General features: G+C 51.0%; 3 protein-coding genes across 5 annotated transcripts; 1 reads left to right on the top strand and 2 right to left on the bottom strand.

Moving 5' to 3' along the window:
* The first annotated feature begins 4321 nt into the window (after positions 1–4321).
* On the top strand, positions 4322–17557 carry CACNB3 (calcium voltage-gated channel auxiliary subunit beta 3). Of its 3 annotated transcripts, none has more exons than XM_081084750.1 (13): positions 4322–4468; positions 11918–12040; positions 12260–12382; positions 12868–12983; positions 13257–13321; positions 13534–13553; positions 13734–13814; positions 13997–14055; positions 14217–14326; positions 14589–14740; positions 14946–15041; positions 15158–15307; positions 16191–17557. In XM_081084750.1, exons 1-13 carry the CDS (start codon positions 4427–4429, stop codon positions 16503–16505), a joined length of 1452 nt encoding a protein of 483 aa, XP_080940876.1. In that variant the 5' UTR covers positions 4322–4426; the 3' UTR covers positions 16506–17557. The 3 variants fall into 3 exon arrangements, with proteins under 3 accessions (XP_080940876.1, XP_080940877.1, XP_080940875.1); XM_081084751.1 differs by lacking the exon at positions 4322–4468 and adding an exon at positions 6721–6843; XM_081084749.1 differs by lacking the exon at positions 4322–4468 and adding an exon at positions 7586–7846.
* An 826-nt stretch (positions 17558–18383) lies between these two features.
* On the bottom strand, positions 18384–35158 carry DDX23 (DEAD-box helicase 23). The gene is made up of 17 exons (XM_081084746.1): positions 35087–35158; positions 30220–30428; positions 29759–29863; positions 28251–28344; positions 28077–28142; positions 27155–27293; positions 26758–26891; positions 26514–26626; positions 24461–24604; positions 24138–24363; positions 23709–23854; positions 22840–23017; positions 21858–22100; positions 21323–21474; positions 21007–21115; positions 19888–20062; positions 18384–19248 (listed from the first exon to the last, which is right to left on the bottom strand). The coding sequence occupies exons 2-17, from the start codon at positions 30426–30428 to the stop codon at positions 19025–19027; spliced, it is 2457 nt and encodes an 818-aa protein (XP_080940872.1). The 5' UTR covers positions 35087–35158; the 3' UTR covers positions 18384–19024.
* A 5555-nt stretch (positions 35159–40713) lies between these two features.
* RND1 (Rho family GTPase 1) lies at positions 40714–47911 on the bottom strand. The gene is made up of 5 exons (XM_081084759.1): positions 47418–47911; positions 46591–46678; positions 43890–43999; positions 42930–43064; positions 40714–41822 (listed from the first exon to the last, which is right to left on the bottom strand). Exons 1-5 carry the CDS (start codon positions 47535–47537, stop codon positions 41577–41579), a joined length of 699 nt encoding a protein of 232 aa, XP_080940885.1. The 5' UTR covers positions 47538–47911; the 3' UTR covers positions 40714–41576.
* Positions 47912–63645: the final 15734 nt, after the last annotated feature.

The following is a 63645-nucleotide window of genomic DNA, read 5'->3' as shown; positions in this document are numbered from 1 at the left end:
TCCTTAACAACCCCTCCCAGGCCCCTAGGCCTCATCCCCCTTGCAGCTGGTGAAGGAGCAGGGAGAAGCAGAGCGAAAGGCAATGGTGGGCCCAAGGGGCAGCAGCTTGAGCAGCCAGCACTATGCTGTCTTCAATAATTCATTGTCAGGGAGGTTGAAGGCACGATGCCCTCATTCTGAGCTGGAGAAGACTGCCACAGCTCAGGTCCTTAAACTGAGAGTGTTGGGAGTCAGGGATGGACCAGAAGCTGAGTGGGAGCAAGTAGAAGGGTACCCAGTCAGCACCCTCCCAGCAAAAGCACCAGCACCTCTCTCTCTCTCTACTCTTTGTTAGAGCGGGCCTCTGATCTGGGCTGAGGTCAGGGATTTGGTCACAGATAAAGGAACCCGGGAACTACAGTGAGCCAGGGGGGTAGAGAGGACCCAAACAGAAACACAGAACCTCAACCCCACTCACTCTAGCTGTACATCCGGGTCATGGGAGCCTTCTGGGGCCAACCTCAGTCTCTTGTTGGCAGCCCCTCAACCCCCACCTAAAGAATGACCAAGTCCCTTCTGGCTCAGACTTCTGAAAACCCTGGGATGCTTCAGCTGCCCCTGCTAGGGGGACGATTTCCCCAAAGAGCTGCACCCCTTATATCTAAGTGAAACATCTCAGAAACCCTCACCTTCACCCCCTTCTCAACCCTCACCCCACCTCTTTTCAACCTCAGTTCCCTGACTTATAAACATGTGGAAGTAGAGGAAGGATTGGAACTGACCCCTTGCTGTTATTCAGAGTCCTAAAGTGTTAAGAGTCTGGCAAGAATGAAGGATAGAAGGCAATAAAGTCTAGTCCAGACTTCCTTCCCCAGAATCCTACGGATCCTGCTGCTACCACCCCTTCCTCCACCTGAAGCAGCCTCACTCCAATCCATTCTGTGCAACTGGAATCACCCGTCATATTGACCTGGAGGGGAAACTGAGACCTAAGACTGAAATAAACATATCAATCACCTACTACGTGCCAGCATTGAGCCAGAACCTAGGAAGCAAGAGAATGAGAGCCAAGCACCTCAGCCATCTCACCTTCCCTCCTTCCCAGGCACCAGAGAACCCCCAATCCACAGAGCAGTCACACTGCCTAGCCCAGAGCGGGCAAGAGTCATGTCTTGAAGCCATAGCTGAGAGCTCAGTTCCTCCAGAGACTCCTGGTGTGGGAAGGAAGGTGCAATCTTACTGGGCACAGTCAGCAAGAAACTCTTCAGTATTTATAGCAAATGCTGTGTCAGGGGATGGAGCCTGAAAGTGCCTGGAAGCATCAAATATCGCCATGGGCCTAGAGGCAGAACCCAGAAAAAGAAGACAGAGATTACAGCAAGAGAGACTGAGGTTTGATGTTGGAGGAACTTCCCTAGAGTAATATCTGGAGTTGACAATGGGGATTCCCTGTGGAAGCTACTTCTGAGCTTTCTCAGACGTGACGTGTAGACCTTTTTTGGTCTCGGTGGAATAGATACAAAATAATGAACATGGTGATCTTTGTTCTCTGTCCTGGTGGTTCACAAGTTTTCAAATGCTAAGGCCACTAAGTACCGTGGTGCAGGCTATGCCTTCCTGAGGAGGTAAGTGGGAATAGATCAGTAGGGCAGCCCCCTGGTGCAGAGGCCTGCATCAAGACTAGCCAAAGGGGCTAGCAGAGGCCCTGCCAATTATCCTGAGATCCTGACAGCCTGGGGATCTGGGAGTTTGGAGAATAGGGTGAGCTGACCCCAGGAAGAAGGGATGAGGCTGCCTAAGAAGCCCTGGGGACTGTGAGCTGACACTGAGGACCCGAAGGGGCCAAGCTAAGGCATGGCTCCCAGAAATGTGTCCAGTCTAGAAGCCCCTCTTAGCAGGGTGCCAGATGCTGTGAGGTCAGAGCCAGAGGTGGGCGCCCAATGGAGGGAGTGGGGAGGAAGAGTGTGTGGGTCCCAGACAGGGCCCAAAGAGAGTTAATCCTGCAAGTCATCTCACATGGAGGGGGCTGGGAGAGGACAGGTCTGGGAACCTGGAGGCTGGGCTCCCAGCTCTAGCTCTGAGGTTCCCACCTTCTCTCTTGTTGTATGGTCCAGCAGCTGGAGTGGAAATGAGAAAAAGTGAAGGATGCAAAGCTGCTCCTATACACCTCAGAGTCCCTCTGATAGGCTGAGAGAAACCATTAATATTTCTATTTTAAAGTAAGGATTGGAGGGGGGGAGAGAGAGAGAGAGAGAGAGAGAGAGAGAGAGAGAGAGAGAGAGATGTTCTAGGCTGTAGGTTCTGGGAGAGTGGAGGGAAGGAAGGAGAGAGGGAAGAGCCAGAGACAATTGCTTGCCTTGGCCAGCACACTCCACCCCACCCCTTCTCCTATGGAAAGGAAGGCTGCCCCAAGGCCCAGAGGAGCTAGTCCATTAGCTGTGGTCAGCAGGGGTGCATGGAGTAGGTGGGGGGTGTCTCCCTGCAGGTCTTATTGTCACATGAAAGGCCAAGTTTCTGCTCCAGTGGAGCCCAAAGCAAAACAAAACATAAAACCTCTGCGCACATTTTTAAGACACTCGCATAACCTCTTTATCTCTTCTGAAGAGTTGAAGCTAAGTAACTGCTAGGTAGGTGGGTGGTAAGGGAATCCTCGGACCTACTGGACTAGACCACAGCGAGGGGGGCGGGAGTGCCCTCCCAAAGCACTTTCCAGGTCAGGTCCAGCCTGAGGAGGAGCTGGGAGTGGAGAGAATTCTCTCCCGATTTAACTCCCTCTGGAGTGAGGGCAAGCGGAGGGTCAGTTAGTCAGAGAGGGAGAGAAGTCTCCCAAGATTCCCCGGGGATGGGAGGATTGAGGGGAGGGGTTCTGGGCACCCCAGGGTAAGGGAGTTAGAAAAGAAGCTCAAGGAGGACAGGGGAGCGCCCTCAACCGGGAAGAGTTCTAGTTGGTGCGGAGGGGGAGTTGGGGACCCCCGTCATTCAGCTTCAGGGTGTGTCTGTGTCTCCACAGCGGTCTGCTGCATCCTCCCAGTCCCCGAGCCGCCGTCTTTGGTGTGGAGAAGAGTCCAGCGGGGGTGTTGGGGGTGAGGAGGGACCAATGAGAGGCAGATCCGCTCCGAGGGTGCAGGGAGAGAGCTGGCTGGGGCTACACCCCTGCTCCCCCCTTCCCCCGCCAGAACTTGGGCTTGTCCTCTTTGACGTGCCCGCTGAAGGGGGCGGGAGGGGTACTGACCCGAGAATCGGTCCGAGACTCTGTACTCCTTGCTGCCCAGGCCCTGCGGGTCGCTGCTGGGCTCAGTGGAGTCGCCCCAGGAGACCAGGATGGAGGTAGGAGCGGTTTAGGGCTCCAGAGAGGCCAAGTATCTAAAAGGATACGTGGGGTGGGAATCCCATGCTAGGGATCTGGAGATGGGACCGCGGTCCCTGGAGAGAGGCGAGGGGGGGGGGGGGGTCGTCTTGGGCTTCGTAGGGGTCTGGCTCGGAGCTTCGCCCCTCTGCTCCGGCCAGGGCAGCGCCTCCTGCTGGCAGGGCCCGACCTCTGCCGGCCGACAGACTGGACCCCGGGGCGGGTACCGCCACCTGGAGGGCGTGCGGCCGCCGGGCGAGCGAGTCCAGGGGGCGCTGCAGCCGGTCAGGGAGGGCGCCTGGCCTCTGCCTTTCGCCTTCGCGGGCTGAGTCCCGACACGCCGGCCCGGAGAGAGCAGTGACCGAGACTCCCCCGGCGCCGGGCAAATCCCAGCGAGGCCGTCTCCAGTCGGATCCCGCAGAAGCCACAGGGTCTGGACCTGGGACAGGGAGGTGGACGGGCTTCCCCGGAACCCAGAGGGCGAGCCTTGACGCAGGGGCAGCGAGCAGCACACGAGCGTGCTCCTCCGATCCACCGGTCCTCTGCTGAGGGCGGTCGGAGCCGCGCTGGGACCGCGGCGCCCTCCTCCCCCGGACGCCGGGCGCGGGCGCACGCAGCTGGGGCCGCGGAAAGCAGAACCTTCCACTCGAAACTCCGGAGTCGGGCGGCCCTTGAGCTTCTCCAGCCCTTCTGCCTGTGGCGGCGGGAGCTCCAGTCCCCCTTCTGGGAGGGGTACAGGAAGAAAAGGGGGGGACGGGACGGAGGAGGGACTATGTGGATGGAAGGACAGTGGGAGGCACCCTGATAAACAGGGACCGTAAAGAGAAGGAAGAGACTGAAATGGAGAGAACAGGACTGAAAGGCGACGGGAGAGGGCGAGAGTGACTAGAGAAGGCAAGGCGAGAACGGGAGAAGGAAGGAGGGAGGGAGGAGAAAAGGGGGAGGGAACCCGGAGAGAGGGAAGGGAGCCGGCGGCGGGCGTAGGGCGTAGGGCGAGGCCAGGCGTGCAGGCGGGGAGCCCGCGTGCAGAGCCGCAGCCGGTCCAGCTCCCGCCTCGGAGCCCCTGGCCCGGGGGAGGGGGAGAGGCCGCTGGTCCGGTCTATGTCTTTTTCTGACTCCAGTGCAACCTTCCTGCTGAACGAGGTAAACGCGGGGCCCCTCCCCAGTGGGTGGGAGGGAAGCCCCACTCCAAGCCAAGAAGTGGGCTCCAATTAGGGGGAAACTGCAGTGATGGGGAGGGAGAGCAGAGATGAGGCTTAGAGTGGAAGAGGCAGTAAGAAAGAAGGGAGTGGCCGGAGCTGGCAGCTTCCAAGCACTTGAACAGGAATGAGAAGGGATGGCTGCCTGGGGAGGCAGAAGAGGGGCTAGAAAATAGGGGGAAAGGAGGGCTTCGTGCCCCTCCCTGGGTTTCCTGGGGACAGCTAGAATGCTAGGGGCTTTGGCTGGGTCCGGCTCTTAAAGACTGCTGAGGAGGATTTCCCCGAGGTCCTGGTGCCTGCCTCAGTTTCCCCATTCAATGCTCAGGGGTTGGGATCTGCCCAGCTTCCTGGTGTACTTACAGGAGAAGCTAGGTATCCTGGAGGCTCCCCGAGAACTCCAACTCCCAAACCTGGTTATTTGGCTTTCGCCCCCTATGTCTTGCTTCTATGCCTTGGGTGCCTGCCAGCTGCCAGTCTAGCAGCTCTTTCCTTAGAAAGAGGAGAGCAGGAAGAAGCCTCTCCAGAAATCCTTTTTTCCCCCCTCAACTCTCTCCCCTTACGTGCAATCATGGAAAAGAAAGGGCTTGGGGTGACATGGACAATGACAGGCACATGTCTTATCACAGGACAGGCATCGGAACTGGAATAAGCAGATGTGGGTGAGGTGAGAAATGGGGGGGGGGGGGCAACCTTGAGTAGCAACTAAAAGATAAGGGAGAGAGCGAGAGGCTCTGAATCTCCTCCTACAAGACCCAGGGGAGTGGCCCAGGTAAGGGGAACTTGAATCTATCTCCTGGGGGTGGTTGGCATGGCAACTCATGCTTCAGAAGCAGCCTTAGACACCACTGTCCCAGAAGGGGATGAAGACCGCAAGGTGTATGGGGAAGGAATGAGGTTGATGGCAGAACAACTGTTACCAGGACCCCCTGGTGGTAGGGAGAATCCCAAAAAGGGAGGTCTGGGGAACAGACTGGGGGTTGGGAGAGAAGGAGATGCCTCAGCAGCTATCTTCTTTATTAGAGTTATCTCCAGGAGCACCTTGAGAGTCATATTTTTTTCACACTTCATGCCTCCTTTCTTCCCTCTGGAAGAACAGAAAGGATTGAAAGGCAGAGAATGAAAGAGGAGGATATAGGAATACTGAAGAACTAGGAGAAGGCACAAAAGCGAGAAGACAGAGTGTCTGGGAACGTCCAATACAGAAGAATTCACTATATTAACCTCCAAATTGTACTGGACTAAAAAGGAACTGTGAAAGTGTACTCTCCCCACCCCCGGTCCCCCCCCCCCCGCCCCACCACCCCAGTAGTGATGGATCCCCCCAGCCATAGGGGATCCGACAACATTGTCAAATCCAGCAGGAGGAAGAGGCTGGGCAGGGCTGGACTGCACCACTCAGGGCTAGACAGGCTACAGGCAGAGTAAAGATGATCTTAAGATAAGGCCCCTTCTCCTTCTTGCCAAGGGAGCAAGAACGAGTCACATCAGTGGGAAGCCGGTTGGTTTGGGTGGCCTTTCTCTTCCGTGCACGGTGCTTTCTCCGGTAGGTTCCATCACACCCTGTCAGAGTTTTGGTTTTCTAATTCCCCTGTAGCCCTGGAAGGTAAAGGGACCAGCAGATTCTTGAGCCACCCTAGATGAGTGCTAGGGCTCACAGTGGGGTGAGAAACGGAATGGAGAAAGGCTGAGCTCAGGCCCTCCAGGTGTAAACCTCTGTCCATCTCACAGAGTGCTTTGGGTGAGTGGGGGTGGAGGGAAGGTAGGCAATCAAAATTCAAAGGAATGCTTTTGCTCAGGAGACGGAGGAAACTCAAATGGGTGGATCTTTGGGGAAGTTTGCTCAAAATAAAGGCTGCTGTTCGGTTTCTAACCTCAAATCTCAGTGCTCCTTTGAAGGATACAGTCTGGCGCAGAGTCCATGTGGCTCCAACCAGGACCAGCCACCCCACCCGCATAATTTTGGGAAGGAGGGAATCTGGCCTTAAGCTAATAATTCTGGGGAGACTTGCCCTTCCCCCCCACACACACCCCAGCGTGGCCAGGATCCCACCTTCTATCCCAGCCACAATTGCTATCTCCACCCTCTGGTTTCTTTCTCATCGATGTAGGCTCACCTAAAACAGCCCCTCCCTGCCCCAGTTCCCACGGATACTTTGGCAATGCCTGGCACAGTCCTTGGCAAGGAAGTGAGGAAGGGATCCCCCATCTTGGCCAGACTAGGATGAAATCTGCCTGCGCAACAGGTGTGGGGCTGCCAGACCCAAAACCTCCCCTAAGCGCGGGATGGGCGACACGGCCCTTTGTTGCCGGGTCCCAGAGGTGAGGGGTTCGAGCACCTGGGGGGGGGGGTGCTTTCATGGCATTGACCTGGAGCCGCCAAACCCATCCCTGCTCACTACCATTGCGGGGTTCGCTTTCGGCGTCTCTGGAACTGCCTGGGCACCTAAGCGCAGCCCGCTCACCTGAGGCCCCTCCCCCTCCTGCCGCCCGCCCCCGCCCCCGCCCCGCCTCTTCTGTCTCCCCATTTTCCCGTCTCCCCCTTCTCCCCTCTGTCTCTAATCCTCCCTTCCTCTCTCTCTCTCTCTCTCTCTCTCTCTCTCTCTCTCTCTCTCCCCCCCCCCCCCCTCTCCCTCTCCCTCTCTCCCGCCTCCCCGTAACCAGCTCTCGCCTTCTCGACTCAGGTCTGGCCTCCCCGCCCGCGCCCTCCCCTCCCCCGCTCCAGCCCTTTGTTTCCCGGCGGAGTATTTCCTGGGTTGCCGAGCGGCTCTGTCTCCGCATCTCTCCTCGCTCCGCCTCCTCCCAGCCTGGATCCGCCCGCCCGCAGTCTCTCCACCCCTTCCTCCCCGCTGCCCCTCGGGCCCGTAGGTGCCGGGGGACCCACCTCCTACCCGGCTCCGGTCGGCTCCCCTCTCCCGGCCGGGTTTCGGGCTCCCCCGGAGGCCGGCGCCCCCGCCGCCACCCCCGCCAGGTCCCGGGGAGGGGGGTCAGGTGGGCGGGCGCTATTGTTTTAGGAGCCGGCGCCCGATTCCACGGCGGCGCTTGGGGTGGCACCGGCAGGTTTGGGGGGTGGGGTGGGGGGAGCGGTGATCTGAGCTCTGAGCTCCGAGCAGCTGGTCTTCGCGGCTCGCTCCCTCCTTCGCGCTCCCTCGCTCGGCGCTGCCGGCCGCAGGGCTGCGGGGCTCAGAGGCATCTCTCGGGCGCGGCCCGCGGTCCTCGCCCCTGCCTCGGGGCTGCCCCCGCCCCCGGCGCCGCTCGCTCCCCCCACCCGGACTCCCCCATGTATGACGACTCCTACGTGCCCGGGTTTGAGGACTCGGAGGCGGTGAGTGCCCACGGCGAGGGTGGGGGCGGGGAAGTTGGGTGACACCTCCTCTCCCTTGGACCCTTCTCCCAGTTCAGTACTTTGAAAAGACGTCCCAGGAGCGGGCAGGGAATGTAGGGGGGCGCTCCAGAGAAGTGGGAAGATGGGTTTTCATGTCAGGGGCTCCCCAGTCCCAGGCCAAGAGACAGCGGCTGTGTGCCGGGCGGGGGTAGTGTGGGGGAAAGACTCGAGCAGGTGTTTCCAAAGCTCAGGAAGAAAGGTAGAGGGGAAAGGGATTTTAGACGTGGCACACGCAATGTCTGGAGCTCCCAAAGGAGGATGTGTGGGGTCTGACACAACCGCTGCGGGAGAAGTGGGTCTCTCGGTTCCCAGGGGGACAGTCCAGACCTGTGCCTCATGTAAAGGATACATTCAGGGAGCTTGGGAGAACACCAGAGGGTCAGGTACCAGCCTCTTCGGACAGGAAGATCACAAAACTTGAAGATCTCCATGACCCCTTCTCCTGTGCAGCCTGAGCTTCCTTATCTCCTCACCCTCCCTCCAGCCCAGCTTCTCTTCCAGGCTGGAAACTGGGCACCCAGCACATGGGTGGGCCGGCTGCCTGACCCCCTCCCGCCCATGCCTCCTGCCGAGGCGTCCTCAGAGCTGCGGGCATCCTGCGCTCCTGCTCAGCGTGGAGGTTGGAGGTGAAGCCAGAGGAGCTGAGGGCCTGGGGATGGAGAGGAAGCTCTTTGCTCAGAGAACCAGGCAACTGATAAATATTTAATTCTCCTCTTTGCTTTTATCTCCTGACCCACTGAGACAAATCAGCTCATTAGGCAGTGATTCCCGGAGCTCAGAAGGAAGAGTGCCTGAAAAGAGGGGGCAAGGACGGGGAGCAGTTAGCTTCGCGCAGTCCCTTCTCTCAAACATCACGCAAGGAGAGGACCACTAAATGGTGGGAAGGGGTCCCATAGGTGTGAAAGGTAGAGCACTCCAGGGTTGAAAGTGGAGTGTGGAGTGTTGGAGTCTTCTTTCATCACTTGCTGCCAAGCCCAGGATAGATGAGTGCTAGGGCTCACAGTGGGCAGCTATCAGTCCTTTTCTGGGGCTGGGCTCCTGCTGGGCCAAATTCCCCGCTGGGCCTCTAGGGCTAATTACATGGCAGCAAGAACAGATGATTTTCAAGGCTCTGGTGGACACCTATTTACGATGGTTGAAGAGACAGTTGGCATGGCCCAGGGGGCCAAGGTGAGCTTAAGAAGAAACCTCCCTGTAGGGCTGGAAGGCCCTAGAACAGCGGTTCTCAACTCGTGGGTCACGACCCCTTTGGTGGTCCACCGACCCTTTCACAGGGGTGGCCTAAGACCATCCTGCATATCAGATATTTACATTATGATTCATAACAGTGGCAACATTACAGTTATGAAGTAGCAACGAAAATAATTTTATGGTTGGGTCACAACATGAGGAACTGTATTTAAAGGGCCAGGAGGTTGAGAACCACTGCCCTAGAAGGTTCTTCCCATCCCTAGTGAGAAGGCAAGAGCTGCTGAAAGATAAAGACTGGCATGTGGATGGTGTTGGGAGCAGCCTGCTAACCCATCACTTGTCCCACCCCTCTCTGGTCCCTGGATCACCCTCCTCCACTTTCCTTTCTCTTGCCTGGCTCCTTGCTCTCTCTGGGGCCCCCTCTGAAGCAGTAGGAGGGAGATCAGGCTCTAAATAAATCCACCGGCTCATCTCCCTCCTCTCCTTCCCCCGTGCCAGGCAAGAGTGGAGCTGCAGCCTGCCCACACACTCACCAGGCAAGGGGGGCACCACTAGGGCACTGTGCCAACTCCTGGCAGCTCCGAAGTACTGAGCCTCTGGCTGTTTTGGCATAATGGGGTAAGGGAGGCAAGACCCCAGATAAGGCTTGGCAAAGGCATCCTGGCTTCCCTACGTGAGACCAGAGCATGAGAGAGAGGTGAGTTCTGAGGACTTGGGAATAAGGAGAGGGGGTTTCATTCTGAGCCCAATTCATTAAACATTTAGGGAGAGATCCTGTCATTCCCATCCTAGGGCAAGAGGTCAGGTCATCCAGATGGTCCAGGCAGGGATATCCTGATGATTAAATTAGGCTGAGAAACTAGAGAGCGGAGACTAAAGGTTAGACTTCTCTCAAGCACAGGTCTGGGCATCTAGGAGGCATCTGAAAGGTGCTTATCAAAGTGAGTGGTCATCCTGCCTTGCCTCCTGCCTCCCAGCCCGTTGGGCCCTATTCCCTGCACGCAGCCGTCTCCCACTGAGGTACATTCTGTATCTAAGACCCTGGAAGGAGGTCCCCCTCTCTACGGACCATGTAAAGGTTCTTCCTGGGGCTCAGCCCCTCTTTATCCAACTGCCAAGCCAGCCTTATTTTGTTCTCAAGAGAGATGGGACACAGCAGGCAGACTCTACTCCTCTGTAAAATGGGGGACTTTCCCCCACTGTGCTATCTGCATGTTGTCTACCACAACATTGACTTAGCTTAGGCCCTAGGGCCTGGGCTGACATCAAGCTGACCGGCCCTCTTGCCCCTGGAGGGGCTGGAGCAGAGGGCGTGGCGGACAGCAGTGTGTCTTCCCCACTGAGAGTCTGGCCTCTGCTGCCTTCTGTAGGGAGTCATGCACTGCGGGCTTGAAGGAATGTTCCTCAGTCCGAGAATATCCTAAACCCCCTTCCGCACTCACACACACACATTCCCACACGGACTCCTTACCTAGGCCCCTACCTTATCTCTGCCACCTGCACCTCAGAACTGATGGAAGTACCACTGCAGGTCTCTGATCATAAAGAGGGGAAACGGGGGCAGAAAACGAAAGATTCCCTTTCCCCTAAACTGAGGGTAAACCCAGACATCCTGACCTCTGTCCTCCTGTCCTAAGGCCCAGTTTCTCTTGCTCATTGGTGCATCTTCCTCACGGCCTTGAAGGTGAGCTCTGCAACCCTCCAAATGCATCCTCATTGCCCAAAGACTCTTACTGTGGATAAGACTCAGACTCTCCTGGCTCAGGTTACCAATGACCCCCTCCCTACATCCCCAGGGTCCTGCTCCTCCACTGGGTTGGCTGGCACCAACATGGCCTTCCTCCTGGCTGATCTCCCCTTGGGGGTGGAGCTGGGAGCTATAAGCCAGGTGGTGGGCGTGGCTCAGCCTCACAGGCTCATGGAGATAGCTTTGTGTTGCCTTTAGTCTGTGTCCTTTGTTGTTGTTGTTGATTTCAGAGAGGAAGGAAGAGAGAGATAGAAACATCGATGAGAGAGAATCATTGATCAGCTGCCTCCTGCACGCCCCACACTGGGGATTGAGCCCACAAACCCAGCATGTGCCCAGACCGTGACCTCCTGGTTCATAGGTCGATGCTAAACCCCTGAGCCACACCGGCCGGGCCAGGCTGTGTTTTGTTTGCTGCCCACACCTGGCCAGTTGCCCCAGCATGTGTGAGAGAAAAGTGGGGGTAGGGAGAGTAGAGAGGAAGAAACTCCCAGGAGTTGGCAGCTCTGTGTCCTCTTCACCCTGGAAGGATAGGGACTCGGGGAGATGAGATCTAAGGGGTGGACGGCTGTATCCTGACTCTCAGGAACAGTGCCTACCAACCAGCATCTCCGGACTGTTCCCAGCTGGCTGTTCATCTGCCAGTCATTTTAAAGCGGTAACGTCTAGGTGGCTTTGCAGGCTGATGTGAACAAGAGGGCTGGGTCGCCTGGATTCAGAATTATCTTCAATATATCATCTTCAAGACATCTTCCTTCCCTCTGCCTTGGAGGAGGACGTGGTGGAGGGGAGGAAAGGGAGGAAGGAGGGAAGTGAAGGCTCTATTCAAAGCTGCAGTATTAATAGGCTTCGGGGGAGGGGGCAGATCTTAGCACATATGGATTGGGTGGCATTCCTGCAGCCCCAGATATACTGGGGCCCTTTTCAGGGAAATTGGAGGGACTGTTGGGGCCCAGCCACCTCTGTGGACAGGGAGAGGCTGGGGTTTGTGGAGGCACTGCCATAGGGTCCCGAGGGTGCCCCTATATACTTTCCACTTGAGCCCAGGGATCACAGCCTCTCCCCCATGCCAGGGTTCAGCTGACTCCTATACCAGCCGCCCATCTCTGGACTCAGACGTCTCCCTGGAGGAGGACCGGGAGAGTGCCCGGCGGGAAGTGGAGAGTCAGGCCCAGCAGCAGCTGGAGAGAGCCAAGGTATCTGCTTGTGAGCTGGGGGCAGAACAGGCCAGGCTGGGTGGAAGCTTGTACTCGGTCCTACGTCCCTAGCGGTCAGTGGGCAGGATGTACGTGAGTGTGAAAGGTTGTGTGTATGTGATGGGTGGGACGGGGCCCCCACCCTCTGCTGATGGGGCAGTGGGACTGGAAGGGTGCTCCGAGGCTCCCCTCATTGGCACTGATGGCTAAATTCTCTAGCACAAACCGGTGGCATTTGCTGTGAGGACCAATGTCAGCTACTGTGGTGTACTGGACGAAGAGTGCCCAGTCCAGGGCTCTGGAGTCAACTTTGAGGCCAAAGATTTTCTGCACATTAAAGAGGTGACCACCCCCCGCCCCCCTATTAGAAGCCATTTAATTTCCCTCCTCTTGCCCCAGTTCCTATGCTCTTTGTTTAATCCTCAGTCTATAAACAAGTCCCCGAACTCCTCAGCTTTATCCTCAACACACACCCAGACACCCCTTATATCCAAAAACCCAGCAGTCCTCAGGGTCTCCCTACTTCTGAGATCAGCCTCAGTCTTGACATGTGTAAAGTCAGCAGTTAGATTAGCTGCCTCTTAGGCCCCCTGCAGGTGACAGCTATGATGCATCACACTAAAATCTTGGGGGGGCTCCAACCTGGCTGCCCTTCCCTCTGGCACCTTCTCCTGCCCCCCTCTCCCCCCCAACCCCTCACCCCTTATGCTGCCTTGGTCAGACCAGCTCTGTGAATACCTCCCTGGCTCTTCAAGCTGGAGAGCCAGAATTGAGGCCTGGTGTGCCTCCTCCCCTCACCTCCCCTTTCCGCTCCATCCCACGCCCAGAAGTACAGCAATGATTGGTGGATCGGCCGGCTAGTGAAAGAGGGCGGGGACATCGCCTTCATCCCCAGCCCCCAGCGCCTGGAGAGCATCCGGCTCAAGCAGGAGCAGAAGGCCAGGTGAGAGAGGGCTGTGACTCAATAAACATTTCCTGCCCCTCCCAACATGGGCACTTTACCCGGAGTCCACTTTACTACACGTGCACACATATCCCACCCCCTAAAATACACACTCCTTCCCACCTACACACATTTACACTGCACAGATATGCACGCATGCACACATGCATGCACATGTCACGCCTCCCTCACTAGCTAAGATACAAGGAAATGTATACAACTGTTAAATAATGTGGAACATAGGTGCTTACTGACCTTCCTTTCTCCTTTCAGGAGATCCGGAAACCCTTCCAGTCTGAGTGACATTGGCAATCGACGCTCCCCTCCTCCATCTCTAGGTAGCCTCCCCACAGCCCACCTATCCTGGGTAGGTGGGTCACCAGGACACGGGGCAGGGAGATTTTTCCCCAGGTGAACTGTGTGGGCGGGGTTGGGGAGGGGTCAGAAGAGCTGGCAGAAACCCAGTGTCTCCCCTGGGGAAGGGAATACATGCCCCCAGGGCCTTTTCCCCTTTCACCAACGTTAATCTTTTATTTCCTTTTCCAAAAAGCCAAGCAGAAGCAAAAACAGGTGAGTCAAGGAAGGGCCCTGGGCTTGGGGGCTCATGGCTCATGGCTGTAGGAACAGGCTTCTGGGCAGTCATTGTGAGGGAGGGAGGGAGCCCGGAACTTCTGAACAGGCCCCACACCAGTCAGGCATAGGGCAGGCCACCAGGCCATGGCTTTGCTTGACCTCACGTCAATTCTGCAGGCAGAACATGTTCCCCCATATGATGTGGTGCCCTCCATGCGGCCTGTGGTGCTGGTGGGACCCTCTCTGAAAGGTTATGAGGTGAGAGGAAGTCCTTGACCCCAAAGATCACCTCTGCCAAGCCTGCCCTGGGAAGGCCCCAGGGACAAGGGGAGGGCCCGTGTGTGGAGGGGATGGGCTCCAGGGCCATGCCTGCTGACGCTGCCCTTCTCCAAGAAGGCCCTCAGCCAGTTCCATTCCGTTCCCCTCACCTCTCCCACCAGGTCACAGACATGATGCAGAAAGCTCTCTTTGACTTCCTCAAACATAGGTTTGATGGCAGGTAAGCTGCTCTGGCCTGAGAACCAGGGAAATCATTGCCTCCTAACATATGTCTATAGCAAGGTCTTTTCTAAAGGGAAGGTTAGGAATTAGGAGGTCCTGTGTGAGGGGCCTAGAGCTTGAAACTTAGAAGTGAGCTGTGATTCTCCACTGCCACCCCAGGATCTCCATCACCCGAGTCACAGCTGACCTCTCGCTGGCAAAGCGCTCTGTGCTCAACAATCCTGGCAAGAGGACCATCATTGAGCGTTCCTCCGCCCGCTCCAGCATCGGTGAGACGTCCCAGCTCCTGCTTCTCTGCTCATGCGGGCCTTCCTGGGAACTTTCCTCCTACCTTTTTCTTTCCCAACTCTTCCTCTGCCTGCCCCAAGATTGGCAAGAACACACCCCAGTCTCCTCGGTCCCCTATTCTTCTGCCTGCCCAGGCCTTGATGAAGGCCCTCTCCCTCCATCATTGGGGAGGCCCCCTAGCCCCACTGGAGGAAGTGGGGGGAGCCGCCGGTGAACACTGTGGCTCACTTGCTCCCTCTATAGCCGAAGTACAGAGTGAGATTGAGCGCATTTTTGAGCTGGCCAAATCCCTGCAGCTGGTAGTGTTGGATGCTGACACCATCAACCACCCAGCACAGCTGGCCAAGACCTCACTGGCCCCCATCATCGTGTTTGTCAAAGTATCCTCACCGAAGGTAAGTCAGCAGCAGAGGTGGGGGAGGCCCCCAGGGCTGCCCTCCTAGACTGCATCACAGCTTAGCTTGGCCCCTGCCCCAGGGCTCCTGAGTTCCATTTTCCTGTTGCCAAATCACAAGTGGGGGACATGCCCAGTTCCTTCTAGGCCCAGCTCTGCCCAGGGCTCCCAGAGACTCCGGGCCTCACTCTGCCCTTTCCCCTCAGGTACTCCAGCGGCTCATCCGCTCCCGAGGGAAGTCACAGATGAAGCACCTGACTGTGCAGATGATGGCATATGATAAGCTGGTTCAGTGCCCACCAGTGAGTGCTTGGGGCAGCTCCTCCTGTGCCCACTCTTGCTTTTCTAGGGCTGGGGCAGTGATGGAGATGGGGCGGGGACTGCTGCTTAGAGGAAGCCAACATTCCCCTTTCCCTAGGAGTCATTTGATGTGATTTTGGATGAGAACCAGCTGGAGGATGCCTGTGAGCACTTGGCTGAGTACCTGGAGGTTTACTGGCGGGCCACCCACCACCCAGCCCCCAGCCCTGGACTTCTGGGTCCTCCCGGTGCCATCCCTGGACTTCAGGTAATCATTTCCAGTTGGCAGTGATGCTTAGGCTACGCCAGCCAAAGCAATGCCCTTCCCTGCCCAGAGGCTTGTCCTTGGCCTCCGGTTTGAGCTGGGCAGGTGGACAAAGGAACTTCCTGGTGAGAGGAATTCATCAATACGATGGGTAATCAGAGGTTACTTTTCTAAGGCTCAAAAAAACATACTCTCAAACTTTTCTATGTTTTTTAATCCTCACTGGAGGATATTTTTCCATTGATTTTTAGAGAGAGTGTAAGGGAGGGGGAGGGGGGGGAGACAGAAACATCCATGTGAGACAGACACATCGATTGGTTGCCTCCCGCACCAGGGCCAGGGATCGAGCCTGCAACCAAGCTACATGCCCTTGACTGGAATCGAACCTGGGACCCTTCAGTCCATGGGCCGGCACCCTATCCACTGAGCCAAACTGGTGAGGGCTCTCTGGTCTTTTTTTTTTTTTTAATTTTTTTATATGTATTTTATTGATTTTTTATAGAGAGGAAGGGAGAGAGATAGTTAGAAACATCGATGAGAGAGAAACATCGATGAGAGAGAAACATCAATCAGCTGCCTCCTGCACATCTCCTACTGGGGATGTGCCCGCAACCCAGGTACATGCCCTTGACCGGAATCGAACCTGGGACCTTTCAGTCCATGGGCCAACGCTCTATCCACTGAGCCAAACCGGTTTCGGCTCTGGTCTGTCTTGAAGGCAGAGTCTGAATTCTGCTGGAGCCAAAAGCTCCAGTTTTCCATATCTGAAGAGGAAGAATGAGCCAGTATGCTTCCCTCCCTTGCACTAGTTCCTCTACCCAGGAACGGAGGGTTGAGGGGGGCGAGGTCTGTACTGCCTCACTTAGAGCTGGTGTGTTACCCACAGAACCAGCAGCTGCTGGCAGAGCGTGGCGAAGAACACTCACCCCTTGAGCGGGACAGCTTGATGCCCTCAGATGAGGCCAGCGAGAGCTCCCGCCAAGCCTGGACAGGATCCTCGCAGCGTAGCTCCCGCCACCTGGAGGAGGACTATGCAGACGCCTACCAGGACCTGTACCAGCCTCACCGCCAACACACCTCTGGGCTGCCTAGTGCTAATGGGCATGACCCCCAAGACCGACTCCTTGTCCAGGACTCGGAGAACAATCACAATGAGCGGAACTGGCAACGCAACCGGCCCTGGCCCAAGGATAGCTACTGACTGCCTCCTGCTGTCCTACCCTGGCAGGCACAGGCACAGCTGGCTGGGGCACCCACTCCAGGCAGGTTAGCATTAGACTGGCACTAGGCTGAGCCCCTCACAACCCCCTGCCCAGCTCCAGGGCTGCTGCCTGTGATCCTAAGGTTCTGGGAAAAGCAGGGTCCCCCTTACCTCCTGGGCAGTGACCCCCCTAGGCTCCCATTCCAGGTACTAGCTGTGTGTGCTGCAACCCTGGCACCTTCCTCTCTTCCTGCACAAGAAGCTGCCCCACTGGGCAGTGCCCTCAGGCCAGGATCCCCTTAGCAGGGACCTTCCCACCAGACTCAGGGAAGGGATGCCCCCTCAAAGTGACAAGAGGCTGGGGTGTGGGCAACATGACATGAGGAAGAAACAAGGCTCCTGAGCAGACACAAGTCCTAACAGAGGATTCAGGCTTTGTGCTTTGGGGTCTGAGGACCTCCACTCACCTCACTGCCACTCGAGAAAAGAGACAATCAAAGCCCAAAGGGTGGCACTCCCATCCATCAGCTGGGGAGGCATCTACCTACAAGGCTGGAGTAGCAGGCTGGCTGGGCTGGGGCCAAAGGCCTTACAGCTGAGGGTCTGGAATGGAAGGGCTCTCCTCACCCTGCCAGGAATCTTCCTAACATCTGACGGGACCAGGGACAGGAGCATAGTCAAGCCAAATGGTGGTCGGGAGCTGACCCGAGTTGAGGCTTTGGGAAGGGAGGGCATGTGTAGCAGAGACCATATGGAACAGCTTTGGGGGCCTCCATGCCCCCCTCATCCTTTTGCTCTTGCATCCTGTCATTTCTGTTCTTGGCCCTCGTGCCTCCTGGGGCACATGGGCCCCAAACTTTATTCCCTCATTCATAGCTGCTGCTTGTTATGTTCCGGTTAGGTGGGGAGAGACAGGACACAGTGGACTGCCCTCAGAGGCCCCGTCTACCCAGCTACCCTTGCCTTATGGCTCTAGTGTGTGACCTACAGAGCATGCTCCACATGACCCTGACCCACCTCACTGTCATCACTAATAAACACCATGCACAGTCCTTTGGACTCCTGTTCTGTCTGCGGGCTCAGGTGGCCGGTTCCTCATTGTGTGGCCCAAGTCTAGAGAAGGCAAAGAAATGTCCTGGCCGCCTTTCTCTCACAGAGGACCCACTGAGTGGGAAGGGGAAAAGGAGAGCTGGGAAGAAACTGTATTCCCAGCCCCCTCCCCCCCAACTATGCCCTCAGGCCCAGGTGCTGGAGGGAAACATTCAGCAGCACAGAAAGGACTTGTTTTGGGAGGTGGGGAGGAGGCCTGCTCACAGCCTACTGTCCCTGCCTCAGGCCCTATAGTTACAACCTAAACCATGTATTCGCCCAACAATTTCAGAGTAAGGAACAACAGAGGAGTAAGATGGCACTGGGCGAGGACCCAGGCCCTGCAGCCCTCTTTTTACAACCTAACTCATCACTCCTTGAGGCTCCTGGTGCCCACCTCCACCCCTCCCATGAGCAGTGAGCTCAGCAACGGGGGAGCCACAGCAGAGAGTGAAAGCTGGGTGTCAGGCACACAGCATCAGGGGAGGGGAGCGGTCCCATGGTGCCTCACCTGCCAGTTTTACAACTGCTTTCCTTTCTCACCCTGTGGAAAGCTCCCTAGGGGCTATCCAGGCCAGAGCTACACGTTCAGTGAGGCTAGAGAAGGGGAGGAAAGATGCATGAGGATACTGCCGTCATGGCTTTTCCAACCCCACGTGCCTCCTGTAGACTCTGACTATCAGCTGAGATCCTAGGCTCTGCTACAGATGTGATTTTCTTTCATCTCCCAAGTCTGTCTTCTGTGGTACCAGGGAGCCCCTGGGAGATGAAGTTAGCTAAAACTAGATACAGCCTTAATATTCAGGTATTTATTCTCAGAACATACAAACTCATCTTTTCAGAGAATAGAAAACAGAAATTTTACTCAGTGACTTCAAGATGGACACAGCCGGCTCACCCTGACCCACATCTAAAAAACTTCCCTGGGTGAGGGATGCCTGGAGTGCACAGCACCCCTTGGCACAGGGGCCGTGCATGGCTCTAAACAAGGCTCTCATTTTATAATCCAAAAGGGCAAATGCTATCAAAATGACAATGAGTCCAAGGTTCATAATCCTCACAGTGCCGATCCCCTGCGTCCTCTAGGGCAACAGTGTTGCTGCAGCTTATGCAGTCAAGTGTCAAGTCTGTGCGAAGAAACCCTCCCAGCGGCCTGGGAGGCAAAGCCATTGGCTGCCGACACTGGCAATCCCCAAGTCAGCCAGAGGGGCAGAGCTGGGCCCAAACCTGGGGTAATCTGTTCTCCCTGCCTCCTGCAGCAGCTTCCCTCCTTTGCAGCCCACCCTCAGGCCTTCAAACCTGAGGGTCTAGCCAAGCAGTCTGAATTTTTCCTAAGCCCCCATAAGAGTGAGGACCTGGAAAGGGAGATGTGAGGGTCCCGAAGAACAGGCTTCAGAGCCTGCCTTGAAGCCGGTGGGAAGAGTGCTGTGTCAGGCAAAAATGGTCTCTTCCCGGCGCTTCTTGGTGAGGATGGTGCCTGGTTTGTGCTGGGCATCTGGGTGGTTGGCTAGCTCTGGGGGGCAGGAAGACACCGGGCTCTCCAGGATGGCTTGCTTCAGCTCATAGAACACAGCAGAGTCCTCTTTGGTGAGGAAGGTGATGGCCACACCACTCTTGCCTGCTCGTCCCGTGCGGCCAATGCGGTGGATATAATCTGGGGAAGGGGGAGAGGAACGTTACTCAGGGAACCAGGCCAGATGCCCTGGTGAGCAGTGTCTGAAGCCTCTACTTCTAAAGGCATCGTCCTCCCCACACCTCCACAGGCAGGAACAGAGCTCATACTGCCTGAACCTGCACTACCCACCGTGCTCTCCCCACAACTACTACTGATGGGGGCATCCTACCCCACTAAGACTGAGGGGCCAAGTCCCATTATCTTCCACACCCCAAGCACAGTGCTCCCCCAGGTCCTGGGACAACACGCCCACATGGGACAGAGGAGGAGCTTGCCCTGACCAGTGTGGCTCAGTTGGTTGGGTGTCATTCCATTCACCAAAAGGTTGCTGGTTCCATCCCTGGTCAGGGCACATGCCCGGGTTGCGGGCTCAATCCCAGGTAGGGGGCATGCAGAAGGCAGCCAACTGATGTTTCATTCTCAATCAATGTTTCTCTGCACCCCCCTTCCTCTCTAAAAATCAATTTAAAATCTTTTTTAAAAAAAGAGTAGGAGCTCTTCTCACTGGGCCCCGCCATTTGAGAGACAGCTGTGAGAGGCGGCAGCAGCACCCGACTACAGGGGAATGAGACAAGGGGTCTCCCACTCCCCAGACGGCAGCCACTTCCTCACACTCACCTTCGATGTTTTTGGCCATATCATAGTTGACCACCATAGACACATCTTGGATGTCGATACCACGACCTGCCACATCTGTAGCCACCAAAATGTCCTTGGCCCCGGCCTTGAGGTTAGACAGTGCAAATTCTCGCTGCTCCTGGCCTTTTCCACCGTGCAATGTACAAGCATTGTACTGTGGGGAGAATGGTGAGGTGAAGAAAGTGCAATAGAATCATGGAAAGATACAGAAGTAAAGAGGGAGTAGGGACAGAGAGGGAGGGTTTCAGAGAGCAGCAGGGTAGAAGGAAAGGGGAAAGGAGGCAGGAGAAAGAATGAATGCAATTGAAAGAAGGGGAGTACAGGTGAGCTGAAGAATGGGTGGGAGAGAGCAGGATGTGGCATGGCAGAGGGCACCAGGGCAAAGTCAAAGGTAAAATCAGGGTGAGATATGAAGCCACACAGATTAGAAGTAGAGAGGATGAGGGTGAAAGATGAGGGTAGAAAGCAGAGACCAAGAAGTTTAAGGAAGTGTAAACACCGAGTATCAAGACTTTGATCTACTGACCCTCCTGACCACACTATCCCCTCTCCCAAACATTCATAAACACAACAAACTTGGACCCATCCTATTCCACATCCTCAGACCCTGCCAGAATACGTGTCTCAAAACCTCTCCCTAGCTGGGCCAGTGTAGCTCAGTGATTGAGCGCCGACCTATAAACCAGGAGGTCACGGTTTGATTCCCGGTCAGAGTACATGCCCAGATCGTAGGCTCCATCCCCAGTTGGGGGTGGGCAGGAGGCAGCCAATCAATGATTCTCTCGCATCATTGATGTTTCTCTCCTTCTCCCTTCCTCTCTGAAATGAATAAAAATATATTTAAAAAATAAATAACTCTCCCCGGCCCAAGCCCGCCTGGAGGAAGACCCAAGGGAGCTCTGGCAGGCACTACTGGAATGGACAGTCTTAGTCCTCCTGTCTCCATCACACCTCCCTTTTCCCTCCGGCCCTGACTTGGTCAGTACGGGAGAAATTGAAAAACGGGTGAAAATTGAGAGCAGGAGCCTAGGAAGGGCCCTCTAATTTCAGAAAGTAACACCAGAGAGACTGGACTTTGCCCTCCCCCGCCAGACACACCCCCATCTTCTCCAGGGATTTGGCCAAAACGTCACAGCCCTTCTTCTGGTTGACGAAAATGATGATGGGTGGGTCAAAGCCTTGCTCCAAGATTGCCAGCAGCTTTTTCCTGGGGAGAAGAGTAGAAAAATGAGATGCACACTACCTCCTACTCAAGTGAAATGCCCGACCCTGATCTACAAACACCATTTCCAGGCTCTTCAATGCCCATGGCACTGAACAAGAAAACAAGGCAGAACCATCGCCCTTCAGCCACCGCTCCCACTGAAAAGGCCCCTTCTCCACCCCGTTTCCCCTGGCTCAGCTGTCCCCATACCTCTTCTCTGACTCTGACATGAGGAAGACCTTCTGTTCCACACGTTCATGCGGCTTGCCTGCAGAGCCGATGTACACCACAGCAGGTCGCCGAAGATAGCTCCGGGCCAGACGCTCCACGGCTGGGGGCATGGTGGCCGTGAACATGACCGTCTAGGAAAACAGGACGCTCAGCCTTGGGCCCAGGAAGATACAATCACATATCCTACCATCGCCACAGGCAGTACAGCCCAGGCTGAAGAATCTAAAATAAACCAGGTGTAAGCTTTCATAGCCACCACCTTAGTGCCTGAACCTGGCATCTCATGATGAGAAGGGCTGAGGGCACTGGCTAGCATCTACAGTGGACAGTAGCGTGACTGTCTGGAATCATTTTTCCAGGGTTAAGCTAAATGGCTACAACTGTCAGAGGACTGCATCTAGGCAGGCCTCACCATTTTGGAAACTTGCACTCTGAGCCCATGGAAGGCAAGAAGGGCCCCAGAGCAGGTTTGCCAACTTGCCCAAATCTTCCCAACCCAGGGAAGCAGCCTTACTTGGCGGTACTTATGTTTTCCTGACTCAAAGTTGGCCAACATCTTCTCAGGGTCCTCAGCCTCATCCGTGTCCGGCTTCTGGTTGGTGACAGGCATGTGCTCCAGGATCTTCTGGACGTCTGGCTCAAAACCCATGTCAATCATCCTATCTGCCTCATCCAGAACCACGTAGGTACAGCGGCTCAGCACCAGATAGCGGTTTTCCAGCACATCAATCAGACGTCCTGGGGTAGCAATCACAATCTAGGGGGTACAGTGGAATCATATGTAGCCCCAGCAGATACACCCTTCTTCTCTCTTCTGTGAACTACCCACTCACTTGGACAACAGAACCCCAATGCTAAGAAACTTAGACCCCCAACCTCTAATTATGTTTGGCAGTGAAGGTTCCTGAGAATTGGCACAAAATTGCTTGTTGCCATCTTGCATTTTTTCCAAGAATGAATGGGGTCTCTGAATAAGATATAGGGGTTAGACAGAGGAGGCAAAATCAGAAGGAACTTTCTTAGATGGAAGAGAAACTAAGAGATATCGTGAAGGGGATTATATAAAATAATACACTAAGAAGTCTGCAGAAAACTCAATTCCTATATCAGACTTGTTATAAAAAGCTCTCCTTCCCTAGCCTGAAAAGGTAGCAACACACAAAGTCAATGACTTGGTCTGGCAGTGATTAAGAGCACAGGATTTGGATATGAATCTCAGCTCTGCCCACTGCCAGCTGTGTAACTTTGGACAAGTTATTGACTGGAGCTTCAGCTGCACCTGTATAATGGGTGTTCCCCTCTGTACTCTCATATGGATGTGAGAATTACTGACATGCACAGTACAATCCCTGGTGCATAAGTTCTTAATAACAGTAGTACATCTATATAAACCAGCCCTCTTCTTCACTTGACTGAATGTCTGTGGCAGAAACTAGAAAAAGCCCCAAAACAGCACAGTCCAAATGGTGGACTGGCTGCTGGCCAGGTGAACAAACCTCACAACCCATGCGCAGCCTGAAGCCCTGGTCTTCTCTGGAGATGCCGCCAATGACAGCCACAGTGCGGATGCCTAGTGGCTTCCCAAACTTGATGGTTTCTTCCTCAATCTGCTGAGCCAACTCACGGGTGGGGGCCAGGATGATAGCATAAGGGCCCTGGTCTGACTCTTCGATCCTGTGGTAAATGGGGCATCCCAGTTTCATGAGCTTTGGTTCCCATGCAGCCACAAACAGGAGCAAGACAAAGTCACACATAAGAGCAGCTATGGAAATGGAGAGGATGGTGGGAGGAGGGTGCAATGATCTCCCTTAAAAATCAGAGATTCCAATATGCATAACCCATGGACACAAACAATAGGGTGGTGAAGGCCTGGGGCGGTGGTGAGCTATAAGGAGTCAACGGGAGAAAAAAAGGAGACATACGTAATACTTTCAACAATAAAGATTAAAAATAAAATTAAATGTTTGAAGATTAAAAAAAGAAAAATCAGAGACTCCAGCTCGGCTAGTGTTGCTTAGTGGTTGAACATCGACCCATGAACCAGGAGATCGTGTTTCGATTCCAAGTCAGGGCACATGTCCGCAGCTGCGGGCTTGATCCCCAGTAGGGAGCATGCAGGAGGCAGCCAATCAATGAGTCTCTCTCATCATTGATGTTTCTATCTCTCCCTCTCCTTTCCTCCCTAAAATCAATAAAAAAGAAAGGAAACCATGGGGGCGGACTAGAGGGGATTAATGGGGGGCAAAAGGGGACATATGTAATACTTTCAACAATAAAGATTTAAAAAAGAAAACCAAACACTCATTTGCCACTTTCACCATCCCTACCCAGTTAAACCACTCCAAATGGTAACAGATGACCCCACCTGTCAATTTTGGGAAGAGTAGTGATCCAGACCAGCAACGGAATAAGGAAGGCTGCTGTCTTGCCGCTGCCAGTCTCAGCCACACCAATGATGTCACGATTCTGTAGCCCAATGGGAATTGCCTGACGCTGGATAGGTGTTGGTTCCTGCAGTGACCCAGAGAGAGTAATGGGTACAGGCAGAATTATACTACCTGGGCTACTGCCGATAGAGTGGGCACATATGCTAGCACATATGCCTAGTTCACAGGAATGGGGACCTGAGAAGAAACACAATCACCGAAGGCCAATACTTCCACCAGGAAGTAATAGACAATATCACCTTGGTGCCCACTGGCAGAGAAGGCACTCAACAGTCAAGGCACAAAGTTTGTATCCCCTACAACATAGGAACATGCCAGGTCTTCTGAACCAATCTGCCCCTCCTCACCTTGTAGCCACACTTATCAATGACCTCCAAGATGTGTGGGGGCAGAGAAGAGTCTTTCCATGATCGGATGGGATTAGGGATCTTGCCACCTTTGGTGGTAATGCTGTAGTCCTCACGGAAGATCCGCCAGTCCCTGTCCGTCATCTCATCTAACTTCTTCTGGGACCAATGACGATCATCCCAGCGCTGCTTGGCTTCCTTCTTACGAAGTTTGCGGAGTCTTGCCCTGGAGCAGGAGCATGAGGAGTAAGTGGGATCAGTTTCCCCAACTCCTTTCTGTATACTCTGGGCTGTGCCCAACCACCCCAGCCCTGACCACTCACTCCTCCTGCTCCTTTTCTTCCAGTGTCCTCCTCTTCTCCATTAGGTCTCCATAGAAACGTGACTGTTCTCGTTTCTGCTGCTTTAGGTCGATGCCTGCAATGAAGCCTCGCCCCAACAACTGCACCTGGTGCCGTTCTTTGTACCTGGGATTGGGACAGAGGAAGAAAAAAAGGAGCTGTTACAGCAGCAGGAGGGAAGGGCCGACTACCAATATGTACATTCCCCTTCCTAGCCAGGGTCTTTCCTCACCCAGAGTGTTGGGTTAATACTATTTTATCAATTTCCCCATCCCAGCTTATCTTAATCCTATCTCTATAGTCATTGTTTCTCTCTACAACTGACAGACAACCTACGGAATGGGAGAAGTTACTCGTTAATAATACATCTAATAAGGGGTAATATCTAAAATATATAAAGAACTCAGGCTCGCTGAAACCGGTTTGGCTCGGTGGATAGAGCTTCGGCCTGCGGACTGAAGGGTCCCAGGTTCGATTCCGGTTAAGGGCATGTACCTGGGTTGCGGGCACATCCCCAGTGGGAGATGTGCAGGAGGCAGCTGATCGATGTTTCTCTCTCATCGATGTTTCTAACTGTCTATCTCTCTCCCTTCCTCTCTGTAAAAAATCAATAAAATAAAAAAAAAATAAAAAAAGAACTCAGGCTCTCTGCCATGTGAAGATACAGTAAGAAGATGGCCATGTACAAATCAAGAATACTGTTCTCACTAAACACTAGATACCCTGAATCCTTGATGTTAGATTTCTCAGCTTTCAGAATTGCAAGAAATGTTTGTTGTTGAAAAATAAATAAAATATATAAAGAACTCATACAACTTAACACCAAAAAGACAAACAATCTGAGTAAAAATATGGGCTGAGGACCTGAAAAGACACTTCTTCAAAGAGAATATACAGATGGCCATTAGACACATGAAAAGATGCTCAACATCATTAATCATCAGGGAATGCAAATCAAAATCACAATATCATCTCACATTTGTCAGAATGCCTATTATCAAAAAGTAACAAGTATTGGGGAGAATGTAGACAAAAGGGAACCCTTGTACACTGTTGGTGGGATTACAAAATTGGTATAGCCACTATGGAAAACAGTATGGCAGTTCCTCAAATAACTAAAAATAAAACTAACATATGACTCAGCAATCCCACTTCTGAGTATTTATCCAAAGACATCCAAAACACTAACTGGAAAAGATACATGCACCCCTATATTCACTGCAGCATTATTTACAACAGCCAATATATGGAAGCAACCTAAGTGTCCATCAATAGACAACTGGACAAAGAAAATGTGGTACACATATACAATGGAATACTACTCAGCCATAAAAAAGAATAAAACTTTACCATTTGCAACACATGGATGGACCTAGAGGGTATTGTGTTAAATGAAATAAATCAGACAAAGAAAGACAACTACCATATGATTTCACTTATATGTGGAATCTAAAAAGACAAAATAAATACACCAACAAAACAGAAATAGACTCATAGATACAGAGAACTGATGGGACAGATGGAAGGGGGTTTGGGAACATGAGTGAAAAAGGTGAAAGAATTAAGAAGTACAAATAGCCGAAGCCGGTTTGGCTCAGTGGATAGAGCCTTGGCCTGCGGACTGAAAGGTCCCAGGTTCGATTCCGGTCAAGGGCATATACCTGGGTTGCGGGCACATCCCCAGTGGGAGATGTGCAGGAGGCAGCTGATCGATGTTTCTAACTTTCTATCTCTCTCCCTACCTCTCTGTGAATAATCAATAAAATATATTAAAAAAAAAAGAAAAAAAAAAAAAAGAAGTACAAATAGGCAGTTACAGAATAGTCATGGGATGTAAAGTAGCGCACAGAAAATATAGTCAATACTATTGTAATAACTATGTATGGTCTCAGGTGGGTACTAGACTTATGGGGGGATCACTTTGAAAGTTACATAAATGTCCAACTACTATGCCATATACCTGAAACTAATAGAATATTGAGCGTCAACTGTAATTAAAAAAAAAAAGATCTAGTTTAGGCCTGAAGCCACTCACAGTGGGTTGTAGTCGATAGATGTGTCCTCAGATGCATCCCACTCAAAGACAAACTTGCGGTCATTGAGATGCCTCGTTCGGCGCCGCTTCTTAATTCCACCCAGGTAACGCTCCTGCCCACAGACAGAACACGGAGCCCATCAGGCTTGAGGCCCAAAGCTCGCATGCAGAGATCAGGATGTTAAAAAATTAAAGCTCATTTGTGTGTGGGGAGGGGGAGTGAAAACAGAACCAAGGCCTGCACCTTAATGGCATGCAGTTCCTTGCTCTTATCCTTCTCCTCCCGGATCTTCTGCCGCCCTTCCTCATCCTCATTTCCATTGGTCTCCCGTTCCATCCTCTCCCTGCGTTCCCGTCGTTCTCGCTCCTGAGGGTCTTCTGCAGACCAAACAAAGCAAAGCTGCAGAGGAGCTCAGTGAAAACAAAAAGGAGCATGGCAGGACCCAGACAATGGACACCAAATGAGAAAAAAGGGAGGTTTATGAGACAAGGGAAATGGGGGATATAACAGAAAGACAGTTTTCTTATAAACTTCCCCCATCCTTTCCTCTTCCAAACTACAGAACAAGTTTCTAGCTCTTCCTACCCCATCCCACCCATTTCTATTCCATCCAGGGGCCACAGGGGGTAGGAAAACGAACCCAACATTTTCCTGCCCAAGTCTTGAAACTGTTTCCTTTTCTTCCTCTCCTCTTCAAGCATCTTCTGCCGCTCTTCCACCTCCTGCTGCCGTCGCTTCAGGGCTTCTGCCTCTCGTTCTGCTTTGGACAGGAACTTGGGCTACAAAATAGATTGGACTGTAAACAAAGGAGCTAGAACACCACTGATGTTTGGGAGATGGCAGGGAGCTAAACAATATTTGCTCAGGCATTAAACCTGTTAAGAAAAATATAAACAGGCTTAGGATACTGTTATGGGCTGAATTTTGTCCCCTCAAGATGCATATATGGAAGCCATAACCCCCAGTACCTCAAATTTTGACTGTATTTGGAGATATGGCCTTTACAGAGGCACTGAAGGTAAAATGAGACCCTTAGGGTAAGTCCTAATTCAACCTGACTGGTGTCCTTAAAAGAAAAAGAAAAAAAAAAACTGCCCCAGCTGGTGTGGCTCAGTTGGTTGAGCATCGTTCCATGCACCAGGAGGTCACTGGTTTGATTCCCAGTCAGGGCACATGCCCAGGCTGTGGGCTCGATCCCCAGTAGGGTGTGTGCAGGAGGCAGCCGATTGATGTTTCTCTCTCACAGATGTTTCTGTCTCTCTCTCCCTCTCCCTTCCTCTCTGAAATCAATAAAAATCTATTTTAAAAATATATATTTTAAAAAAATTTGGACACACATACACCAGGAATACGCATGCCCAGAGGGAAGACCATGTGAAGACAAAGACATTTATCCACAAACCAAGGAGAGAGGCTTCAGAAGAAACAGCCCTGCTGTCTCTGATATCAGACAACTGGCCTCCAGAATGGGGAGCAAATAAACTGCTGTTGTTGGAGTGGCCCAGCCTGTCGTGTTTTCTGTGGCAGCCCGAGCCAACTAACACAGACCCTCCAGTTCCTACCTTAGCCTCAGCTTCTTCCTCAGCCTTTTTCTTGGCCAGAAGTTCCTCTAGGGATAATGGCTGGGCCTGAAGATAAAACACAGGACTTCAGTCCATAAAGGCTCTATCCCTTTGAAGATCAAAAAATTGGGCTTGAATTCAAGAGGAAAATGAGAAACCCTTCCTCTTGCTTGCCTTAGGCTTCTTATCACCATGTTCATCCTCATCATCCTTCTTAGAGTCTCTGTCTTTCCGAGATTTAAAATCTTTTCCTCGTCCAGGAGATAAACTTTAAGAAAAAAGAACAGAAAAGGTCTATTGCTGTCTTACCCCGGCCCCTGAATGAGGTTCAGGCTGACCCCGAAAAGAGGATGGAAGTTTTCCCATGACTCAGCAAGACTGGCCCAGGGTCACCTACAGGACTGGATGCTTCCATTGCAGGCATGGTCACTGCCTGCTCTGAAACACAATGATGGCCCCGTCTTGGGCCCAATCTACCTGAATCTCCTTTTCTGAAACTAAGTTCTTCTGGCAAGTGCGTCTTCATTTCAAAATATTTCCAAATATTTTGATATCAAAAATATTTCCTCCAAATAGCAGTTGCACAATGAAGGAAAAAAATCCTGCTTCATAATACACAGTGAATTCAGTCTACACGGCCACCCAGATACACCCTTCCAAGACACTGCTATATATGCCCCTTCCTCATTTTCCTTACTATCAGTCATAGCAATCCTTTCCCACATCTGCTATAAGTGTAATCTTCAAGAGATCTCAAACAACTTTGTTATAAGAATTCTGTCCTTTGCCCTGAATTCTAAGTACATATTGGGGCCAAATAAAAACTCTGCATAAAAAGTTTCCAGAAGAAAGCTATCAAGACACTAGGGAAGCCCTAGCCAGTTTGGCTCAGTCGATAGAGTGTCGGCCTGTGGACTGAAGGGTCCCGGGTTCAATTCCGGGCAAGGGCACATGCCCGGGTTGTGGGCTCAATCCCCAGTAGGAGGCATGCAGGAGGCAGCCCAGCCGGTTGACGGTTCTCTCTTATCATTGATGTTTCTTTCTCTCTTTCCCTCTACCTTCCCCTCTGAAATCAATAAAAAATATTTACTAAAAAAAAAAAAAAAAAAAAAGACACTAGGGCATTAAGCTATTCCCAAAAACACATGCTGTATATCCTGGGTAGAAAACTGAATGGTTCAGTGGAGCTAAAGGAATGCTTTGTAGGCTGGTAACCTTTCAAACTCATTTCTAAATTCTAAGACAAGCTGACCCTCAAGGGTTGTGACTTCGCTAACTGTTATATGTTCTAAAGACACATGCCTTCTAAAAAGGACAGCTCTGTCCAACCGGCGTGTCTCAGTGGTTGAACATCGACCTATGAACTAGGAGGTCATAGTTCAATTCCCGGTCAGGACATATACCCAGGCTGTGGGCTTGATCCCCAGTGTGGGGCATGAAGGAGGCAGCCAATCAATGATTCTCTCTCATTACTGGTGTTTCTATCTCTCTCTCCCTCTTCCTTCTTCTCTGAAATCAATAAAAATGTATTTTCAAATAAAAATAAAAAAGGCAGCTCTGCAGTAACTGCCAATAGGATCCACTCAGGAAAATTTACCTTCTTACAAAGCTGACCAAACTCAGATGCAGAGAGAAGGAGATGGGAGCATTCCCCTAAAGCCCCCTCTCATTCCCTCAGGTACCTGGATCGTTTCCGGTCCTTGTCCCGTCTGTGCCCATCCTTATCCCGATCTCGGTCCTTCTTATTCCGATCCCGCTCCTTATCTCGCTCTCGGTGCCGTCGTTCTCTGAAGACAACAAATTTAAGAAATCACTGGATATTTCCAGAGTATCGGGCTCCACTGCAGCCTGAGAAGGTCCGATGATCTTTTCTCCCCAGTAAAATTTTACAAATTGAGAAATGTGTTTCTTGGGGAAGTTATGAGGGGTTCTAAGATCTTACAGCTCAGAGTTGCACTGCTAAGTATTAATGGAATGATAGAACATGGACTATATGAACAGATGAACTAACTCTGGACCTTTTGAGCTAATGAGGCTCTAGGTACAGATCCCTCCTAATCTGGAGGTATCAGAGGAACCAGGAACGAAGAAGTCTGAAATGTACTCTCCCTTTCGACATAGCAGACATACAAAGTTACTCTACCTTTCCGTAGACTTGGACCGGGAACGGGAGCGAGACCTGCTGCCCCCTCGACGCCTATCCCTTGACCGATGCCGCTTTCTGTCTTTAGAAGGGGAAGATTTCCGGTCCCGGTCTCTATCCCGTTCTCTGTCAGGTGACCGAGATCGCTTCCTTTCCTCCTTCGAAGGTGACACATCACGGTCCTTCTTGTCAGCCAACTCTCCTGCCATCTGTCAAGGGTAAGAGGAGTACTTATTATGTACAGTGGGGCCTTGACTTACGAGTTTAATTCGTTCCGTGACGGAGCTCGTAACTCAAATTACTCGTATGTCAAATCTTAAAGTAAATGAGTGAGACACGTGATGCTGGGCTGATGTTGTGGCGTTCATTGTGACATTCGCTGTGCCAACTAGCAGTGGGGTATCTGAAGCTGGTTCGTAACCCAAATTTTAGCTTGCAACCGGCCGAGAGCTCGTATCTCGAAAAACTGGTTAGTCAGGACACTCATAAGTCAAGGCCCCACTGTACTGGGTACTACTCTAAACTGTTTATATATAAGTACTTAATCTCAAAACAACCCTATGACGTAGATATATTAATATGCCTACCTTATAGATGAGGAAACTGAAGCTCAGGTGTATAAAGTAACTTGCCTAAGGACACACAGGTGGTAAATGGCAGAGTTCCAGGCAGTGGGCTCCAGAGGCCCACTTTTACTCATTATACTATACTAGTGGCCCAGTGCATGAAATTCGTACAGGGGGCAGAGGTCCTCTCAGCCCGGCCTGCACTCTCTCCAGTCTGGGACCCCTCAGGGGACGTCCGGCAGTCGGACATCCCTCTTGCAATCCGGGACCGCTGGCACCTAACCGCTCACCTGCCTGCCAGCCTGCTTGCCCCCAACTGCTCCCCCCCCCCCCCGCCAGCCTGCTTGCCCCCAACTGCCCCCCCAACCTGATCGCCCCTAACTGCCTCTGCCTTGGCCCCACCACCATGGCTTTGTCTGAAAGGAAGTCTGGAAGGTCTCCCGGTCTAATTAGCATATTACCCTTTTATTATTATAGATTGCCTTTCTGTGGTTAGTTGTTGGGGTCCATCCCTTATAGATTGCCTTTCTGTGGTTAGTTGTTGGGGTCCATCCCTAGCAGGTCCAGGGGTTCCCAAAGGTGTGGACAGAGTCAGTGAAGAAGGAATGACACAGAGGCAGCGTTCAGTTGATCATCATAGCCAGGTTCTCTAGCCAGGATCTCCAGCCAAGTTCTGTGTTTATTGTCTTGTTACATCTGTATTTATACCAGTTGATTTTAATCCTATCAATTCTATTCCAAAGGTTAGGGCATTTCTTATCTCCATTCCAAGGTTACTCTATTGTTCTATTAAGCTACAAGGAAGAAACTGAAGGAGATTATCCTAAGTAAAGATTATGTAGCTTAAGCGTGATCATAGTTAAGGTGATTAAATACCCGCCTGGCACTTAGTTAAGGGGTTTTATTCCCTCCCTAACTCCAGGGAAAAATCCTCGCCTGGGGAAACAACCTTTCTCGGAGAGGTGGTCCTGTTTAAAACACATAGCGCTAAGAAGGGGAGCAAACATATTAAGAACAGTATGCCATATATGCCAGATCCCTTGAAACATATGCTGTGCAGATGTTTCTTCCCTGCAGCGACTGTGTCAAGCAGAAGGATGGACCAGCTTCCGGCAGTTAGTTTTTGTATATATTCATTTCTAAAAGTATATAACTAATATACCTTATTTTTAAATTTAGATTGCAAGAGCATTAAGAGAGATGTTAGTAAATAACTAGTGTACTCCTACCTCTAGAAACATCCTGTATTGCTTATCTTAGGAGTCTGTTAGGTCTGCCAGCCCACCAGAATCAGTCAACACACAAACCTAAGGGATATGTTCTCTTGAGCTCACAAAAAAAACTCAAAAGGGGGGAGGGCTGTCTAACTTTGAGATTTGGCATTATAGTTACCTTTTCAAGGAAAAACTAAATTTACCTGGAGAAACAGAAAGGTACTTCTAGTTATACAATGGGAAAAGCTTGAAGGGTACACAGTACCTCCATGAACTTTTTTATTTTTTTGCAACTTCCTATAAACCCATAATTATTTCAGAAGAAAGGTAGATACCAAAAACTACAGGTCGTAGACATTCTGACTGGCATTCCCTACTCAGATTTTCACAGTCTTGATCATTGCCCAGTCCCATGAAAGATTTGCGCAGGAATTAAGCCCCGTGCCCTTTTGCCTGGGAACACTGAACACTGCCACACTGTCAACTGTCTTTCAGACTACAAAATCTACTTCACTTCACTTGCTAAAACAACAGCAAGTCTGAATCTGCCTCTACCCCATCATCATCATCATCATCATCACAACCATCATCTCCATCCCCAACTTGGGATAAATTTCTCAGAACTTATTTTAGCCTCAAATGGTTCAGCTAGAATATTAGTCCCCTAAGCTTTAGTTTACAACCCCCTTTTCCCACGTCATACCCTGCCATGTGTCTTTAAGAAGGGAGAACTTATAAAGAAAAGAAAAATGAACAAGTAGCACTTTCAAAAGGTGGAGAAACATCCCATTTTATCTCAAGACTGCCTGAGAAATGACTGAATGTTCTATATCAGTACCTCAAATTATATTGATGTCTCTACCACGTACAGCCCCAAGGAAACACTCCAGAAGAAAGGCTATTTTCTCTAGAAAGCATCCTAGACATCATTGATTGTTTCAATAAATATTACTCGAGCACCTGATAGGTGCCAGAAACTGTGCTGTGTAGCAGAGATACACCTATAAACAAAACAAAGTCTCAGATCTCTAACACTTAAATTCCAGTAAAGCAGACAACAGTTAAGTAGTAAGTTCAAATAGTAAGAAGAACTAATGGAGAGAATAAAACAGATATAATGGGGAGAGGTATGAGCAAGAGACAAGAAAGTGCAGGAAAAGAATTTTTTACATGCACTGTAAGCTGAGATTTGAATGATGGGAAAGAGAGAGCCTACAAAAAACAGGTAAAAGAACTTACTGGGTAGAAGCAATTATTAAGGGACTGGGCAGGAATTAGCTTAGCGTGTTTGCCAATTAAAAACAGACTTGTGTGAGTCTGGCCGGTGTGGCTCAGTGGCTGAGTGTTGACTTGTGAACTAGGAGGCTGTGGTTTGATTCCTAGTCAGGGCACATGCCTAGATTTCAGGCTCCATCCCCAGTCAGGAGCGTGCAGGAGGCAGCCAATCAATGCTTCTCCCTCATCATTGATGTTTCTGTCTCTCTCCCTTCCTCTCTGGAATCAATAAAAAAATATGTATTTTTTTAAAAAGGGTGGAAACAGAAGCATTGAGAATGCTATTATAGTAGTCTAGACAAGAGATGACAGAGGCTTGTTCTAGGAAAGTGGCAATGAAGGATGAAAAGAAGTAGACGGCCTCAGGATATACTTTGGAGGCAGAGCTGACAGGACGTACTAATAATGAAGGGAGAGAGGGGAAAGGGACACAACGACAGCTCCTAAATTTATGGTTTGAGCAACCTAGTGGTTCCTGGTGCCATCAGTGACCGACAAAGACTCGGGGAGCGGGAGTGAGGAGACTTAGGAGGAAATAACGTTTCCTTTTGGCCATGTCAGCCAAGAAAACCAAATGGAGATTGCAGGAAGGCAGCTGAAAATGCAGCTCTGGAATTCAGAACAGAGACCGTGGAGACAAAAATTTAAGTCCTGATGCTTAGATGGTTTTTAAAGCCATGGGACACTAAGTTATAACACTTAAGTAGGCAGTATGGTTAAAGAAGAAAACAAACCAGAAGGAACGCAGGGCTGAGTTCCGGAACATTATAACATTGGGAGGAAAAGCTGGAAAGAAGCTAATGTCACTGAGAAAGGAGTAGGGGGTGGGTAAAGTAAAAGGAGGAAAAAAAGGGACTTCCACGATCTGGAAATCGCAGAAGCCAAAGCAGGTTTCCAGGAGGGAGTAGTTAGCTATGCCAAGTGGAGGAAGACTAGGAGATAGAGGAGTGGTGACTCTTGAATCTCGAAAAATGGAGGTGGCTGGTAACCCTGACAAGAGCTATTTCGATGGCACCGGGGTAGAAGCCTGAGCGGAGCGAGAAGACAGTAAACACAGGCAACTTGTATTCTAAGTTCTACTTATTTATCACGGGCACACCCTAGCCATTGCTTTCAGCAGCCGTCCTTGCAAATCTCCAGATCTTTGAGTTCCTCAGTTCTTGTAGGGCAGGGGCACATTCTTTTGTTGTTGTTGAAGTTTTTGTCAAACATCCACTATGTACAAGGCACTGCGCTAGGTGCTGTGAGAGTTACAAAAGGAAATCAGGAAGTTTGTTCTGCAGAACAATACAGGTTATGAGACACATACCAAGATGAAGGCTCAGATGGAGTATCTACTGCATGAGTTCAAAGAAGTTTCCTTTCATTTGTAACATCTGCACAGGAAGTGGCTTTTAGCATTTAAGTATAGGTAGAATTTAAAGATGTGTAATTGAGGGTGCGGAAAATAAGTCATTCCGGGAAAAAGAAATAATATAGAAGGCGCAGAGGCGGGAAAGCATGACTGGTTCTGGGAGAAAAGCCAGGGTCCTAGTTTGGCTGGAGCAAGGGCTACTCAAAACATGAAGGAATAAGGTCAGACGGGGGGCATCCCAGATGCGGTGCCATGGGACCTGGCCTGCGCTCCCCAGAACCAACACTACCCTCTGGGGCCCGCGCCCCTTCGCTCTTGCCGGCTAGAGCCTTCCGGGCTCAGGCCCCTTCCCTGAGCCGTTCTTCCCCGCCTGGTCCCAGAGGCAGGGGCACCGCCGTGCCTCCTCTCGCGCCCTCTGTGCAAGCTCGTGGGAACCGCCTTCATCGCCCGGGACTCACCACTCTGACTCTGAACCGCCCAACGCGGCCTCAACGTCGCCCAGCAGTCGCCATCTTTCCCTTTTCCGGGTCGCCGAGATGCACCCCCACGACCGCGCGGCAAGCTGGGAAGGCGAGTTCCTAATACTGGGCTGCACTTGCCCATGAGAGCTCCAGAACTACCAATCCCAGAATGCACGGCGCCAGCGTCAACCCCGGGGCGCGGAGTCTGCTGGGCAATGTAGTTCGCCAAACATCTGAGTCGGCCAGCGGAAGAGTTTTCCGTGGGTGGGCTTCCCGCAAAAGGCTCCTTCCCAGCGCCGTCTTCTTGGAATGTGCTGGTCTTCCTAGAAACTGCAGTCAACGACTACCATGGCTTGTGGCTTACTTCCCTTTCTGGAAAGCGTTTTTACAAAAATATCTGTGAGAGAGATTATTAGTCCCACTTCATAGGTGGACAAATACCAGTAAAAGTTAGGTTACAGCCCTAACCGGTTTGACTCAGTGGATAGCGTGTCAGCCTGCCGACTCAAGGGTCCCAGGTTCAATTCCCATCAAGGGCATGTACCTTGGTTGCGGGCACTGAAGTATGGTAGCAATCATCTCAGGTAGAAACTGTAGTTTAACTTTAACCCTGCTGTTTGGCTTCTGTGCTTATTTGCTTTGTTTAACAATAGAAAAGTTACTTTGATTTTCTAAATTGTGTAAGTCAGCCCATTCGATTAAATGCCTTATTGATTGTAATGTGAATATCCCATGGGTTGTGGTCATACTGGTTTTAGAAAGCACATTTTCCTTTACCTGGGAAGGACAGCACAGTTATCCCAAGGTCAGAGGGCTCCAGTTAACTATCCTTGTTGACTCAGTGATCCAGAGACCCAAAACTGTAATTTAGATAACATGCCTAAGGTTAACCTAGGTCAATTCAGTGACCTCGAGACCCAAAACTATAATTAACATGCTGCTTCTGCTTCTGTAAACTGCTTTTTTGCAAACCAGGTTCCTCATTCCAAACCTTGAGATGTAATCAATACCTTTGTGATCTTTGCCTATATAAGTCTGGCTTTGCCACCATCTTATCACTGTGAGATTTGGGAAAGCAAAATGGCCCCTCATAGTCCCGGATTGCAATAAATGTGACTCTAATTCGACTTCTTGAGGCGTCCTTCTGTGATTTGCGGGGTACATTACAACAGCACAACCCCAGTAGGGAGTGTGCAGGAGGCAGCTGATCGATGTTTCTAACTCTCTATCCCTCTCCCTTCCTCTCTGTAAAAAAAAATCAATAAAATATCCTATCTAATAAAAGAGAAACATGGTAATTGGTGTACGACCACTACCCTTCCCATTGGCTAATCAGGGCAATATGCTAATTAACTGCCAGCCAAGATGGCGGCCAGCAGCCAGGCAGCTTGAAACTAACATGAGGCTTGCTTGCTTCAGTGACGGAGGACTCCAATGTTCCCCGCCTGCCGCTGCAGGCCTCTGAGCTGCAAGCAACTATGTAACAAACATAGAAGCTAAACAAAACCCCAGAAACCTGCCAGGTTTCAGCCAGCAGGATCGCAACATTGTAAGCAAAGGCCAGAAACCTACTTTCAGCAGCGGAGGCCTAAGAGCTGGAGCCAAGCCTCAAAGCTAAACCTGGCCCAGAATAAAAAAAGAAAAAAAAAAGAAAAAAAGGAGCGGTTGGGAGCTTCAGTCACCCCCAGCCTGAAAACAGCCCTCAGCTCCTCACCCAGACTGGCCAGGCACCCCAGTGGGGACCCCCACCCTGAAGGGTGTGTGACCAGCTGCAAACAGCCATCATCCCCTCACCCAGGCTGGCCAGGCACCCCAGTGGGGACCCCCACCCTGATCCAGGACACCCTTCAGGGCAAACCAGCCGGCACCCACCCATGCACCAGGCCTATACCCTATATAGTAAAAGGGTAATATGCCTCCCAGCACCAGGATCAGTGGAGCCGTGAGGCCTCCCGGCACCTGGATCAGCATGACAGGGGGCAGCGCCCAAACCCCCTGATCGCCCTGCGGCTCTGTGTGTGACGGGGTAGAGCCATAACCTCCCCATCGGCCCTGTCCTGAATGTGAGAGTGGCGGCACCCCAACCCCCTGATGGGCCCTGCTCTGTGGGTGATAGAGGGTGGCACCCCAACCCCCTGATTGGCCCTGCTCTGTGCGTGACAGGGTACAGAGCCCCAACCCCCGTGATGGGCCCTGCTCTGTGAGTGACAGGGGAAATGCCCCAACCCCCTGATTGGCCCTGCTCTGTGCGTGACAGGGGGTGGCACCGCAACCTCCCCATCGACCCTGCCTTGAGTGTGACAGGGGATGGTGCCCCAACCCCCCAATCGGCCCTACCCTGAGCGTGACTGAGGGTGGAATCACAACCTCCCAATCGCCCTGCTCTGTGTATGACAGGGGGCGGCGCCCCAACTCCCCAATCAGCCCTGCTCTGAGCCTGACCAGGGGCTGCACCTAGGGATTGGGCCTGCCCTCTGCCACCCGGGAGCAGGCCTAAGCCAGCAGGTCGTTATCTCCTGAGGGGTCCCAGACTGCGAGAGGGCACAGGCCGGGCTGAGGGCCAACCCTCCCCCCCCCCCCCAGTGCACAAATTTTTGTGCACCGGGCCTCTAGTATTTAAAATAAAATAAAATAAATCAACATTCTCCTCTTTAAAAAAAAAAAGTTAGGTTACAGGTGTAGCTGAGTATTTCACAATGAAGGTGGATCTGTTCATTGTTTGGGACTATCCCAGGTTTAGGAGAACGTTTTAGCAACCCACAATAGTAACTCCTTTATTGAGACAACTCAAAATGAGGCCACACAACAGATTCCAAAGTTCTGGGCAGTGGCACATGTTTCTCAGCACTCCAGATAGGACCCTGGCTTCTTTCTTCCTCATATTCCACCCCCTCTCCCACTTCAGTCCTCCACTGAGTTCCCCCTACACACACACACTCCCCAAACTGTGTGTTCACTTTGTTTTTCTTTGGTCTTATCATTCACAGTTCCTTGCAACTTCTAGAATGGGCTTAAGTAGATACCAGGAAGTATCTAATGCCTCCTTCCTTCCCATTTCCCATCATCGGCTTTTTAAAAATCCTCACCCGAGGATATATTTATTGATTTTAGAAAGGAAACCGGTGCGGGGGGGGGGGGGTTAGAACATAGAAACATAATATGTATCCTGACCAGGGACCGAACCTGCAACCTTTTGGTGTACAAGATGACACATCAACCAAGCCACCCAGCCAGGCAGCTTTTCTGTTTCAATCCCTTATAGCTGTAGGGGCTGGCTTTTCTCTCTGAATATATGTTCAGTTCTCCTCAAGCAGAGCCTCTGGATAGACGCAATTAATTCTAAAGCCCTGAGCATCATGCACAATGGCCCAAGTTCTCCTGGGAGAGGTACCCTTCTGCTCTGAGTTCGCCGCCATTGATCCGCCGCCACTTTTACCCCAGAGACAGAACTGAAGGGAAAGTAGCTTATTATGTGCAATTCACCCAGTGGACACTGGAGGGCTCTCCACTCACAGAATGCAAACCCAGCTAATAATCAGATCAAAGCTGTAGATGAATCTTTAACAGCTGCACTTAAATCTTTACTGAAAATCTTCTAAGTGCCCAACTCTGTGCTGGACATTTAACTTACCTTACTTATTTTCCTGAGTTCTAATAACAGTATTTTACTGATAAGATTGTGGCCCAGAAAAATTAATTATGCCTTCAAAGGCCACATAGTTAAAAGAATGGAGCCAGGATTCAACTTCAGAATCCATGCTCTTTTCCTATTTCCAGATTTCCATTCCTCATCTTTAAAAATGGGTAGCCCTAGCCCTAGCCGGCTTGGTTCAGTGGGTAGAGTGTCGGCCTGCAGACTGAAGGGTCCCGGGTTCGATTCCGGCCAAGGGCACATGCTCGGGTTGTGGGCTCGATTCCCGGTGGGGGGCATGCAGAAGGTAGCCTATCAATGATTCTCTCTCATCATTGATGTTTCTATCTCTCTTTCCCTCTCCTTTCCTCTCTGAAATCAATTTTAAAAAATATATTTTTAAAAATGGGTAAATTAAAACTCAGAAAAGTGATGAGGTTGTCCAGGTTCATAATAGTTCTAGCACATTTCTCTCATGAATGAGACAAATAAAACATTGAGCTTAAAAGATACTTATTTGATCCCTGGCTTGTGTGGTTCAGTGGTTAGAGGGTCTCGGGTTTGATTTCTGGTCAAGGGCACATACCTGGGTTGCAGGTTTGATCCCTGGCCCCAGTCAGAGCATGTGTGGGAGGCAGCCAGTAGATGCGCACAGTTGTTTCTCTCTCTCTCCCCCTCCCTCCCTCCCTCCCTTTCACTCTCTCTATAAATCAATGGAAACAATATCCTTGGGTGAGGATCAACAACAACAAAAAAGATACTTGTTTGTTTTAACCTGTTAGTTCTTTCACAAGCATGCATCTTTGGAGATGGAGACAAAGAGACTATGTTCTAATGAGGACCACAGGGAGTCTCCTTTTTTAGGTACAACATGGCTAGCAGTAATGGGCCAATGGGATTATAGTTAGCGCTGAGACTTGGTTTGAATCTTGATTCCACTACATACAAGCAGTATGATCTCGCACAAGTTATGTGGCATCTCTGGCTTTTCTGTTTCCTTATTTATAAAATAGTGATAATAATATGACTTGCCTCAGGGTAGGACTTGCCTCTGAGCAGTGAGAAGTGCATGTTCTGGAGCCAGGTTACCTGGATTTGCATCCAGCTTCTACCACTTTCTGGCTGTGTGACGTTGGGCACATTGACTAATCTCTCTGAACCTGTTTCCTTGTCTGTAAAATGAAGTAGCTAGTACTCCATAGGAATAAATAATATATAAAGAACTCAAAAGCATCTCCAACCCACAGTAAACATTTAACAAATGTCAGCTATGCTCATTTGTAAGGTTAATAAATGTGACGTTGGTAAAGCTATCAGCACAGCGCTGGGCACACTCAGTGCCTAGTAGCTCTCTATTTCCAACACACGATGAAACTTGGAAAAAAGAACTATAGGTCACTGAAGAGAAGGGAAGCTGAGGCCCCTGAGCTGCCCTCAACAGGCAATAGAATTGGGAGTTCAAGAAAGCAGAAGACATCATTTCTCTTTGAACTCAGATGAGACCAGAACTCCTGCAGGTTGGGATCTCAGCAGCTTGGATCCTTGGGATTCACCAAACCTGTCGCTCTCTCTACACTCTCTGGGACAATGGTTCTCAACCAGGAGTGAGTGTGCCCCAGGGGACACTTAGCAACATCTGGAAACATTTTGGTGGTAGACGACTGGGGAGGGGGCTGCTACTGACCTCCAGCAGGTAGAGAGGCAGGGACGCTAAGCCTCCTCCAATGCACAGGACAGCCCTCACAGCAATCCCTTTTCTAGCCTAAAATGTCTTTAGTTCCAAGGTTGAGAAACCCTGCCCTCGGGCTAAGATCCTCAGTGGCTTAGCAGGACTTGGATGGGGTTGGGGGTGAGTAGGGGTGGGAGTAGAGGAGGAGATCCTTGTTGGAAGTGCCGGAATGGTGGAGGCAGCCGCTCTGCCGCCCACAGAAAGGGCCCCAGGGCAGCCTTTTCCTCATTATCAATGATCAAAGGAAACAGAAAGACACTAAGAAAACAGAGCCAACTTCTTTATGTGTTATATTTTTCATTAATAAATAGGTTTTCTTCTTTAAACACAGAACATATAACAGATTGAAACACGCCCCCCTCCCCCCATTCCAAAGACAAGAGTCTATAAAACAATGCCAGCTGTACTGCCCTAGGGGCAGAAAAAGTCTGGTGACCCCCACCCAGCCCTGCCCCCTGCAGCACCACCACCCCCACACTGCAAGAGAAGGGGGTCCAGGGCTTCTCCCTTGGACCCTGGGGACTTAGGTGAGAAGCATGTGAATGTATGATGTCACCTCCCCATGAGGCATGGGCTATGCAAAGATGAGGTTTCCTTCTCATTGGCTCTGACCAGCTCCTGTCCTTCTGATTTCAGTCATGAAGCACCAGGCTCAGCTCCCAAGGGAGCTGCCTCACGGCTTCCCCACTCTCCACTCTTCTGTGGCCTCCTCAGAGGGGAAGGGCAGGGCTCAGGGGCCCCTCCCGTCCCCTGGCCTGCATGGAAACGCTGGGTGGAAGAGGCATGATGCTGAAGGTGAGGCTCTTGTAAGACCCCTGAGCCCATGGGGCCAGCATGCCCCCCACACCCCCACACCATTTCTTCCTCTGGAGTGGGGGGCACTGGGGCAGCCACCCCCTCCACCGCCTAGTGCCTGGCTTGGGGTGTGATGGTTCTTTCTTAGTGTCAGGTCCTCAAGCCGGGCCTGGCTCTTTCCTTGTCCCATTCTTGTCTCCTTCCAAGCCCTCACCGTGGCAGTCTGAAAAACTCCTTGTCCAGTGTCCTAAATTGTCTCCTCCTCCCGCTCCCCGCGCCCCTGCAACCCGAGGGAGGGAGTGGGAGGCTGTCTCCCCTCTCCAACCCCCGCTTCACATAATGGAACAGCTTTTGGCCTTTTCCTTCTTGAAGGTAGAAGAGATGAGTTCAGAACGACTGGGGAGGTGGAGCAGTCGCTTGGAGAAGCTCCGGACGGGGCTCTTTGGGGGCATCGGGCTGGGCTTGCTCAGACACACCGTGGACGCCGTCCGGAAGATGCTGTGGATACTCTTTTCTGAGGTGAAAGCTGAGCCTTCCAGGTAGATTTCCGCACCCAGCTGCTTGGCTATTGCACAGCCCTGCAGGGGGAGTGGGGATTGAGGTCACCGATGCAGTGGTCCAAATGGCTCTGAAACACTGCCTCCTGTGTTAGTGGTACTCCGCGGGCTACTCCAGATGGGACCCAACTGCCAGTCTCCCACCATCACCCTCTGCTAATTATTTTCTGAAGGTGAAGCCTGACAGCATCTTAGCATCACCTGGGACACTTTTAAAACCATATTGATAGCAAAGGACTTGTATGCACGCATATTAGCATCACTAATGGACACAGACACTGGGCGGTGGGGGCTTGCCCAGGGTGGGAATGGCTGGGGGGAGGGGGGTCAAGTGGGGAAAAAGGAGACGTATGTAAAACTTCAGACAATAAATAAATTTAAAAAATAATAAAACATGCCGAAACCGGTTTGGCTCAGTGGATAGAGCGTCGGCCTGCGGACTGAAAGGTCCCAGGTTCGATTCCGGTCAAGGGCATGTACCTGGGTTGCAGGCACATCCCCAGTGGGGGGTGTGCAGGAGGCAGCTGATCGATGTTTCTCTTTCATCGATGTTTCTAACTCTCTATCTCTCTCCCTTCCTCTCTGTAAAAAATATCAATAAAATATATTTAAAAAATAAATAAATAATAATAAAACAAACCCATATTGATGCCAGAACAAGTAAATCAGAATTTCTGGGGGGTAGGGCCTAGGCATTAGTATTTTTAAGAGCTCCCCAGACAAGTCTAATATGAAACACTAGTTTTAAAAAAATGAACCTTTACTCCCATGTGCATAAGAAATTATCCAGGCTCTCATTAAAAATGTAATTCCCATGTCTTTCTCCCAAAGTGACTCTATACATATGGAGTCAGGAATTCCAATAAGCACCTCTAGTGATTCTAACGCAGGTGGTGCACAAACAGCATCTGAGGAACACAGAGGGAGGAATGCTCCCCTGGCACCCTCTGGCATGAATCTGGGTGAATGAGTGCCACCTCTGTCCAGGTGATTGGTTGCTGATTAGCGATGAGAGAGTATGCCAATTCTCCCTTGCTAGAGCGACAGAGCCTGAGCAAGGGCCGCACTTCAAGCCCTTTGCCTACAGCCTTCCCCACCCCACCCCAACCCACGGTGGCGCCCGCGCACCTGCTCATAGGAGATGGGCGCCTGCTTCTGGTGGGACAGCTCCATCAGGGTGCTCAGGTCTGTTCGCAGGTCTGTCTTGCAGCCAATAAGCAGAACACGGGTGCTCGGACAATAATCTAGGATTTCCGTCCTCCACTGAGGAGCCAGGCAAAGAGAAGAGTCAGTGGCTGACATGCCCAGAGAAGCCCAGCTGGCAACGTCACACACCTAGAGCTGCTCACCAGCCCAGCCATCCCTCCGAGTCACAGCATCGCCACTGCACAATGACGTCACCTTCCAGCCCATGCGGACCTGGGGCCACAGGAATGCTGACCCGAGAGCCTGTCCCCTCTTTCAACAGCCCACTCACCAGAGAAAGAACTAGAGTCGATCTCTTCCCACTCTCTGCCAAGCAGTTGAGCCTGGATCTGCTCCCTCAATCCAGTCAGAGGGCCCCACAAATTCAGAAAGCCAGGAGGAAGACAACCCATCTCTTCCCAAGGGAAGGTGATAGTCCCAGAGACTTCTGGGAAACTAGCCTAGTTCCACAAGGTATCCTGGGACTCCTCTGTATGATCAGATTTTGCCACCCGGGCCTAAGCGTTTCCTACCAGCAGCTCTGTTCAGGCCTGCCCAGTTCTAGTGGGCCTGGGATCAAGGCCTACAGAAGCTGCCTCCAGAAAAACTCATCCCTGACCCTCAAACCGTATCACCAAGAGGTTCTCTGACTCTCAGTCCTTCGCTTCCTGGGTTTCCAACACCACCCTCCCTTGCTGGTCCTCTGGCAGAGCAGTATAGGGCAGGGGCAGGAGAGCCGGGTTCTAGTCCCAGCGATGTAGCTAATGGTGTGGCCTTGGGAAAATTTCTTCCTCCCCTGGCCCCAGTTTCTTTCTGTTACACAAGAAGGGATTAGATGACAAAGTCCTCAATGCTCCTTTTTGTTCTCAGGCTGAGCTAGAGAATGTAGAGTTTCAGCCTCACCTTCTTGAGTGCACTGTCCACTGTCTCCGGACGGCTGATATCAAAGCACAGTAACACTGCGTCCGAGTCGCTGTAGCAGAGTGGACGGACATTGTCATAGTAGGGAGAGCCTGTGATGGGGGAGAAAGAGCTGATGACGAGCCATGGCAGTTTCCCTCCCCACAGGCCTAAACCCAAAGAGCCTGGGAAGATCATTCTTGGTCCCTTAGGTTGGTTGGCCCCACCCATCTCCCAGGGGAACCTGCTGCCGCATGGAAGCTGGGACCTGACCACCTGCCAGAAGCAGTGCATCTTCCTTGGCCATGAAAAAAGGGAGCGGGGGCGCAGTACCAGGAGGGTGGAACATGATTTGCCCCTGTCTAGGTCTCCTTAATGGAAGGTGTGCCAGTTCCGAGTCCCCGAGGAGGGTGCTCCCCCCCTGCAGAGACCAGGGCTTGTTTAGGGTCTCCTCTTTTTGAGAGTCTGCCTGCTGCACCCCCTCTGCCTCCCTTTTCTGCTCCAAGGAAGAAACAGACCTGCCTGTTATATAACAGCTGCCCTGCTTGTTCGCCATGGGGTCAGACTCTAAGAGGCTGGGAGGGATTCAGTGCCCTGCTCCTGCTCTACCCAAAGCGGCTTACACTGAAAAGGGCAAAAAGAAAGCTGCAGCCCCTGTCCCCCCAGATCTCAGGGAGACAGTCTCAAAGACAGCAGCACCAAGAGCTGGGGATTTAGAGCAAGGGTCCTTCACTGGGAGGGCAGTAGGCAGTGCAGACCCAGGTGGTCTAATATGGGAGAACGCTAGGAGCTGAGACTGCCCCCACCCCTCCACCCTGGGAAGGAACAGTAGCAGATTTGGAACCCAGACAATCCGTGCTTAGAATAGCAAGCAGCCCCTCTCCCTGCACCACAATCACCATGGAAACTGGGGGGAATCCAAGTGGGGAGGGGGTTGGATGTTAAAAAAAAGAGTAAAGGGGAGTTGGGTAGCTGCCGGCTCCTTCAGCAATCTGCCCCCATCCCCTCTCTGAGGTGGGGTCGCATCACCCGCAGCACTGAGCAGAGGGAGCACTGCAGCACTGGGAAGGGGGAGGGGAGGAGGCCTCCATCTGGCTCCAAGCAATCCCCCTCCCCTAAGACCCGCAAGTGAATAATGGGAACAGGTTCCACCCAGGCCCCAATGTTGGGAAGCCCCATCCCACACTCGGCTGCCACTTCCTCCTTCCTTACGTGCATCTAATTGAAAGAGGGAGTTTGAGGATGACTGATAGCCAGCATCCTTTTGGAAATTGGGCGGTAGCGTGGGGTAGAGATTCGATGTAGGAAACAGAGACCACCTTGCTGATTTTCCATGATCTGGATTGGAATTCAAAGGCTGCATTCTGACTGTGGGAGGAGGGGGAAGCAGCAGGAAGTAGTGGTGGTAGAGGGGAGTGGCGCTTTGGGGCGGTGGTAGTGGAAAGAGATGAGCTGCAGTAAGATTCGGGGAAGATTGAAAGGTGGACAGGCTACAGCAGATGCAAAAGCATACATCATGCAGCCAACTGCGTTCCCGCCGGCTCCAGCCAGCACCGCACAGGCCAGGAGAGCCAGCACCCTGCCTCCCAGCCTCCGGAACTGCAGCCCAGAAAGCAGAACAGGTTGAGGAATTTTTGTTTTGCTTTGTTTTGTTTTGGGGAAGGGGGGGCAAGGGGAAGTCTCATTTTCTGTAGACCCGTCCCATCCTCTACCCCAAACCTTTTCAGACCTCAAAACTGGATCATGGGAACAACAGCTCTTTGGAGGAACAGGACGGCATATTTATTATATGGAACAGGAAACCCCTAGCGATTTATGGTTCCTCTTTAAACTCAGCCTGAATATGCATTTGAGAGAGGAGCAGATTTTATTTTCTTTCTTCTGTTCCTGGCTCTTAGTCCTTAATGACGACTCTGAACCCAGTCTATTTTAAAAGGGTGGGGTAAAGAGATAATGGGAGGGAGTCAGAATCAAGGCAAGGGGGAGCCTAGCGCTGAGGGTTTCGGGTGGAGAGGCTGGAAAAATACTGCTTCCTACATCCCAGAAAGACAGGGCACTTCTACCTCGGCCGGCCCGTGGGGGGGAAAGGGCCCCCTCCCGCCACTATCCACAATGTGGCTGCCCCATATTGACTGTCTCCCCACCCTCTGAAGCCTCGATGATGCATCACCTCAGCCCTGAGCCGCAGCGCTATGACAGCAGAGCTGAGCTGCGGCAGCGGCCAGCGGCGGCCAGAGATGGAATGCAGGAGAGAACACCGAAAGGAACACTATTTCCCCAAAAGCGGGCTTGTTTCCTTGCCTCAACCACAACTGCCTCCAGCCGCACTGCCTTCTGCCTCCGTTGGCTTTGCTCTGGGGCAGGAGAGGCTGTGTGTGTGGCAGCAGGGTGTGAACAGGGAGAAGCCCCGTCTGACTGGCTGCCCCCAAGAAGGATCCAGGGTTTCATTCGCCTCACCATCCAGCCCGCCGAAGGATGAAGCTAGACCCAGAGAAAGGAGTGGCTTCTGGGGTTCTTCCATTCTGCACCCCGGGACCAGCCCCTCCCCCTACACCCAGCAGAGGAATCTTCAGGTCCCCTTCTTTCAATTTTCTGGCAAGCACCACACTCCTTCTCCCCATCCAAGAGGAAAACAATATCTAAACGGCAGCAGCTGCCACAGCCCAGTGGCGGTGGGAAGGGCCTTTGGGGCCAGCAGCCTTACCTGAGGTGTCCCAGAGGCTAAGCTCCACTCTCTGTTCCTCTGTCTCCAAGCAGGCTGTGTAATTCTCAAACACGGTGGGCACATACGTCTGTGAAAAGAGAGGGACTGTTCACACCCCGGGCCCCCCGCCCTCTGGCTACACAAGAAGCCACTCACTCACCCTAATGAGATACTAACATGGCCAGAGGAGGGGATACCTGGGCGGAGGGACCCCAGGGGATGCAGGGGCAGGTAGAGGCACAGGCACTGGCCCCATCAAATTAAGAAAAGGGAATGACTTTCAGCCCGGGACATGCCCCCCAGAGTTTCGATGGTCGGGGACACACACACACACAGTCCCCTGTCCCCAGATTTGTCTGTCTCCCAATTTCAGAGTCACAAGCCAGTTCTAACTCTTCTCCCCACCAGCCCCCTGGACCTACAGAACAGTAGAAAGGGGCAGCAGGAGATTGCCTGGAGCCGTGCTCACAGAACCTTTGAGGTTGGGGTGAAGGGGCAGGCACGTATTGCGTCAAGAAAGCCCAGATTCTAGAATGTCTCCGGTCCCCTCTCCAGAGAGCAGACTCCAGGCCGGAGGGAGGTAGGAGGGGATCTGATGGGGCCTATGGGTGAAGAGGTGAGGAGGAGCCAGCACCAGCGGCGGCAGAAGTGGAACAGGTCTCAGGGGGAAGCTAAGGCAGGGCAGTCCTCCCGCCGAAGGCAGCAGAGGGTGGGGTGGGTGGGTGGGGAAGGAGAGACCGCTCTCCTGGGCAGGTGGGAATCTTCCCAGGGAGGCGGGCAGGCGGGCGAGGAGAGAAGCCGGCCAGGGGGGCGGGCAGACAGCTCACCTCGGGGTAGCAGTCCTTCGCTAACACCTGTAACATCGCCGTCTTCCCACACTGCACGTCCCCCACCAAAACGAGTTTACATCTGGCCACGACTGGCTGGGGGGCCCGTCTTTCCTTCATGACTGTAGCCTCCGCGGGACGTGCACGCCGGTGCCGAGAGGAGAGGATTGCGCCAGGAGCGTCTCAGCACGCGAGCCGGCTGGGTTCCCTGCCTCGCTCCAACTGGAGAGGGGCCGGCACAGCCCCCTTATATCTGCCCGGGCGAGCCAATCATAAGAGGAGGCGGACCCTGTCAGAGCCAATCCCGGAGGTGGGATCCCCTCCGGCAGCCAATGGCAGGAGGATCTGAGTCAGCGCCCTTTTCCTCCCTTCCCTTTCTCTTAAAGCTGCACCTTCCTCTGGAAGGGGATTCCCACGGTTTGCAATTGTATTAGGGAAGAGGGAAGGGACTTGAAGACAAATTTATTGGTCTTGAGTGTCCACCAATTAGTGTCAAAAACTAGCCATGACGGTAGAAAGTGAGGTCAAGCTAGAGCTGTCCCAGAAGAGGAGGACCCGCCTGAGCTATGGACAGGTGGCACCCCTGGGTGGGGTGGGGGCAGAGATCTCTGACCTATTTGTTCCCTCTAATCCCCATCCAAACCAGTTCCCGCTCTTGGCTTCCCCTCCCAGAAGCTTCTGCTCGGTGCCTTTATCAGTTCCTGCGATTCCCCTTTCAATTCCTGAGTCTCTTCCTCAGGAATCACCTTCGCCAAAAATAAATAAGAAAGCCTCTCGCATCATCTGGAAAAACCCCACACAGGCCCTGACCCAGAGATGGGCAGAGAGAAAGGAATGAGAGTGGGATTGGGAGAAACGGTGACACCAAAGCAAACAAAGTCTGTCTGTTGGGCCAGACAACCTCTCACCCCATGCCTGGCAGGAGCTGCTGAGGTGTTTGTTCCGCTGCCTGGGTTCAGCTCCCGGGATGAATCAGGCGCAGGTCCAGTTCCACGTGACACCTACTGATACCAATATGTGTCACCTGATTAAAGTCCAGGCTGGGCCTGGGGTTTGGGCATTAGAAAACTGAAGGGCAACCTAAAGTTGAGATGAGCTACATAACTGCCTGCATCACCTGCCCCTCAGAGCCCTTGCAAGTTAAGGTGCCAGTCCACTAGACAGAGTCATGGGATGCACACAGCTCGAATGACTCACTGCTTATTCGCAACCACAATAGCTCAAAGAAGGCCTTCTGGTTATCAGGGTAAAGTGAGACTGACGGTGAGCAAAAGTGAAAGCCCTCAGAGTTCATCCTTAGATCCCTTCCCCGTGGTGAGCCCAGCACCTCTGGAGCAGGCTCTGGGTCTCATCCATCTGAGCTTACTCTTAATTCACCATCATTGCTGCCCCACCAAGGGATATTTTCCCTGTTATAAAGGATGTTTAAAATCCTTCCCCAGACCCAAAAGGACAGGTCTCTTAGGGTGAGATTCTCAGCGCCCACTATAGACAGGAGAATGGATGATATTTTGAGAATACGAATAGTCTAGCCAAAGTTTCCCCTATGAAATCCTGTGGCATCCAAGTCCACAGTCCATGTTTGTCTGAGGCCAAGACCTTCACTGTCCTCTACCCATCTCCTCAGGTCCCCCTGCCAGGGATCAGGATTCAGCTAAGGGAAACTCCAAGGTAGAAAGAGAAGTGATCCAGCCCTAGCTGGTGTTGCCCAGTGGATAGAGCATTGGCCAGCAGACTGAAGGGTCCTGGGTTCTATTCCCATCAATGGCATGTACCTCCTACCTCTGTTGGTTGCGGGCTTGAGCTTCCGGGGGCCCTAGTCTGGGAGCATGCGGGAGGCAGCCAATCAGTGTGTGTCTCTCTGTGTGTCTCCCCCTCCCTTCTACTTTTTCTAGGAATCAATGGAAAAATATTCTCGAGTGAGGATTAACAAAAACAAACAAAGGAAAGAAAGAAAGAAGGAAAGAAAGAAAGAAAGAAAGAAAGAAAGAAAGAAAGAAAGAAAGAAAGAAAGAGGAAGGAAGGAAGGAAGGAAGGAAGGAAGGAAGGAAGGAAGGAAAAGAAAGGGAGTTACCCAGGTGCTGCCATCCTCTTCCAGGCTCTCTGGAAGTTTCTCCTCCCTACCTTTCCCCAGGTCTCAGATAATGTTCCATCTATAGAATTTGTCCTCTTCTTGCCCTTTTCAGCAGCCTGACAGCCTCTGAGCTGCCCATAAGTATGGCTTGGGAGAGTTCCAGGAACAGCTGTAAGATCATAGACTGCCTCAACCTGGAGTCCTTCCCCTCAGCCTGACCTTTTCCTCCTGTTCCCACCCTCTGTCTCCTCTGGACTCAGTTCTCCAGGCACCAGTGGGGTTCCCATGCATCCTGTTAACCCTTAACTGGGTTACCTCCAATGGCAGCCCCAAAAGTTTTAGCTCCCGCTCCCCCATGTTCTCTGCCAGCCTCCCCTACACACACACCCTCCACCAGCCACTCAAAAAAAAAAAAATCAATGCAAGTAAAAACTGTTCCTGCAATGCAAACAGCTCCTCTGGCTTCTGGCTTCTAACCAGACTGCCATGCCTGAGCTCCTCTGAGATGGAAATTCTGGGAGCTGGTGTTCTCACTGGTTCTTCCCTGGGTGGCAGCATTTCAGGGGAGGGCAGCCCCCACCATGGCTGACTCGCAAGATGTGTCTCTGAAGATGTTTTGTGGGTCACAGGTTGATGAGTTGTGGTGGGGAAAGTGGTATGAGTTTGTGTTAGGTCAGAAGTTAATGTGACAACATGAAAGGGATGGAACCAAAGGTCGGCAGTTCTGGCTGTTGGGCCCAGCTTGGCCCTTAATAAGCTGTGTGTATTTGGGTATGTCACTTCCTTCTCTGGGCCCATTTCCTTAAACTTATTGCAAGGGATTTGAACTAGAGAAGGGGTTTCTAGCCATTCTTTTTTTAGCAGTTAGACTCCCTCCCCCCAAGTCTATTTAAACCTCTTTTAAGTGTCTATTTTAAAATCTATAGCCAGAGAAATACATTTACAAGATGTCTCTTTCCTATCAAGACCAGAAGAGTTTAAAACAAGGTTATACGGCCCTGGCTGGTGTTGTTCAGTGGTTAGAGTGTTGTCCTGTGCACCTGAAGGGTCTCGGGTTCGATTCCTGGTCAAGGGCATGTACCTGGGTTGCAGGTTCAATCCTGACCCCGCCCCAATTTCCCCATGGGGGTGTGTGCAGAAGGCAACCAATCATTGTGTCTCACATCGATGTTTCTCTCTCTCTCTCTCTCTCTCTCTCTCTCTCTCTCTCTCGTCTTTTTCCCCTCCCCCCTCCCATTTTCTCTGAAAAAAAAAATCAATGGAATATGGGTAATATCCTCTGGTGAGGATTAACAAAAAACAAATAAAAAACAAGTTGTTATACTTGCTCTGTCCAGGTAGCTCAGGTGGTTAGAGCATCATCCCAAATACACCAAGGTTTCAGGTTAGATCCCTGGTCAGAGCACATACAGGAGTCAACCAATGAACGCATAAATAAGTGGAACAACAATAAATCCATCTCTCTCTGTCTCTCTCTGTCCCTTCCTCACTCGCTCTCAAATCAATAATAAAAAGTAAAGTAAGGTTATACTTGAGAAGCCACCACAAAAGATCATATATTATAGGATTACATTTGTATGAAATGTCTAGAGTAGTCAAACCCAAAGAAAAATAATTAGGGGATGCCTAGGGCTGTAGGGGTTGAGGGGAATGGAGAGTGACTACTAATCGGTATGGGGTTTATTTTTGGAGTGATGAAAATCTTCTAAATTTGATTATGATGATGGTTGTAAAATTCTGTGAATATACTAAAACCATTGGATTATACAGTGTAAAGTGGTGAATAGTTTTTGTGTGTGTGTGTGTAGAAATGTGCATTTTAAAGAGTAGAAAAAAAAAGCCAAACAGGTGTGGCTCAGTGGTTGAGCATCGACCCATGAATCAAGAGGTCCCTGGTTTGATTCCTGGTCAGGGCGCATGCCTGTGATGCGGGCTCGATCCCCAGCGTTTCTCTCTCATCAGTATTTCCACCTCTCTAATAATTCAATTAAAAAAACATACTTTTAACAAAAATAATAAAAATAAAAGGTAGAAGGAATAATACAACGAAGCCCTATGTATCCATTACCCAGCTTCAACAATTATCAGCATAATCTTACTTCAGCTATATCCCAACCCACTTCTCCCTCCTACCCCTCCTGTATTGGATGGTTTTAAAACAAATGTTGGACATCACATCGTTTAATCCATTGATATTTCAGAACTCATCTCTAAAAGCAAAAGACTCTTTGTTTACACAACCACAATACCATGATCACAACTAAAACAAAATAGCTCAATGTCACCAAATATCTAGTCAATGTTAAAATTCCCCTAATTGTGTCATGTATCAGTTTGTTCAAACCAGACTCTAAACAAGGCCCGCACATTGAATTCATTGCATTTGGTTGATATGGCTCTTAAGTTTCTTTTCTTTTATAGGTTCCACTAACCCCTCCCCTTTTTTCTTGTAATTTATTTGTTGAACAAATGAGGTTGTTTATTCTATGGTGTATTGCATAGTCTGGATTTTGCTGATCGTATTTCCATAGTGTTTTTACATGTAGTAAACTCCTTTACAACTTAAATCCTATGCAGAAACTCAGCACACACACACAAAACGATGCAAAACAAAATTGCTCTGGTTGAATCAGAATGAGAAATTTGAAGGGGGCTCATACCCCACCCCCTCCTGAAACAAACCCTAGGGAACAGAGTTTAAAAACCACTAGCCTACAGAGCATGAGAAAGAGAGAGAGAGAGAGAGAGAGAGAGAGAGAGAAAGGACCACGTGTTCAAAGCTCAGGGCTGCCCTATCTTTTTTTGACTCTGATTACTGTGATAAATTCCTAATCTGGGACAGTGACATAGCACACAAAGGTGTTCAGGATGGGTACAAATTCAAGTTCACTCTGACTCTTACCAGGGGGTACACAAGCCCAGTACTTTCTGTGCCCTAGTGATCCTTACGGAGAGCTTCCAGGCGCCCTGCCACCTGTGTCCCCCAGGAGTCCGGCAGGGCCAAGCCCATTTTCCCTGTCCCTTAATATGACTCAGGTGCTCCGCTCCTGGTCCTAAGCCATACACTTCTCATGATCTCGGGATCTCTGGCCCCTGGCACTTGGGAACACCGGACCTTTTAACTGGGCATTTCTAGCTGGAGCAGCTACTAGAGTCATAACCAGGTTTTTAAGACTCAGTCTCTGTCTTCAAGGAGTTTACAGCTATGAGGGGAGATTAAGCAAGAGCCTATGGGTAAAGAAAACCAAATGCAGGAGTGCTGAGGAGGGAGGGGCAGACCTGGTTAGGCCAGTGGTTCTCAACCTTGGCTGCACGTTAGAATCACCTGGGAATCTTTTTAAAATCCTGATTTCTGGGCCCCATCCTCTGGAAATTCTGTTTCTTTGTTATGGGGTGGGGCCACAACATTAGTAACAAAGAAACAGAATTTCTGGATGGTGAGGCCCAGAAATCAGGATTTTTAAAAAGATTCCCAGGTGATTCTAACGTGCAGCCAAGGTTGAGAGCCACTGGGTTAGGTGATTGTGGAAGGCTTACTAATATAGAAGAGGGTGGTTTCCTCAATCCTGACAAGATTAGTTGAGGAAGAATGTGGATACAGGAAAATGCTAACCATACCCAAAGACGAAAGAATCAATCCAATCCTTTGAAACAGACAGGGGGGTGGGGGAGGCAATTTGCTTGAGAACATATTTAGAAAAGGAAATCTAATGCTCAAATAGTATAAAATGCAAAATTCCAAAATGTAAGAAAACCACAGGCCCAAAATGGTGTTACTCATGCTAAAAGCCCATGATACCAAACCTAGTACCTAGTGTTTCTGATCAAAACCAATAAAGCAATCTGTCCCATGGGCCCTCTCCATCCCCTCCCCCACAGAAAAAATGGGTCATCTGCATGATACAAATCCTTCCCATTTTCTCCAGTGGATCCCCTCAAATAATCCTTTCTTTTCTTTTCTTTTTTTTAATAGGTGCCTTCCCGCCCTAACTGGTTTGGCTCAGTGGATAGAACATCTGCTTGCGGACTGAAGGGAACCAGGTTCGATTCCGGTCAAGGACATCTACCTTGGTTGCGGGCACATCCCCAGTAGGGGGTGTGCAGGAGGCAGCTGATTGATGTTTCTCTCTCATTGATGTTTCTAATTCTCTATCCCTCTTCCTTCCTCTCTGTAAAAAATCAATAATATATATATATTTTAAAATAGGTGCCTTCCCCAACCCTTCTTCCTATAAAAACTTCCCATTTTGTACAACCCCTCCTCCCTGCCCCTTCTCGTTGATAGATGGGGTGCTGCTGGATTCATGAATCACTTCAAAAAGCCAATTATTCTCCAAAATTACTCAGTCAAATTTTGCTTTTTTTTTTTTTTTTAAATATATTTTATTGATTTTTTACAGAGAGGAAGGGAGAGAGATAGAGAGTCAGAAACATCGAGGAGAGAGAAACATTGATCAGCTGCCTCCTGCACATCTCCCACTGGGGATGTGCCCACAACCCAGGTACATGCCCTTGACCGGAATCGAACCCAGGACCCTTCAGTCCGCAGGCCAACACTCCATCCACTGAGCCAAACCGGTTTCGGCAAATTTTGCTTTTTAACAAGCTTTAAAAATACACGTATAGGTATATGTTGTTTATGATTGTCAGTTCGCGCCAGCCAAAGCCACCAGCAGATGCGTGTGGTTGAACAAGGGGAACTCCCACCGTGGCAGAACTCTGGGCCACCCAGTGGGTGCTGGGAAGGATGTAGGATGTGGAGTTACACTTGCAGATTTGGGGAAAGATCAAGGAAGACGAGCTTTGCTCTGGGTTGGATGCTACCAGGAAGCCAGGGAATTCTACCATTGGGTACCTTAATTACTTTTATCTAGAAGGTGGGAGGAATGAAGCAGGACAAAAGCGGCGATAGGTAAAGCAGCAGTAGCCACACGTATTAGCTAGGAGAGGGGATGCTTGGTCATTTTCGCGGCTTGGACAATGTTCTTGTTTTTGTCTGATGTGACTACAGAGGGGTCTTGTTCTTGACCTGTCATCATCATGGTCACAGAGCGGCCTTGCTTGGTGGTGGTATCTGTGAAACTGTTTATGTTCCACAGGAGGAAACCAAAGCTTAGCTGTGAGTGCCAGGTGGGTCCTGGCTGTGCTGTTTCTCGTGCTTTTCTTCTGTTCCTTATCCTGGGAGCTGGGTGCTGTTACATGAGTCTGCTGAGAAATTGGGAAGAGAAACGAAGGCAAAGAGGAGAATTTTCCAGGCAAACTTCCTGGAAAAGGAAGCACTGAGCTATGATGCAAAACAAGAATAGGATGCCAAGAGGTGGGCCAGGGAATAGGGATTGTTCTAGGCCCTAGAATCTAGGGGAATGGGATGGTGTGGAAGCAAGAGATGGAGGCCTGGAAAGAGGACCTGTATCTGTATGTGAGTAAAAGTGTTTGTAGGGCCCTGGCTGGTTTTGCTCAGTGGGTAGAGCATCGGCCTGAAGGGTCCCGGGTTTGATTCCCAGTCAAGGGCACATGCCCCGATATGGGCTCCATCCCCAGTAGGGGGTGTGCGGGAGGCAACCCATCACTGATTCTTTCTCATCATTCTCATCATTGATGTTTCAGTCTCTCTCTCCCTCTCCCTTCCTCTCTGAAATCAATAAAAATGTTTTGTTTTTTAAAGTGTTTGTAGGAGGAGAAAAGACCCCTCACCCCACCCCCAATAAAGCTACCTGAACTAGACTAAGAATTAGGAAGAAAGGATGGAGATGGCTGAGGATGGGCAGAAGAGGAACGGAGGGCGGCCGTAGTAAAGACGGTGGTCCTGAAGAAGCAAGCCTGTGTTTGGCTGAGGTGGGGGTGGGAGTGGGGGGAACAGAGGAGCAGAACATAGCCAAAGCCATGTGTGAAGCAGGCACTTGGAGCGTGGGAGACCGGCGAGACCGCATATGGGCCTTCCTGTCTTCTCTTGCCAGCACCCAGGGTTTGGTCAAGACCCAGGTAGCTACTTGCTGAGTGAGTGGTAGGGAGCCCTCATGCTAGGGGGAATTCTAAGGGAGGAAAGGACCTCAGGGACAGAGGAGTCGGCTGGGAAATGATATGGACACGGAGTCAGACTTCTTCCTTCTTCTGTTTCCCAAGTCCAGACACTTCCTCATCCTCCCATGTAGTAACTCCACACCCTTTTTCCTCTCTGCTCTCTGTCCCCTTTTGGCTCGCCCTTCATTACAACCTCCCTGGGGGTCTTTGTGTTTCCATTCTCCTGGGCCCCTCCAGGAGGTCCTTCTTAATCTGACAAAGATCAAGATATAATTCTCCCCCTGTCTGCCCCAAGTTTCTTGCCAGCAAAAGTGAGGCAAACCTGTTATGGTAGGAAAATGATTGTAAGGAGATTCAGTTTCTCTGTTTCTAATGGCTATGTTAAAAACAAAGATAAGAGCTGGAATAGCTTGGCTCAGGGGTTGATCATCAACCTATGAACCAGGAGCTAACGGCTCAATCACCAGTGTGGGGCGTGCCAGGAGGCAACCGATTAATGATTCTCTCTCATCTTTGATATTTCTCTCTCTTTCTCTCTCTCCCTCTCCCTTCCTCTCAGAAATCAATAAAAATATATTTGAAAGAAAGAAAGGAAGGAAGGAAGGAAGGAAGGAAGGAAGGAAGGAAGGAAGGAAGGAAGAAAGAAAGAAACTACGTAGACTATGTCTATCCTCTGCTTAAGTCTTCCTATGGGGTCAGGTCCACGTTGAACGGGTGCTTGGCTGATATGGGTGCATCAACCCATGAACTAAGAGGTCACCAGTTTGATTCCTGGTCAGGACACATGCCCAGGTTGAGAGCTCAATGCCCAGTGGAGGTTGTGTGTAGGAGGCAGCTGATTGACGTTTCTAAACTTTCATTGATGTTCCTATCTCTCTATCCCTCTCCCTTTCTCTCTTTCTAAAATCAATAAAAACATATTTTTAAGCCCTAGCCGGTTTGGCTCAGTGGATAGAGCTATCGGCCTGCGGACTGAAGGGTCCCAAGTTCCAGTCCGGTCAAGGGCACATACCTTGGTTGTGGGCTCGTAGCCCTGGTCCGGGGCATGCAGGACGCAACCAATCAATGTGTCTCTCTCATATCAGTGTTTCTCTCTGTCTCTCCCTCTCCCTTCTACTCTCTCTAAAAATCAATGGAAAAATATCCTTGGGTGAGGATGATAAAAAGACACACACACATTTTTTAAAAATCCAACGGGTTATCCTGGCTGATAGAGCCACCCATGCCCTCCTTTGCCCCCTGGCTGGCCTAGTCTCCTGCTTTCTTCCACTTTCCCACTGCGCTTCAGTCATATTGAACGAGATTCCTCCAATGAAGGTTTCCATTTTTTTAAATTTATTTTTTAAAACATATTTTCATTTTTTAAAATATATACATTTCTTTATTGATTTCAGAGAGGAAGGGAGAGGGAGAGAGAGATAGAAATATCAATATTTAGAGAGAATCATTGATTGGCTGCTTCCTGCATGCCCCCTAGTGGGGTTCCAGCCCGCAACCCCGGCATGTGCCCTTGGCAGGAATCAAACCTGGGACCCTTCAATCTGCAGGCCGACACTCTATCCATTGAACCAAACCCGCTAGGGCTCCAATGAAGGCTTTCAAACCTTTGTCTCCTCAAGTCACAGTCAGAAATACATGTTATATCACAATCCAAAACACACACACCACACTTTATATACATATACACATGTGTACATATACTAGTACATACATATATACAATATATATACACACATATATTTATTCTGAAATTAAAGTTTTTCATGCCTAGCTGGGGTGGCTCAGTGTTTGAGCATCAACCTATGAACCAAGAGGTCACCGGTTGGATTTCCTGTCAGGGCACATGCCTTGGTTGTGGGCTTGATTCCCAGCAGGGGATGTGCAGGAGGCAGTCGATCGGTGTTTCTCATCGATGTTTCTATATTTCTATTCCTCTCTTTTCCCCTCTCTCTAAAATCAATAAAAACATATTTTTAAAAAAAGTTTCCCGAAACGTTTAACTTTACTAGATACAGTGTCCTCTGATTATTATACTCAGGGACTTTTCACTGCTCTCCCTTGGCCAGGAATGCCCTTCTCCTTGATTGTCCCAGTGGGAGCCTTTTCGTCCCTCAGATCTCAGGTTAAGTGTCACCTGCCCAGAGAGGTCACCTAGACCAAAGTAGCCACCTGATCATTCTCTTTCATGTTCTCTGCCATTTGCCACTATGATATTCTTCTGGGTTATGTTTTTTGTTTACAGACTTCTTTGTTGATTGTCCTCCTCCACTCGGAACTTGGTGGGGGCAGGGCCTTATCAGGATTGCGCGCTGCCTTCTATCCAGCCTGGAGCACAGCAGGTGCTCAGTGTCCGTAGGCTGAAGGAATGACCCTAATCGAGATCCTTCCTCTCTCTGGGCCTCAGCATTCTCATCTACAAAATTCGAGGTCAGACTCCATCTCTGAGAACCCTTCCAGCTTGACCTATTCCAGGACACTCCAGACAACCAGAGTCTAGCAGTGAGGGGAACAGAGAGGGTCAGACAGTCACCTGTTTACCTGCAATGCTGTGTACAGACTGAGGACAAATATTGAGGAAGGGCCTTGCTTCCAGTCTGGTGGAGGCCGGTGGTGTCAACCCAGGCACAGAGCAAATAATGGAAGGGCAGAGCTGGAGTCAGCCAGATACGTCAACAACCTTGGTGGTGTGCTTCCTGTGTGCTGTGCTCTGCCTGCATCGTCTCTCACGGCTCGGGCTCGGCGCTCCTAGGGTGGAAGAGCAGGTACAGAACACATTAGCTTTCTGGCTCAGGAGTCGGCTGGACCAGATTCAAAACCCAACACTTCCAAAAGCAGCACAGGTGGAGAGTACAGTCTGGGGCCTTGCAGCCGGTCTGATCTTGGCCTATCAGTTAGCAGTTGCGTAACCCTGGGGAAATTATTCAACCTGTCACTGAACTTTCCTATGTCTCAAATGGGGATGGCATGAATTACATTACCTCATGTTCTTCCTAGCTCTTCCTGGGGACTGGGAATCTTAAGCAAACTAGGAGTCTCCACTGGGGCTGCCATCCCACCTGACCCCTTGGGGCGTCTGACCGAGAAGGGCTCCTGCCTGCGGCACAGCATCGCTTGCTTCTGGAAAGCCTTGGCTGCGCATTCAGCAGGCTGAGATAGGGGCCCAGGGCCCAGCACTTACTAATCTGTGACCTTAGACAAGCCACAACCTCTGCGAGTCTTAGTTTCCGCAGCAAGGACTGGGTTCCCCGAGCCAGGGTTTCATCCTCAGCTGGGTCAGTCTTCCGATGGCCAGCTGATGGCCAGCGCAGTCTCTCCAACCCCAACGCTTCCTCTTCCCTGCAGGAGAGAAACCAGAATTGCCACAGAGAGCCCTGAACTCTGGTATTCTTTAGTCTTTCCTTCCCTCTTCCAGTTTCCTCCAGATTGAATAATCCAAATCCCGCCCTAGCTGGTTTGGCTCAGTGGATAGAGCATTGGCCTGGGGACTGAAGGGTCCCGGGTTCGATCCTGGTCAAGGGCACATGCCTGGGTTGTGGGCTTGATTCCCAGTGTGGGGCGTGCAGGAGGCAGCCAATCAATGATTCTCTCTCATCATTGATGTTCCTATCTCTCTCCCTCTCCCTTCCTCTCTGAAATCAATAAAAATATATTTATAAATAAATAATCCAAATCCCTTTCTTGCCCTCACAAATCTGGTTCTCAGCCCTTTCCCCATTTCTCCTTTGCCACCTCCCTTTATCACCTGTCTTCTGACATTGAGAGCACCAAGCCCAGCTCCCCATCCTGGCTGGGGTGAGTGAGGGCTGTGCTGAAGAGGCCGAGACATCACCCTACGTCCTTAGGACCCTAAGGTCCAGAGAGTGTCAACCATTCCTGAGGCCTCACCAGCAGTAGGGCACCGTTCTCAGTGCTCTCCTGCCCTAGTTCACAGACACTTCTCACTGCTGTCAGCTCAGTACTGGATTACTGGCAGCGAGGCCTAACCACAAGAGGTGGGGTTGTTCCGGCTCCCCAGCTCTTCCTTGGAATCGGAGGGGGGGCGGCTATCAGAGTGGGACAGCTAATAACGCAAATAGACTTGCCTCTTCTGAAGAAAGGGAAAAAAAATGCCACAATGGGGGATGTTCCTGGAGGGAAACAAAATAAAAATATAAAAAGGATAAAAGACCCAGAGACACATACAGTTCAGCATTGTGTTACCATCTCCATTTACCAGCACTGAGGGGCGTGAGGGAGGCAGCGCGATGAGTGGTGGGTGGGGTAAGTCTGGGAATTTTCAGCAGAAGTAAGGATATGGGGGGCAGGTCAGAGGAAAGAAATGTCCCCACCCCCGTGCCATGAAAAAAAACCAAAGATCAGAAAGGTGCTGGTGTGTGAACTGTGTTTATTTTTTCCAAAGTCTAAAAATACAGTGAAAAGGAAACACACACACACTACAAACTAACCTAACCAGAAACAGGGGAAAAGTGGTCATGGCAACAGCTGAGAAATCGGAGGCAGGAATTTCAGGAACTAGGATAACTCCGTGACCGGGGCTTGGAAATTCCACCCTGTGACGAGGCTCTTGAAAGGTGCCAGCTTCCGATCAGAGTCTGGAGCACTTTCCAGCAGCCCGGGGTGGGGCGGGGAGGGACGGAGCCAGGGGAGGAAGGGAATGTCTCCCACTGAGAGGCAGGCCTGTGGCCTTGGGGGGTGGGGGGTGAGGCATGGGTAGCTGTGGGGTCCTCCATTTAGCCCTCTCTTACAGTAACCATAATTATAACAATAACAACCCCTTACTGTCATACCAGGAATCTTGTGAGTTATTATTATCCTCAGTTTATAGGTGAGGACTCAGAGGCACAGAGAGGCTGAGTAACTTGCCTAAGGTCTCACAGCTGGCAAATGGCAGAGCTAGGGACCTTTAGGGGATCACAGATCCCTTTTGTGGATCTGATGAAAGCTATGTACCCAGTACCCAGGAAAAACTTAGAATGAACTTATATACAACATTTTGTATTCAGTTTCAGGGATTTCAAAGAGCCCCTAATCCCATTCTATGGTAAAGCAACTGGATAGTAGGGCCAGCGTGGAATGATCTCCCACCCCATCTCCAGCCTGACAAATACTCCAAGGCAAGGCAACCGCGTATATGAGGGTGGCTTACAGCAATTGCCTGGCACCCCTCAAAACCCCTGCTATCCTGGGACCCCGGATTTGGCCTTGTTGATTTGAGAAGTCTTCCCAGACTGCTCTGGTGTTAGGTGGGGATAGGGGTGGGAGGTGGGAGGCGGGCTGGGCTGGTCAAATTATAATGGGCTCTGTGGAGAAGCCAGAATTGTGCCGTATTAGAGGACAATGCTTTTCTCTCACCCCCTCAGGGTATTCTTTTCGGGTAGAGATTTGGAACTGCCCCGACCAGAAGAGATGAAGGCTTCCTCCCTTAATTAAATGCCCAGGGGTTGCTATGGAAACCAGAGCTTCCAAATCCCGGCCAGACAATGGGGAGAGGAGCTGCCTCTAGCCTAGAAAGTGAAGCTTCAGGGGCCTCACTGGGGACAGGAATGGAAGCCGGAGGGTGAAAAAAAGGGGTGCCAACCAAGGATCTCAGCCTCGCTTCTCCCTGGAACTGTGGGAAGGGGCCTCTCAGAACCAAGGGGGTCTGCCTGAGACAGGATAGGGGCTGAGACTGAGGGGGGTAAGAAGGGGAGACACACTCCTGGAAAGGGAAAGGGAGTGGGGGTGGGGTAGCTGGAGTCAGGCACTGCCCAGAACTGAACACCTCCTTTGTTCCCAGAGGAGAAAGCCAGCCAAGCTGGTAAACAAAGAGAAGAGGCCAGAGGGCAGACAGCTAGGCGATAAGGCCTGGGCCGCACAGAGCTGAGTAGTGAAGCCTGAGAGAGGGAGGGGAGTCTCCAGAATCCCACTGACAGGCTGACCCTTGGCTTATGTTGTCACATTAACACGCATCATCACCAGACCCACACAGGACCCACACAGACACACGCCTCTACAGAAGCAGGGTGCTGAAGCACCTGTCGCTGGGGACACAGCCCCCTTTGCATCCCCACCCTTTGGAATGCCTCTGTAGGGAAGGCCAAGGACCGCTCTAACCAGCCCAGCCGAATGTGGCTCTTCAGTAGTCATGGATCCTGCCACCTCGTGTCAAGGAGAAAAGACCCGATTTGGAAAGCATGATACCTGCCGTTCATCAGCACTTAGTGCCAGGCACTATGTTGAAGGCAATACAAACAGTCTCTTCAATGCCCCCTCCAACGCTGTGAGTAAAAGTCTTCGCTTACTAGAGAGGGGAATCTGAGGGGAAGTGAGGTCAAGCCAGCAGGCCTCGCCGCCCGCAGCACTGACCTGGGAACTGAGCCCAGGTCGGTCTGACTCGAGTGCCTGCGTGCCTTATCACTCTCCCCATCTCTGCTACTAAAACCTCTTGGAAACTTTTCTCAGAAAGCCCACTCTGTTCTCATCCCTTCACTCTCCCACTCGGTGTTACCTAAATACTTCTGTAGAAGCAGCTCCCAATTTGTAAGCTGGTTATCTAAAGGGTTTATATATAACTTGGTGGTTTGAAACCCAAACACATTTTTTCCAGAGAAAAGGTATTAAATGGGTCCAGAAAGGCCACTTGACCCAGAATGCAGCTGACAGTGGTACATCTCGTTCAGGACTAGCCTCGGGCCCCAGCCATCATTAATAATATCATTTCCTCGCCCTGACCGGTTTGGCTCAGTGAATAGGTCAGCCTGCAGAATCAAGGGTCCCAGGTTCGATTCTGGTCAGGGGCATGTACGTTGGTTGCGGGCGCATTCCCAGTAGGGAGTGTGCAGTAGGCAGCTGATCAATGTTTCTCTCTCATCGAAGTTTCTAACTCTCTATCCCTTTCCCTTCCTCTCTGTAAAAAAATCAATAAAATATATTTTTTAAAAATATCATTTCCTGGAGAAATACACTCTCCAGTTACATTGGAGAAAAAGAAACGGCTTTCTTTCCTTACTTTCTCCTCCCTTTCCCCCCTCACCCTGCTGGACCTACACTCCAGTTTGTGGAGTGGCTCAGGGGGATGATCATAAATCATAATCAAGGCTACAGGCTGGGTGCTGACCAAAAAGGCATGTTCTTGAGGGGACCAGGGTGGAGAATGGCTCAGGAACCCAGCCTTCCAAAGCAGAGAGAAGGCTTGAGGGCAGGGGAGGCGAGCTTGATGGCTGTCTGCAACTATGTAAGGACTATCTTGGTTGCACATAGCTCCAGAGGACCAAACTAGGACCAAGAAATAACGGGTCTGCCAAAGCCGGTTTGGCTCAGCGGATAGAGCGTCGGCCTGCGGACTGAAGGGTCCCAGGTTCGATTCCGGTCAAGGGCATGTACCTGGGTTGCAGGCACTTCCCCAGTGGGGGATGTGTAGGAGGCAGCTGATCGATGTTTCTCTCTCATCGATGTTTCTGGCTCTCTATCTCTCTCCCTTCCTCTCTGTAAAAAATCAATAAAATATATTTTTTTTTAAAAAAAGAAATAACGGGTCAGAGTTCTCTTTGGTGAGAAAGAACTTTCTATTAAATCTCTTCAAAAGTGGGATGGGCCTCTTGGTGAGGTAATGCATTCTCTGCCACTGGGAGCATTCCAGGAGGAGGTATATGACCTCCTCTGAGCATATGGGAGAGGGGAAGAAGCATTGGACAAGTAGACCTCTGAGATCCCTCTAAATTTATATACTCATTTAGCAAAATGTTATGGCGTATCTCTGTGTGCCCAGCACTATGCCTGGGAACAAGGGTGACAGTGGAGACTAAGATGGGGTCCTTGCCCTCAGGTGCATACAGTCTAGTGGGAGAGCCAGGCATTAAATAAATAAATACAATTGACTATGTAATTTCAAATGATGATATCATTATAAAGGAAAATAATAGGGCACTCATGTGAGAATAACAGGGATCTAACTGAGATTGGATTCAAGAGGGCCTCTCTGAAGAACCCACTCAGACTGAGATTTAAAGGATGAGTAGGGGTCAGCCTGGAAAAAGGTGTGTGTGTGTGTGTGTGTGTGTGTGTGTGTGTGTGTGTGTGTGCGCGCGCGCGCGTTCAAAAAGGCAATAGCAAGTAAGAAGACACGAAGACCCTGGGGGAAGAAAGAACAGTGTG

The sequence above is a fragment of the Myotis nattereri genome (assembly GCF_964212035.1).
Source record: "Myotis nattereri genome assembly, chromosome: 2".
Classification (NCBI taxonomy): Eukaryota; Metazoa; Chordata; class Mammalia; order Chiroptera; family Vespertilionidae; genus Myotis; species Myotis nattereri.
The sequence above is the reverse complement of the archived record's forward strand: the minus strand, read 5'-3'. Positions and strand labels throughout refer to the sequence as shown.

Bases quoted from the DNA above. Each gene is read 5' to 3' on its own strand.
- CACNB3 (XM_081084749.1), top strand. From the start codon at position 7,802: ATGTATGACGACTCCTACGTGCCCGGGTTTGAGGACTCGGAGGCG. The intron at 12,041-12,259 runs GTATCTGCTTGT...TAAATTCTCTAG, and splicing joins AGCAGCTGGAGAGAGCCAAG to CACAAACCGGTGGCATTTGC. The intron at 12,984-13,256 runs GTGAGAGAGGGC...TTCTCCTTTCAG, and splicing joins AAGCAGGAGCAGAAGGCCAG to GAGATCCGGAAACCCTTCCA.
- DDX23 (XM_081084746.1), bottom strand. From the start codon at position 30,428: ATGGCAGGAGAGTTGGCTGACAAGAAGGACCGTGATGTGTCACCTTCG. The intron at 29,864-30,219 runs GTAGAGTAACTT...TGTTGTCTTCAG, and splicing joins CGGTCCAAGTCTACGGAAAG to AGAACGACGGCACCGAGAGC. The intron at 26,627-26,757 runs GTGCAGGCCTTG...GTCTGTGGGCAG, and splicing joins AGGAACTGCATGCCATTAAG to GAGCGTTACCTGGGTGGAAT.
- RND1 (XM_081084759.1), bottom strand. From the start codon at position 47,537: ATGAAGGAAAGACGGGCCCCCCAGCCAGTCGTGGCCAGATGTAAACTC. The intron at 44,000-46,590 runs GTAAGGCTGCTG...CCCCCATCACAG, and splicing joins TAGCCTCTGGGACACCTCAG to GCTCTCCCTACTATGACAAT. The intron at 41,823-42,929 runs GTGCGCGGGCGC...CTCCCCCTGCAG, and splicing joins CGCCCATCTCCTATGAGCAG to GGCTGTGCAATAGCCAAGCA.